A 72,089-nucleotide genomic window follows, 5' to 3' on the forward strand; every position below is an offset into this window, starting at 1 on the left:
CATCTTAAACAGAGCCCATAAAATCATCTGCTACAACATCTTTCCTGTCAACGACCACTTCAGTTTCAACCACAACAATACACGAGCACACAGCCCATACAAACTTAAAGTAAACTGCTCCAAATTCAACTATAGAAAATATGACTTTAGTAAACAAAACTTTACCCTTAGACTACCCACTGTTGACCTCAACTGATTCCTAAGAGGGGAGTAAGAGGCGTGCTGGTAGCCACCAGCATGCCTACTGTCCCTGACCTAATGTATCTCTCTCTCTCACACTAGTATCATGTATATAAACATTGTTATATCTTTGTATACTACCAATACAAAATAGCAAAATACACAAATAAAATAAATAAAAATAAAATTTTGGCAAGGGAGGGGCAGAGAAATAAAGCAATGGATACAAACAGAGAAGAAGTGAAAAAATATCTGGAAGAAACGAAAAATGAAATGGGCGATCTGAAAACTGAAATAAGTGATATTAAAACAGAAATGGGAGATGTTAAAACTGAAATAGGAGAAGTAAAAGAAAGTATGAAGGAGATGGATGGCAATATGAAAGCTATACAACAAAATCTATATGAGAATGAACAAAGAATGAAAATAATGGAGGATAAACTCGAGGATGTAGGACAAAAAATGGAAGAATATGAAGAACATAGTTACACAATTAACACAGGCTTTGACGAAGCAATAACCAATTTGGAATTACGATCCGCCTCACATGGCCTGAAAGATGAAGATTTAACAGCAAAAATTGCAGAGATAATAGGATAAATTTTACAGATGGACCCACAAGATCTCATAAGAGAGATAGATGAAATTTACAGAGTTCAGACTGGCTATGTTCGGGGGCACAACTTAGCAAGAGAGGTCCACATCATATTCTCTAGGAGAATAATTAGAGATGACATCTTGAAACAGGCAAGAAATCAAACTCGGAAACACAAAGGGAAAGACATCATAATATTGAAACAAGTCCCTAAAAGAGTAAGAGAGAGCAGAAGAGAATACTATTTCCTTACAAGTGTACTAATAAAAGAAAATAAAGTTTTCAGATGGCTGGTACCAGAAGGTCTCTCTCTAACTTGGCAAGGACGGAGAATAAAGATAGAGAACGTAGAAGAAGCAAGAGCCTTCTTTGCACAAAGTGGATTGAATAGAACAGAACAACTACACAAAGAGATAAAGGACAAAGAAGAAGAAAAGGGGATGACCAGTAAAGAGAGGGAGGAAATACAGGATGTTAGAAAGAAACAACCCCAAATTCAACAAGAACTGGTGTTAGGTAGTAGATTGAGAGAACTCCAAAAAACCAAAAAATACTATAAATAGAGATGTCACAAGATTTAAAAATCTTCTCAGTAAATGCTAATGGATTGAATAACCCCAGGAAAAGAAATCAAATATTGACTAAGCTCAAGAAACAAAGAGCACAAATAAATATTCTACAAGAAGTTCATATCAAAAAGTCAAATAGAAAATTACTTAACAAGCCAAAACTCGGGAAAATATTCACGAGTTTAGCAGATAAACGAGGTGTAGTAATGTACATTGATGAAACAATAGAGAGAAAACAAATGTATAGTGACTACGAAGGTAGAATTTTGATTGTACAACTAGATATAGAACCAAAACCTCTCATTATTATATCAATATATGCACTGAATGACAATCAAAAGCAATTTTATAAGGAATTACACGATAAGATAATTGAGTTATCAATAGAAAACATGATAATAGTAGGTGACTTTAATGCAATCTCAGACAGTCAAATGGATTATACAGGGAGGAAGAAGGAAAAGAGGGAAAAAGCAATTTCACCAACAACTTTTTGGAAAATGAGTACAGAACTATTATTAAAAGATATATGACGTGAATGCCACTCACAAAATAAACAATATACTTTTTATTCCAACCCCCACAAAATTTGGACTAGGATTGATATGGCATGGGCATCAGCATACACAATGGAAAGGATGAAGGATATTGAAATAGAAACCAATACTTGAGCAGATCATAGCCCATTGGTAATATATTGGAAAGGTAGGCAAAAAATTAATAATTGGTACATGAATAGGGATATCTTGTGTGTCCCTGAATATAAAGAGTGGATTGGGAAAGAATTGAAACTCTTTTTAAAAATAAATAAAAATAATGATACAACCCCACAAAATCTCTGGGATACAACAAAAGCATATATTCGGGGCTTAACAATTTCTTATACAGCTAGGAAAAACAAAGAGAAAAAGGTACAATATCAAAAATTAGAGGATGAATTAAAAAAATTAGAATTAGAAATTCAACAAAATGAACAGGATGATAAAGTTAAAAACCAGAGGGATATATTAAAACATAAAATAAAGTTAATAGAACAAGAACAAATCGCGGGAAAAATAAAAAGAGCGAAACAATAATATTTTGAATACGCAAACAAACCAGGAAGATGGCTGGCATATAAATTAAGGAAGGAAAGAGAATCTAAAATTATTAAAAAATTGATAGAGGGGGATGGAGTAATAAGACATAAAATAGACAAAAAGAAGGAAATAGTATTAGACTTTTATAGGAAATTGTATGGGAAAGAAGAAATAAAAGAAGAGGCGATTGCAGACTATTTAAGTACAGTGATCCCTCGATTTTCGCGGGGTTTACGTTCCAAGACCTCCCGCGAAAATCAATTATCCGCAATATAGTGGTGCGGAAGTAAAAACACCATCTGCGCATGCGCGCCCTTTTTCCATGGCCGCGCATGCGCAGATGGTGGAGCCGGGGAGCGACGAAAGTGCAACTAATATTAGATAAACATCTATCTAAATACAGTAAATAAAATAAACATCTCGCCGCTCGTCCATTCGCCCGCCTGCCCGCCCGCCTGCCGCTCGTCTGTTCGCCCGCCCACCGCTCGTCCGTTCGCCCGCCCGCCACTCGTCCGTTCGCCCGCCCGCCGCTCGCCGCTTGTCCGTTCGCCCACTCGCCGCTTGTCCGTTCGCCCGCCCGCCGCTCGTCCGTTCGCCCGCCCGCCGCTCGTCCGTTCGCCCGCCCGCCGCTCGTCCGTTCGCCCACCCGCTCCACCTCTCTTTCTCCTCTGCTGCAAGAGAGGCAGGACAGGCATTCTCCGGAGGCTGGTGGGTGCACGAGAGAGGGAAAGTGAGAAAAAGAGAGAGAGCAAGAGGGGGAGAGATAGAGAAAGAGAAAGAGAGAGAAGGAAAGAAAGAAAGAGATGAGAAAGGAAGGAAGAGAGTGAGAGAGAGAAAGAGAGAGAGAGAAGAGTGGAAGGAAGAGAGAGAGAAATGATAGAAAAAAGGGGAGAAAAAAAGAGAAATGAGAAAATGATTGAAGCAGAGAATGACAGGAAAGAAAGAGAAAGAGACAGAGAAGTGACTCTTGGTGATGACGTATGACGTCATCGGGTGGGAAAAACCATGGAATAGAAAAAAAACCGTGGAGTATTTTTAAATTATTATTTTTTGAAAAACCGTGGTATAGCGTTTCGCGAAAATCGAGACCGCGAAAATCGAGGGATCACTGTACTATAGATCTACCGATATTAACTGAAGACCAGCAACAAAAACTTAATAATCCTTTCACAACGTTAGAATTACAACAATCTATTACAAACCAGAAAAATAATAAAGCTACTGGCCCTGCAATACCTGCAGAATTTTACAAGTTAGACAATGAAATACTTTTCTCCAACATGTTGGAGATATTTAATAACATAATAGCGGATGATAAATCACCTAGAACGTGGTCAGAAACTTTAATAACATTAATACACAAAGAGGGAACAGAAAAGGAAAAAAATGGGAATTATAGACCAATTTCATTATTAAATGTAGACTATAAAATTTTCATAACAATATATGCATGTAGACTTAAAAACATTGTAAATGAAATGATACATGAAGACCAGAACGGATTTCTACCAGGTAGACAAATTAAAAATAATTTGAGGACAATTATAAATACTTTAGAATATTATGAACAATACCATGAAAAACAAATGGCATTTATATTCCTTGATGCAAAAAAGGCATTTGATAACATAGATTGGACCTTTATAAAAATACAATTAAATAAGATGAATGTTTTAATATTATAGATGCAATTTACTCTAACCAATCAGCAAAAATTATAATAAACAATGAACAAACTGAAAGATTAGAAATACAAAGGGGAGTTAGACAAGGTTGTTCTATATTACCATATTATTTATCCTAACATTAGAAACATTATTAATAAAAATAAGAACAGAAAAGGATATAAAAGGTTTGAAAATCAAAAAGAAATCTACAAAGTCCAAGCTTTTGCAGACGACGTTGTCTTCATAATAGAAGATCCATTGACATCAATGTTAAAATTAGTAGAATTAATAGAAGAATATGGAAAAGTAGCTGGTTTGAAAATTAACAATGAAAAGACACAAATGCTTGTAAAAAACATGATGGATTTACAGAAAAAACAACTAGAAAAATTAACAAATATGAAAATAACAAAAAAAGTAAAATATCTAGGCATTTGGATTTTTGCAAAAGTTATGTCTTTGAAAAATGATAATTATATAAAGCTATTAGGTCAAATTAAAAAAGATTTGGAAATATGGAATAATTTACAGTTATCTCTAGTAGGAAGAATTTCTACAATTAAAATGAATATTCTTCCTAAAGTATTATTTTTATTTCCGGTACATCCAATAAATCCAGGAGGGAATTTCTTTAAAGAATTAACTAAGACTACTAAAAAAAGTTATATGGCAAGGTAAGAAACCAAGAATAAAACAAAGCTCACTAGAAGATCGGAAGGAGAGGAGGACTTGCCTTACCAAATTGGAAGTTATATTTATTTATTTATTTATTCATTCATTCAATTTTTATGCCGCCCTTCTCCTTAGACTCAGGGCGGCTTACAACATGTTAGCAATAGCACTTCTTAATAGAGCCAGGCTATTGCCCCCACAATCCGGGTCCTCATTTTACCCACCTTGGAAGGATGGAAGGCTGAGTCAACCTTGAACCGGTGATGAGATTTAAACCGCTGACCTTCAGATCTACAGTCAGTTTCAGTGGCCTGTAGTACAGCACTCTACCTGCTGTGCCACCCCGGCTCTTTCATATTACCAAGCCACGGCACTATTATGAATAAAAGAATGGATAACCTTGGAAAATAGAAGACTATTAAATTTAGAAGGCCATGATTTAATGTTAGGCTAGCATGCCTTTGTATGGTACGAAAAGTCCAAAACTCATTCATATTTTAATAGGAATATAATTAGAAAGGCATTAATAGATGTTTGGAAAGAGATTTAAAAAAATAATTTCTTAGTAATGCCAGATTGGATTTCACCGATTGAAGCAATTTCTCATCCGACTTAGTTAAAATATGGAAATATAGAGATTTACTTGATAATCGACTAAAATTGAAAACAAAACAAGAATTACAAAAATCAGGGGTAGAAATAGACTGGTGGCAGTATGCCCAGATTAACTCTAGATATCAAAAAGACACGAGAATATTTATATTCAAGAAGGATAATAATGTAATTGGGAAATTAACTCAAAATCAAGGAAAATTGATTGGGAAGTTATATAAATACTTAATAAACTACAAGATGATAGGTTGGATATTGAAAGATAATATGATCAGTTGGTGTAAAAATTTTGGAAAAGAAATAAAGTTAGATACATGGGAAAAGGTTTGGCTATATAACTGGAAGATAACTAGATCAATTTCTTTCAAAGAGAATCAAATGAAAATATTTTATAGATGGCATCTTCCACCAAACAGGATTTTAAAGATGTTTCCTAGTGCCTCTCCTATGTTTTGGAAATGTAAAAAGGAAATTGGCACATACTTCCATGCTTGGTGGACATGCCCCAAATCTAAGATGTATTGGAATAAGGTAGAAAAATGGCTGAAAGAAATTACAAATAAGGAAATTAGGAAGACTCCAGAATTTTTTTTACTAGGCATTACTGATATTAAATATAAAAAAGAAGTATATTATTTAATAATTCACATATTAGTAGCTGCAAGAATAGCATTCGCACAAAAATGGAAAGAAAAGAAAACTCCAAAAGACGAAGAGATTTTTAGGAAGATTATGGAATGTGCAGAATTGGATATGATGACGAGAAGGTTAAATAACCAAGTGGAATCTGAATTTTATAAAACTTGGGAAAAAGTGTATAAATGGTGGAATTCAAAAAAATAAAAAACAAAGATTATTGAAGACAATAAAATAAAGTATGGAATAGCAAATGTATAATGTTGAATATAATACATTTGATGAATAACTTCATTGTTATTAATTGAGTTTAATTATTCTAACCACAATTGTATAATTAATAGAAAATATTTGAAATTGCATATTTTTTACATTAGTATTGAATACAAATAGATACTTTATTGATAAGTTAACTATTCTGTATTGATCTAAATAGAATTAGTTTTTTTCATTTTTGTATTAAGAAGACTTCTATAATAAGAGGAGCAATGGTAGCTCCTATATATGTTAAATGTTGTTTGTTTTGTTTGTCTCATATTTTAAAAAATAAATAAAAATTATTCAAAAAAAAAAAAGCTCAGAGAAGAAGCACCCTTTTTCCTTCTTGTATGTCCTGGCACTGAGCTAGGGCACTTGGTTGGGGAACAGTCCCAAGTACGCAGGAGGTTGCTGCTGAGGAGTGCTTGTTTCCAGGTTCCGCAGTACACATAAACCTGCTCATTTGCCTCTCTAAGGAGGCCCAGCTTTTGGGCAGAGTCCCTTGCCTCCCACCCACCCAAAACAAGGAGAGGCAATGCCTTCCCTGGTTTGTACTATTTGTTGATTGTAAGCACCTTGGGGCTAAGAAAAATCACTGCAAAACTGAATTTCCTGAAGTGAACCACTTGACTCCTACACAACTTAAAAAACCATCTAGTAAAAAGAAAATTTAACCAAAAGAGAAACATGCAAACAAAAGCACACGAATCACCCTCCAGGAGCAAAACAAATTAAAGTTCAATTTGTGTGTGTTGTTTAATGGACTGCTAAATTGGCAAAATAGACTGTTAAATTGGCCATGCCCACCCAATCACATATCCACCTAGCCATATCCACCCATACATGGCCATGAAGCCACTTCCACCCAGTCACATGAGCATCAAGCCACTCCCACCCGGTCACATTAGCATCAAGCCATTCCCCACAAAATTAAGCCATACCCACATAGTAGTAAAAAATATTGGAAATCACCCCTGATCTGGAGGCTGTTGAAGTCTAGAGGGGTCTAGTCTAAAATTGAACCCTGGCAATATGGAGTGGCTCTGAATTAGGGACTCTGTGGGTCTTGGAGAATTATATTTGATCATGGATGGGTTACACTGGCCAAGAGACTGACAGCCTGAAGGCTGGTTAAAGTTCATCTCACTTTATACTACAACATCTATTTTTTTGGTGTGTTTGTGTGAATTTTTACACCTTACAGAAATACAAATTCACATACCTTCAAATTAGAATACAATACAATATACAGTGATCCCTCGAGTTTCGTGATCTCGATCTTCGCGAAACGCTATATCGCGGTTTTAAAAAAAATATTAATTAAAAAAAACCCCACTTCCGCATTTGGCTTCGTGAGTCAGCTGGGAAGCGGTGCGGCTGTTTTAAAAGGTCGCAGCCGGCCTGGGGGGCTTCCCAGCACCCCCCTCGAGCCCCCAACCTGGGTCTTCCCGGCCGCCCACGCAAAGGGGAAACCCCGGCTCCTCGCTGATGCCCGCCGCCCGCCCGCCAGCAAGAGGGGGAAGACCCAGGGAAGGTTCCTTCGGCCGCCCAGCAGCTGATCTGCTCAGTAGCGCAGCAGCAGCGAGGAGCCGAATCGGGGTTTCCCCTTTGCGTGGGCGGCGGGGAACGCAAACTCCACCATCTACGCATGCGCGGCCATAGAAAAAAAGGGCGCGCATGCACAGATGGTGTTTTTACTTCCGCAACCCTACATCGCGAAAAATCGATTATCGTGAGGGGTCTTGGAACGGAACCCTCGCGATAATAGAGTAGTGTCAATTGCCAAATTCTTAATCAAAATTCTTAATTTTTTATCTGTTTTGTTTGGTATACATCATTGATCTTGTGCTACCTCCTTTTCTAATTTTGTCATCCAGATTTCAAATATTGTTTTCTGTTCTCATTCGGGTTGAAAATGCTGTAAGCTATCAAAAATTTTCCTTGGCTATTTGCTTTTTTTTTTTTTACTAAAACTATGCCATAGTGCTTTAGTCCATTTCTTATATTCTTACTTATCTCATTCATGTTTTTAAACCCTCATTTTAATATAACTTCCCTTTATGAGGAAAGTTCCAAATTTACTTCTCTTCATACAACAAGGAAAAGAAATTGGTTCATATAATACCTTAAATCTAATTATAACAATAGCAATACGGGGGGAGGTTACTATTAAGAGTTTAAATTATATCTTCTTTCTATGCTTAAACATTATATAATTCCTTTCATTTTACAAATATATCATTTCTAATCTAGCATATCATAATTATAGTGTAACGTATTTTTCTATTTATTTTTCACTGAAAGTATCTTCCATTATCAATCCCAGTACAGTAATAATTTCCCCTAATCTATATGTTTTCCACTGTAATTCCCAGTGTAATAATATTCCCTAATCTATAACTTCCACTGTCAAACCCAGTATGATAATCTTACCTAATCTATTTGGTTTCACTGTCATTCACAGTGTGATAATCTTCCCTAATCTATATATCTTCCCTAATCTATGTATCTTCGCTATTCTATATATCTTCCACTGTCAAACTCAGTGTGATAATCTTCCCTAATCTATTTAATTTCACTGTCATTCCCAATGTAATACTTTCCCCTACTCTATATATCCTTCGCTATCATGCCCAACATAATAATAATAATCCCTAATCTGATTTTCACAATCTCAGTGCAATAATCTTTCATCTCTTTGTTTTCACCATAATCTATTCAGTTGAAGTCATAGATACTTCCCCAAAAATATATATAAATCATAATCAGTACTATTTATTTTTCCCATATTAATCCTCCCTTAATAATCATAGCTTTATTATATCCCTTTTCCCTTTCTCCCTGTTTTTCTTTACCATTATAATTCACATTATAATAATCTTATAGTTCTAATAATGAGTTCAAAATTGTCTCTACAAATCCATTTAAGAACCTTATACAGTTATAAATATATCATTATTTAAGTCTTCTTTCACCTGCTCATTCTCCTTTCAATATTACAAATATAGGCTATCTCACATTCCAATTAGTAGTTCAATTAATAATTAAATAACCATTTATCAGTCTTATAAATTTGTAGCTTTATCATTGCCCAGATCTTCTCCCATCTGCTCCTTCTTATTTCAGTTCTTCTTTTACTTTCTTGTTTTTATTTTTTTCATTATTATTTTAAAATGTTTAATCCCCTTTCTACTGACCACATATCCTCTTATCTTGTCCCATTGTCCCATCAGTTCCTGCAACTCAGTTTCATTGGCCGAATTCATCCTCTTATCCATGATCTCAGACTGAATATGATCCACCATGTACCAATACCAATTTTGTATTGTCCATTTTGTCGCATCCTTCCAACCTAGGACTGTTACCGCCTGAACGTTATCTATCACTGCTTCTTTTATTTCTCCAAATTCTCCCACCTCATTCCTTTTGACTATTACCGCCATTTCCTTTGTAATTGTCCAACGTATGTTTAACATCCTATTGGTGTCCTCTTGCACTTCTTTCCAAAGGTTCTGCGCTACCAGACATTCCCAAATCATATGCATAAATACCCCTTTATCTTGACACCTGTGTTCTTAACATTATGCTCTATGCAAGTTGAGTGGGTGTGTAATATCACTTATGCAATATTTTCCTTCTCATTTCCCTAACCTTTGTATTCTTAATTTTCCTTATATTCTCCACTATACTCTTCATCTCTTGCACATCTACTTGTAATCCACTCTGCTACCATTTAGTCAGTCCTTGGATCACACACTCATTTGCCTACACTAACATCTTATATATATTACTTGCTTGTGCCTTGATGCCATCACTTTTTCCTCTTATTATTTTCTCTAACACTATCTCCTCCCTTAGTAGTGCTTCTTTATACTCCCTTTCATTCAAGTATTTGCATATTGCATTTATTTGTAACCATTTTCCTGTTGTGGTTGGCTTCAGGCCAGAGATGAGGAAGGAGTTGTTGAGGCAAAGAGGGCAGCAGAGCGGGTCAGATCTCCAGCCAGGGTCTCATCTGAGTCAGACGGGGAGGAAATGATGAATGATCCTATTCTAAATGTCCGAGTCAGGAGAATGCTGGGATGCCAAGAGCAGCTGCGCAGATGCAGAAACAGATTCTAAGTCACAGCTGTTAGGAATCAAAGACGCTGCCGCAGAGTTAAAAAGGGGAGGCTTGCAGGAGACGTGGGAATTTATCATTCAGTTTTTGGAGAAAGACTTTGATGCATTATGGTTTCATTTTGCCTTTGGACGACTTTGAACATTCTGACACTCAAGCAGTGAGTAATTGGCTGATGTAAGCCAGAAAGGCTTCTGTTGCTGGCTTAAGTGATTAACTCTGATCTTTTGGACTAATAAACTACCATTGTTCTTGCAGTCACTGATCTTTTTGCTTTTTTCCAAGCCTGTGAGTGTGTGTGTGTTTGTATAATTGCTTCATTTTGGGTGGCCCTGGGCCCAGGCAGAACACTTCCTTTACTGATCCACCATTCTATACAATTTCTACTAACCCTCCCATCCTTCTCGTATAACTGTTCTATCTTAGTTATCCCTTTTTCCTTAAACTCTCCTTTAACCCTATTTAGATTTATTTCATTGTCTCTCTTTATTACATATAATGATGACAATTTTGATTTATATAATCCTAATTTCCCCTGGCATTTTTTCCAAGTTTCCACTGATTTTTCCATATTGATCGATAACCCTGATTGCTGTTTAAACTCTTGCAGAATAATTTTTATAACTTTAATCATCTCCATCAGTGTCTGGGTCAATATGATTGCATCATCTGCAAACAGTTTTAATTTCATTTCTAATTCTACTACTTTATATCCCCCCCAAGTATTATCTTGTCTTATCTTATTAGCTAATGTCTCTATTGCCATTACAAATAACATTGGGGATAATTATTTATTAGATTTGTATGCCGCCCTACTTAGTGCCATTTTGAATATTAATTCTCTGCGTTCTTTGTCCATTCACCCTTATATATGCTTCATTTCCTTTATATATCTCTTTTATAATCCCACAAAATTTATCCTCCATATTTAATTCCTTGCATAATTTATATAAATAACTATGATTAATTTTATCAAAGGCTTTATAAATCTAATTTCAAAATTCCCAATTTCCTTTTAGTAACAGTAGCATGGTGCATCACATGTATTACATTTCTAATAGATTCACATATCTTCCTACCCTTTACAAACCCATATTGATTTTCTTCAATTATTTTTGGTAAGATATTTTCAAGTCTATTTGCCAATATCTTCATAAATATTTTATAATCTTGATCTGCCAAACTGATAGGATGATAGGACCCTGGATCTCTTAAACAGCGATCAGCCTTCAGGATGGTAACAATCTCTGAAATCTTCCCTGTCTGCAAAATTTCATGTGTTTGCAATATATCATTAAACAATTTCCCCAAAGGATTTCCTTATATACATTCATTCATATAAATTTTGTAAAATTCTCCTGTAAACCCATCAGGGCCCAGTGCTTTGGCTTGTTTTAACCCTTTAATTACTCTAGCAATTTCATCTTGTGTGATTTCTGCATTCAATATTTGTTTATCTTCTTCGCTTACTATTTTCCCAACATTAAGAGCTCCTACATTTACCTGCTCTTCTTTCTACAAATCCTCATAATATTTCCTCATTATCTTCTCCAGCTGCTGTTTATCATTTCTAACCACTACACTAAAGTCTCTTAAAGCTAATATGCATTATTTTTCTTTTCTCTTCTTCAAATATCTTGCCATTTGTTTCATTGATTTTATTATTACTATTATTATTACTATTATTATTATTATTATTATTTAGATTTGTATGCCGCCCCTCTCCGTAGACTCGGGGCGGCTCACAACAACAATAAAACAATGTATAACAAATCTAATAATTTAAAATCACTAAAAAAAACCTTATTAAAAAGCAAAAAAGATACACACAAACATACCATGCATAAACTGTATAGGCCCAGGGGAGATGTCTCAATTCCCCCATGCCTGATGGCAGAGGTGGGTTTTAAGAAGTTTACGAAAGGCAAGGAGTGTGGGGGCAATTCTAATCTCTGGGGGGAGCTGGTTCCAGAGGGTCAGGGCCACCACAGAGAAGGCTCTTCCCCTGGGTCCCACCAAACGACATTGTTTAGTCAACGGGACCTGGAGAAGGCCAACTCTGGGGGACCTAACCGGTCGCTGGGATTTGTGCGGCAGAAGGCGGTCCCAGAGATATTCTGGTCCGATATTTTGTCCCCAACTCATTATTTTTTGTCTCATTGTCATTCTCATCTTATTCCATTGGATCTCGTCAAACAATTTCAATTGTTTTATTTTCAATTTCAGTAAGATATTCCATTCCCTACTCTTGGTTATTCTTAATTGCTCTTGTATTAAATCTATCTCCCTTATCTTACTCTCCGTTTCTCTACCCCACCTCTCTCTTATGTATACTTCCATGCATTGTACCCTCATATAAGCCTTGCATGCATCCCAAACAATTGATTGCTGTATATCACTTAACATCATTCATTCTAAAGTATTCCCTTAACTCCAGTAGTGGGCAGCCAAAACTTTTAATGCCACATTGTACATGTGGCTTATTTTGTGGGTGTGGCTTAATGGTCATGTGACTGCTGGCTATGTGATCAAGTGGGAGTGGCTTGAACGAGCATCATCGTTCAAGTGAACTGTTCAGTCTCGACTTACATCCTTGCCAGTGTCACTTGCTGGGGTGACAATTTGCTTTGCGTTTCCCACGCTTTCCTTCCTGGGTCACCTCCCTCCTCAGGCTGGGTAGCTAGGCAAATGGGTGCTGCCAGAAGCATAAATGCTGCCAGCGCCGCTTCCACCCATGCCTTCTGCTTGCACCTCAAGCGGTGGCCGCATAAGGCTGGAGAGGAGCCGGGCAGGAGAGAGGGAGGCTCGTCCAAGACCAGGAAGGAGGAAAGAGGAAAAAAGCAAGGAGTGCAGACGCAGCAGCAGGGAAAAAAGGAGAGCCGAGATCAGTAATCCAGGAAGTGACGGCTGCCAATCAGCTGGAACTGCACATGCATCTTCATTTTCGCCAGTGGAACTGCATTCCACCCCGTCCTGCCTGCTGCCCACCCCTGCTTAACTCTATCTGCAGTTTATCTTTATCTTCTTCATTGGAGGTTAATACCGAATTATATCTCCAGATTCTTTGGTTGCATTCCTGACCCATTTCCAATTCTACCAATAGTGGGGCATGATCTGACAGCCAAATACTTTTAATATCTAATTTTTTAACTTGTACATTGTCCACCCTATTCATTAATATATAATCAATGCAGCTAAATGTCTGATATCTTGCTAAATAGTAAGTACTTCTATTTGGTAGGTCTACATGAAGATTCACCATATTGAGGCTGTTTAAATTTAATATCCTACTATTTCCAGTCCCATTTGTTAATTGCATGTTAAAATCTCCTGCCAAAAACCTTGTGTCCTCCATAAAATTATCCAACTTCCTCATTGTGTTTAGTATAGATTGCTTTGTTTTCATATTTGGGGCATAAATTGCTGCCAATGTCAATTTCTTTTGGTTCTTTTTCCCTTTAACAAACAACCACCTCTCTTTTTTGTCTTTCTGAACTCCCCCCTCCTCAAATGAGACTCTCTAGGGAATAAGAATCGTAGTACCTCTACTATTTTGGGTATCATGAGATTCGTATATCCATTTCCAATTTCTATCATTAACCAGTTTGTCCCTTCCTCCACGTCCTTTATGTGTTTCTTTCAAAACCATAATATCCACTTTGTTTTGCTTGGCCATCCTTAACATTCTATTGCATTTCAAATCCGATCCCAAACCATTCACAATTAAAACCATTATAATACAATCACTCATAATATATAAGTTTAATCCTTTTCCCCTTTTGTTTTGCTGTAAGGTTACTTATTTTCCCTTTTCTCACCCTTCTCACCCCCCACAAAGTGCCTCCCCCCAGGAGAGGGGGAGGACAAGAGTTCCCCTTGTCCTTCCATGAAGGTACCCATCCAGATTATGTTGCCACATCTCTGGGCTCCCCTTACAACCACTTTTTTCCCAGAAAAAGAGAGTAGAATAAAAAAACAATAGGCAAAATGTTTCAGAAACATTTCCAAAGAGAAGAGACAGAATCAGATTCGACTCTTCACTTCTTCGCTTTCCTCTCAGGTTGCATTCTCAGTTTCTTCCTCTGTTCCTTCCTGAGGGCTTCAACCTGTGCAACCAATGCTCTCAGCTGCTCCTCTCTTTGCCTTTCTTCTTCATCAGGAGTACCACAGCCACTAGAATCTGAGGCTGCTTCTTCTCCTTCTGCTCCTCATAGCTCTGCTGGCTTCTCCGAAATTGATACCCAGCTGTTGCAATAACACTTTCCCCTCTTCCAGTGAATGTGCTTTAAGCATCTCATTTCCTTGAAACACCAAAGCAGCCCTCTTTCAAGGTTTCCCAGAGAGATCTCTGAGAACTCTTATCTCATTTCCATCTTGACTGAAGTGAGCAATGCCTTTCAGGTGTCTATAAATCAAATCGGTTTTCCTTTCGCTTGCCAACACCATAATAGTATCTCTTTGCCTCACCAGATTTCTATGTGGGCACTCCAGTGAACTTGTTCTATATCTTTGAAATTAATTTGAACTCTGTTCACCTTTATCAAATCATGGAGTACTTCAGGCAGTTTCAATCCTGCTCCAAAACCTTGTTTAAAACCACGTAAACGCAGGTTTCATCTCCTTTGTTGATCCTCTAAATTAGTTAGTCTGTAATTATACTGCCTGTGCACTTCAGCTTGGCTTTTAACTTGATTCTCTTTTTTTTTTTCCCAGCTTGTTCTTTTGACCACTCTTTAACTGTTTGGACTGCTTTAAATCTTTGTTCAAACGATCCAAATGTCTGAAGCAGTTGATCTAATTTTGCTTCAGCGCTTCCTCCGGAGTTTAAGGTTCCTTCCTCCGCCATCTTTGCTTTGTTGTAATATTTTGTACTCACTTTTGCCGATAGTGAAAGCAGAAGAAGTCCTCCCTTTTCAACATTTATCTTCACTCTCTTTGATTTACTGTTATTGCACTACAGATCAAACTGTCTTTTAAGGAATTCAAGCGGGGGTATTTTCTAACTTTTCAAACCTACATTTGGGAGCTCTTTGTGGAGGCATCTAAAGCAGTCTGTGACACATGCGTAATCCTCCCCAAATTTCTATCCTGACAAGTTTAAGATTGACAGCCTTCAATCCTTCTGAGATCAGTAAAATAAGGAACTGGATTGTTGGAAGCAATATGCTGACTCTGTAAACAGCTTAGAGAGGGCTGTAAAGCACTATGAAGTGGTATATACAGTACGTCTAAGTGCTATTGCTATCTCATTACCAAAAGATCACTTTCAGTCAACCAGCTTAATTCACATGGGTAAACAAACCTACTGTTCGAAAGCATATTGTTCTAAAGACCATAAAGACTATACAACAATCAAGTCCGTTTCATTTATTTTATTTATTTATTTTTATTTATTTATTTGTCAAACATGTATAGGATAGAAGTTTTTATCAACATAAGTAAAAAGTATGATAAAAAAGGACAACAGGACAGTAGGACAGTAGGACAGGGACAGTAGGCAATACATGAGATGTATTGCGCCTTCCCCCAAATATGAAATAATTCTTCCAAAGTTTCTTTATTTCAACAAGGATACTATCTAACTATCCTTAGATAAGATACTCATTGACCTAATCATACATTCTGGCTCTATTCTAATTTGTATACAGAAAGCCTATTAGATGCAGAACAGAATTTCTGACTCATGATTTTCTTTCAAAATAAAATAGGATGTTCTGAGATCCTCCTTTTTGACTCAAACCGATAGGCTTTTTTGCTTCTGTAGAAGTGCTGAGGAACCAACCCGGGAACTCTGCAGATTCAAAAGAGCAGGTATCACCGTTGTCCATGCCCTTACTATAAAAAGTGAACGCTTTGGCGTTTTTTGGATCCAAGTAAAGATCCATAATATCTTTCTCCTAGGAAAAAAAGGAAAAGACCATGAGAAAGAAGTTTTGCAGGAACACTAAGTTGCAGAAACAATCATTAGCAGCCCCTTAGAAGATTTTTACGGTCTATTGAGATAGAATTCGTGTTTTCCGTTTTTCCCTATAAAGTAACACATCAGCCATTAAAACTTTGCTTAATGTCTAGAATGAGATTCTATCCATGAAGGGTCCTCGGTTCTCTCTGAGCTTGCTTGTTTTCTTGCAGATGTTTCATTACTCAAACTAGGTAACCTCATTAGTCCTAGTCTAGGGTAATGAAATGTTTGCAAGAAAACAAACAATCTCAGAGAACACCAAGGACCCCCCACAAAGTTACATTCTCTTGCAAAATGAGAAACCCTTTCATCGATCTTGTCAAGAGAAACCACGTATCAAGTAATATATAAAATATGATCAGTCAGTAAGTGTGTCATTTTGATTCTTTATAACAACTGAGCCAATGAAAGGGGATCATTACCAGGTAAATTATGGCCCCGTCAAAGGTCTGTTATTTGCCCCGGAAGTGGAGTAATGATGCTGAGACAGTAGTTGGAATTTAATAATGGGTCGCTTTATTAAATTAGCATAAATTTAAATAATGTCAATTTAAATAATGTAATTCAAACATTATAACAGTGTAAACAAAGGACCTGCAGAGGCCAACAATTAATGGGGCGGAATTTACTGTCAAAACATTCATAGGCAACTATTGGGCATAACTCCTTGCTGATCCAGGTGAAGGTAGCCACCTTCACCTGGATCCGAGCCACGCCCATAAGCATGTGGGAGGAGCTCACCCTCCAAACCCCGAGGGAAATTGGATAAGGTGAGTCCCATGAACATCCCCTCTCCAATCCCCGAAGTTGCACCAACCTATAGTTCACGGGGAGAGGCTGCCCATCATCTTGAAAAGATGCCCAAAAGGAGAACGCGCAGTTGCTCCTACTGCCCATTTCCGCCCTTAACCTGCCAACCCTAGTGACCAGAGGGAAGCCAATTTAATCCAATGTATATCTATATTGCGCCGCACCTCCTAACCAGTCCCTCCTTAGCATCAGTGTGGAATAGGCAAAAAAACAACTGCACCCGTAGAAGCGACCGCAAAAAAATCCTATTTGGCCCCGAGGCAATCCCGTCCAAGGAGGGCGGGCGGGTGTTCACTTCAGGATAGCCGAGGGCAAAAGGAGAAGGCCCGCTTCGAGCCACCCTTAAATAGGGCGGCTTAGGACCTCCCCCCAAGCCCAGGAGGCAGCACACCAGCCTGGCACACTGCCAAAAGCCGAACTTCCGGTTTTCCCTGGAAGCCAGAAACAGAAGAACCGTCAGCGTCTCCCAGGCTCCGGGGGCAATTTCGGCCAGCATTTTAAGGCGCCGACCGTGCATTTACCCCAGAAGCGGAGTAACGACACTGAGACAGTAGCTGGAATTTAATAATGGGTCACTTTATTAAATTAGCATAAATTTAAATAGCGTCAATTTAAATAACATAATTCAAACGTTATAACAGTATAAACAAAGGACCTGCAGAGGCCAACAATTAATGGGGCAGAATTTACTGTCAAAACATTCATAGGCAACTATTGGGCATAACTCCTTGCTGATCCAGGTGAAGGTAGCCACCTTCACCTGGGTCCGAGCCATGCCCATAAGCATGTGGGAGGAGCTCACCCTCCAAACCCTGAGGGAAATTGGATAAGCTGAATCCCATGGGCATCCCCTCTCCAATCCCCGAAGTTGCACCAACCTATAGTTCACGGGGAGAGGCGGCCCATCATCTTGAAAAGATGCCCAAAAGGAGAATGCGCAGTTGCTCCTACTGCCCATTTCCGCCCCTAACCTGCCATGGAGCGGGGGTCAGATCTCAATCTTGGCTCCCCTCCTCCTCCCTCCTCCTGCACCAGCTCATGCAGGGACCTCTGCAGGTCCAAAGGGAAAATGGCATTCCCCTCCTAAATGGAGAATGGTGTCAGCTCCTAAGGGCCTGGGCCTATCAACCTGATCTAGGTGCCGCCCACTGCCTTGCTAAATTTTTGTTTTCTGAAAACAAGCACCATCAACTCTGTAGAGCCACGGGCAGAAACCTGTTCTCTGCTTGCCATAACTGCTATCCCTCTCCCAACTAGAGTGAACTCGACTGTTGTAACCAGTTTACAGCCAACTATAGTTCTAGGGGATACTAGATAGCCTAATGCTATACAGGAGGTACAGTCCAAGCACATATGCTTGGGACCCAGAGTTGGACCACAGGTCCCGGGCATGACAGCCTCTGCCAAGCCCCCAGAACAGTCCCGGGTCACTACCACCTTGGCAAGACCCATACATGGGAAAAAACAGATAAGACCTTCCGACCTTCAGGACACAACCAGTTGTTCCCGGCCCGTGCCAAAACAGATACTGCTGACTACCACGTCAGCGAACTGGGCGGCACCAAAGGTGATAACCGCCCCAGACAGGGGTAGAAGAAGCCCTTCAGTCACAGCATCTCGGCCAGCCGGGTAGATCCTGTCTGCTGGCCCCATATCCGCTGCAATTCCAGTCCGACTTCGGAGCTCATTGGGGCTTCTCCCATCAGCAACCTAAACAAAAGATAGGTTAGCTCTCTCAGGAAAAAAGGGGGAGGCAGGGGAACCTTGTACATGCTGTGGATGCACAGCCAGGCCATCGCCCCAAGCCCCCAAAATGGTCCTGAGTCATTGCCACCCTGGCAAGACCCATACTTGGGAACCACAGATAAGACTTATGGATCCTCAGGGGCACTACCATTCACTCCTGGCCCATGCCAAAATGAATGCTGCTGACTACCACATCAGCGAACTGGGCGGTACCATAAGGGATAACTGCCGCAGACAGGGGTTAGAAGAAGCCCTTCAATCGCAGCATCTCGGGCCAGCTGGGGGGACCCTGTTCACCTGCCCTGTATCCGCTACGATCCCAGCCCCCTTTGGAACTCAATGGGGCTTCTCCCAGCCAGCAACCTAAACAGAAAGATAGATTAGCTCACGCAGTAAAAAGGTGTGTATGTGGGGGGCACCCTGTGCATACGCGGATGCACAGCCAGATCATCACCCAACTTGGCCGATAGTACTACAGCGTAATAAAAACCCCAGTTCAGCTGGAGCCCTTCAGGTCGATAAGGGGTCCCCGTTGTACAGGGGCCCCCACTGGTTGGTGCCCAGAGCCCGTGAAGAGCCCAGCTAAGACAAAACAAATGGCCTTAATGGCTATTATTACCCCCCTCCACAGTGTCGAAAACTCCTACTTAAAAGGAGGAAGGCTAAGAGCAACTTCCCCTCCCAGTATCAGTTCCGGATCTCTATGTAATGAAGCCAGGGCATCCAGGTCTACGATATGGCCAAATAAGTTCAGTTGTTGACCATTACTTACATTAATGGCTGAACCGTTAAAGGCCGCCAGCACAAGTGGTGAAATGCCAAGGGAGGAAGGCCCAGAAATGATATATTAAAACCTATCAGCTCTGCTACTTCTGATTCCTCTAAATGGGCGGGTGATTGTCTGCTAGACCGAGATGCCCCCCGCCCCCTACATTAGCAGACGAACCTGAAGGGTCGCCAAGGTGAAGGAAAATTGAACTTTATATGATAGGCCAAGCCATCTTTGTGCCCACCTAGTGTTAGCTAAGACCTCAATCAGTGTGGCGAGACCATCTAAGGAAATATGTAACCCCATAGAGGAATATACCCCGTAAACTATGTTAAACAATCTGGATAGCCCGCTGACAGCTGCCGCCTCCCGGCTGTACTGGGAGTACCTACAAGCCTTTGCCATGTATGGCAAAATAACCTTCACCATATAATCCCCCTGAACCAAAGGGCATAATTGAACCTGTAACCGCCTACTGGTATAAAGGGTGGTAAATATAGTTTGAGTTAAATGGTTTAAAGGGGCTTCAGGTATAAACCTGAAGATTTAAGGCAGAAAAAGAACTATGGTCCTTTTGGTCTGCCCCTCTGCTATCTCCTCTATTTCATCTTAGTGTGGATAAATTTATTATCCCCAGCATGTTTAAGTTCAGTTACTGTGGATTTGCCCACATTCGCTGGGAGAGGTTCCAGGCAACTGTTACTCTTTTGGTAACATGTTCCACCCCTCCCACCATTTTACCTTTTGAATTACTTGCTAGCTAACTAGCGGGGGGGCACGGTTCTCCATTAGCTCCCCCCAGAGCATGTGACTTTGATACTGCACTCCCGTTATTCTGCCAGAGTATTGGGGAAACGCCAGATGTACTACCTAAAATCAACTGGGTGTACGTTACACCGCCAAAAGCCCTATCAGAAAAAACAGTGGAGTGCCTGATACACCTTCAAAACATTAACAAAAAGGCCTGTGAGGAGATACCTGGTCGGGTAATTCCCCCCCCCCCCCCATTGCCTTCAGCCAGTGAAAACCGGACTGCTGGACCCCAGCCAGCATAAACTGGGACAGCAGCAGCGTTGCGCTCCTCTGCACCTTTCAGGGAAACGGCCCAAGTTTGAGCTGTTCTGCTCATCTCAGCCAGCCATATCCTCGCCAGATGGGACTTGTGCATCGCCTGACAAGTTAGAAGAATGACTTCTATACCACAGGCTTCAGATATGTGACCCGCCCACAGTTCCTGGCGGGCCTGGGTTATAAAAAGCCCTTTGTATAGTGTGCGGTGCACGCCAAACATCTTACAGCTATGTTACCTCAAACATTACCAAATAACGGGTACTCAGTGCATAACAGTAATGCAAGACCATACATCCTGAATCCTTACCTAACCATCATGCCGTGTCTTACCAATGAAGCGGAGTGACTTCAGTCCTTCTCCTTGATATTTTTGTCTCCAGATTCACCAACCAGTGGCAGTAGCCAAATGGAAAGGGTGATGGACAAGACCAGTGATGCTGCAGAAAACTCGAAAAGCAATTGCCATCAGTACTCAATCGTACAACAATGAAGTCTAAAGACACAGTATGAGAAACAACTAAATTGTTCCCCCATTGTGCAGTGGCCCCTATGTGCATATGTTGCCACTGAAACCATAAAGTGCCATTCAAGGCATATCAAGTTCCTCTAGCAGGTAGGCATAGAGCAGCTGCTATACCACAGATTGGAAGTATAGGCCAGAATGGGTGAACAAACTCTGTTCCAGTTTGTTTATTCTATGCCATATCCCATATGTGCCTATGATCATACATGTACGTAAATGTACGCGTATGTCCATAAACAGAACCAATTCATCATCACAAGCATAATTAATGATTATTATGTGTTGTGTGACTGTATATGTGCTTGCGCACGTAGGAAGATTATGCACTAGTGAACATACCTGTGCGCCCAGCTACGCATATATAGGCATACCTACCTACGCTCCCAGTACAACGGGTTGATAATAGTTCAACTAAACTAACCCATTATTTAAATAATCCAGCTTTTTTGTTCAGTGGAAAACCTCAATGTTGTAAAAGAAATGTTATGCCTATGTAAGACAAACCATGACAAATCTTATTTATTGATTGTTGATCATATGGCTTGCAGCCAGCAGACAGATAACCTAGGCCTCTGACCTTAAATCAAGAGACCTAGTTATAAAATGCCTGAATTCCTTCACAAATGACTATAATGTAACAGTCTTGAAGTCCCAATATATCCATGCTTACATAGAACAGGGAATAGTTCCTAACTAATAATAAACAATAGGTCAGCGTGAAAAGGGGGAATAGAATTCCAGCTATCAGTACGATTAATTCACGCTAAAATAAATTAAAGACCCCTGGGTCAGTCGGTTGAAAGCATGAGCGTAGTTTGTTAAAAGCTCAACAGCAATCCATCTTGGATAAGATGCAGGCCTCTGCCCAGAGGGGAGGGGCCCATTCAGAGTATTATCACCATTCCTTGTTATTCACTAATCCAGTGATTTTCAACCTTTTTTGAGCCGCGGCACATTTTTTACATTTACCAACCAAAATGACACAAAACAACACTCTAAGACACTCTCCTTTCTTTTCCCATCCCTGTCTCCTCCCCCCTTGTTTGTGTGTGTGTGTGTGTGTGTGTGTGTATACTCTTGAATCATTTCTCTTTCTTTCTTTCATTCTTTCTTTCTCTGTCTCTCTCTTTCTTTCTCTCTCTCACTCTCTTGCTGTCTCTCTCTCTCTTGCTGTCTCTCTCTCTCTTGCTGTCTTTCTCTCTTTCTCTTTCTCTTGCTTCTCTCTCTCTCTCTTTCTCTCTCTCTTGCTTTCTTGCTTTCTGTCACTCTCTCTCTTGCTTTCTTTCTCTCTCTCTTGCTTTCTTTCTCTTTCTCTCTCTCTTGCTGTCTTTCTCTCACTTTCTCTCTCTCTTTCTTGCTTTCTCTCTCTCTTTCTCTCTCCCCCTCTCTCTTCCTCTTTCTCTCTCTCTCTTTCTTTCTTTCTCTCTCACTTTCTCTCTCTCTCGCTGTCTATCTCTCTCTTTTGCTGTCTTTCCCTCTCTTTCTCTCTCTCTTGCTTCTCTCACTTTCTTTCTCTATCTCTTTCTCTCTCTCTTGCTTTCTTTCTCTCTCTCTTTCTCTCTTGCTTTCTTTCTCTTTCTCTCTCTCTTGCTGTCTTTCTCTCACTTTCTCTCTCTCTTTCTTGCTTTCTCTCTCTTTCTCTCTCTCCCCCTCTCTCTTGCTATCTCTTTCTCTCTCTTGCTATCTCTCACTTTCTCTCTCCCTTTCTCGTACACCATGCCACAGCAGCGGCATTGGGCAGTAGCCATGGGGGGTGGCAGAACAGTCAGCTGTGAGGCGGAGCTCCAGAACGGAGGCACCGACAGCGGCGGCTGCACATGTTGCTAGACACTGTACATGCTGGCGCTGCGCTGGGCATGGGCGCGGGGCTGGAGCCTCCGTCCCGGCCTAGCCAGCGGACCATTTCATTTCATTTCATCAGCTAAAGCTTCTAGAAGTCTTCCTAATATACAATAATAGTATCACTGAGAATAAAGGGATAAATAAAAAAGGACAATTTCCCTAAAGGAGGGATCAGCAATGTGCGGTTGTAGAGACACATGTGCCTCTTTGGGCCCTGTGCTATGGCTCTCTGTCAGGTGATGCCACCACTGGTGGCTCTTCCCTCTCACTCCTCAACTGCACTGAGAAAGGTAGGGCAACTGCAAGGGATGGAGACTCACTCCATATTTCAGAGTGGGAGCAAAGTGCCCCTCTACTTGCCTGCCTCTACATGCTATTTTTTTCCACGCTGACATTGTTGGGCTGCCTGGCTGCAGGCAATGCTCCATGTTGTAATGGGCTCCAGGAGGAGGAGGGGATGCCCTCTCCCCCATTGTGCAGTGTGCTACGTTTAAGTACAAGAGCAGCAAGTAGGCACCGAGGCAGTGGAAGGACTATGGGGAGACGTACCCCATTTTTTCAGGGTGGAGAAAATCGTGTGTCTCCCCATATTCCTCTCGTTGCCTCCATGGCTGCTTGCTGCTTTTGCACTTAAACTTAGCATGGAGAAAAGTCTCCCAACAAGGGCTGGAAGGGAGGGAGAAAGAAATAGAAGAATTATAGAGACAATGAGAGAGAGGGGTGGATGAAAGAGAAAGAGAGAGAGAAAGACAAAATGAGAGATGGGGAAATGATGGAGAGAGGGGGAAATGAGAGAGAGAGAAAGAAAGAGGGAGAGAGAGAGAGAGTATTCCCCTTCCCCCTAAAATCCTGACAGGTTTATAAAATCTGTAACACAATAATCCATGCCTTACTATTTATTCTACATTTGGCGTTTTACATTAGAATACTTTCTCCCAAACTCCATGATGCGCTCTGTAAAGGATAAAATACAGGTCCTATGATTTTTAATGACTGAAGATAATAGTAACTATACGAGGAATGAGTGACATTGAGATGAAAGAGAGGGGAGAGGAGAGAGAGAGAGAGAGATGAGAAAGGGAGTGAGTGAGTGAGGAGAGGGAGGATACAAAAGAGAGAGGGGATGAAAGAAAGAGAAAGAGATGGGGAGGGGAGAGAGAAACAGATTAGGGAGGGAGCGGAAGAAAGAGGAGAGGGAGGACAAAGAGAAAGATGGGAAAGAGGGAAGTAGAGAGAGAGAGAGAGATGAAGAGAGAGATGGGGAAGAGGGAGAGAGAGACATATCTGTTTCCCATAGAAAAGAAAACACTGAGAGCCACAAAACCTGAGTAGGCATGGCCACCCCTGCCCAGGTTTTGTGGCTCCTGGTATTTTGTTTTCTGTGGGAAACTGGTCCAAATGGCTCTTTAAGTGTTTAAGGTTGCAGAATCCTGCCCTAGAGAAAGAAAAATATGTTTGTAATTTAAGTCAAACACTCACTTTTAACTCTATCTGGTATTGGCCATTCCCAGACTTTACACAACACAAGCATCTCTTCTTTTTTTCAGGGCTCATAAATATGGGTTTTTGTGCTGTATCTACAGAAGTATTAGGAAGCACGGCAATTAACTGCTCTGGAGAAGAATAAAAAACAAGAAACAAGATCAAGAAGTTAACAAACAATGAAAAGGGGTTTCTTTCTGTTAATGGAGATGTTTGGGATGAGGAACCACAGGTATCTGATTAAGGATATGATTTATAAACGCAAAATATAAAGAGGTTATTATTTATTATTATTTTCTATTTTATTTTCTATACTGGAGAGGGGTGGCATACAAATTTAATAAATTATTATTGTTGTTGTTGTTGTTGTTGTTGTTGTTGTTGTTGTTTGTAAGTCACCTAGAGTCACTGTGAGCAAGTAGGTGGCTATATGTGATAGTGTTAAATGTGGCCAATAGCCTAGACCAGTGATGGCGAACTTTTTCCCCCTTGAGTGCCGAAATAGCATGTGCGAGTGCCTACACCCATAATTCAATGCCTGGGGAGGGAAAAAACAGCTCCCCCCAAGGAGGCCCTCTGGAGGCAGGAATCAGCCTATTTCCCAACTTCTGCAGGGCCCAGTAGGCTCATGTATCGCCCTCCCCAGGCTCCAAAGGTTTCCCTGGAGCTGGAGGGGGGTAAAAACACCCTTTCCCGTCCCCCTGGAGGCTCTCTGGAAGCCAGAAATGCCCTCCCAGAGCCTCTGTGTGAGCCAAAAATCAGCTGGCTGGCACAGACATGCATGTTGGAACTGAGCTAGGGCAATGGCTTGTGTGCCAGCTGATATGGCTCCGTGTGCCACCTGTGGCACCCGTGCCATAGGTTCGTCATCGCTGGCCTAGACTACAACAGTGAGGCCTGATATATGGCAATGCAGTGGTTAGAATGCTGACTCACTGCTCACTCCAGGAATTCAATCCTGGCTGGCTCAAGGTTAACTCAGCTTTCCATCCTTCCAATTTTTCTGTCTAAGCTAGGAAATCCCAGGAAGTTCACACACAAAAACACCAGCCGGGAAAATATAAGAAGATATATTAGATAAAAATAGTTCATCAAATCTCCAAGTTAAAAGTAAATGAACTCATTTCAGAAACTGGGCAGTGGTCCATTGGCTTATTAGTTTTCCAGGACGGATTCCAACAGCTCATTTAAAATCTCTGATAAGGGTTATATTTCATTCCAAACTTACAGCATTCTGGTATTAGTCCTGGATATCCAGTCTCTGTATTTTTTAAAGCAATCAGGAAATAAGCTGGATCTCTACAGCACTGCAAGTCATTGTAAAACATTGCTTGTCACGCTGAATTCTCATGAGATTGTCGCTTATATAGCCACAAGGCGTGGCCGTGTTCTATAGAGCTACTAACAGCACAGACCCTTTTCTCCTCAGATACTCTTGTCTGATTATACTTATTCTCATTCTTGCATCTAACAGGAACTCATCCTCATCCTCTGATTCATCATCATTCTCTTCACTCTCACTCAACACTCACTCTGCAGATGCCACAGTCTCTGGTTGGTTTCCAATCTCTAACTCCTCATTTTCTTCACTCTCAGACTTGGTTGTCAAGAACACTGGCCTAGGATACCAATATGCATTCATCTCTCGATTCTTGAAATCCATGTTCAGCTGAGCATAAAATAACATTTCTGTCTCTGAGTGTCAAGGCCACTTTGACTTGCACATGGAGGGTGTGACTGGGAAACATACCCAGTTGGAACAGTGCATTGATTGGATCATTGATTTATTTTATTTTATTTATTTATTTATTTTGTCAAACAATTATAGGATGATAATTTGTACAAATCAAACATTAGCTAAGTAATGATAAAAAGTAACAAAAGAAGACAATAGGACAGGGACAGTAGGCACAGTGGTGTGCTTATGCACGCCTCTTACAGACCTCTTAGAAAGGGGGAGAGATCAATTGTAGATAGTCTAAGGTTAAAGGTTTTGGGGTTAGGAGTAGAAACCACAGAATCAGGTAGTGCATTCCAGGCGTTGATTACTCTGTTGCTGAAGTTGTATTTTTTGCAGTCAAGTTTGGAGCGGTTGACATTTAGTTTAAATCGATTTCGTGCTTGTGTGTTGTTGCAGTTGAAGGTGAAATAGTCGTTGCCAGGTTTTAGACCATTCTGCTACGTGGTCAAGGTCTTTTTGAAGGGTAGCAGCATTGTCGGTAGTATTAAATAGTTTGACATCATCTGCAAAGAGAATGCAATTGCTAGTGATGCAATCGCAAAGATTATTTATGTATAGTATGAATAGTGTGGGTCCTAAAACACTACCTTGAGGGACACCACTGTTTACAGGAGCAGGAAGAGAAGTGGTATTTCCTATTTTGACCACTTGTTGTCTATTAGATAGGAATGCTGTTAACCAATTGTGTAGTAGTCCAGAGATGCCGTAGGATTTGATTTGAGTTTCAGAAGAAGTTTGTCGTGGACAACCGAGTCAAAGACTTTGCAAAAGTCGATATAGATCGCATCAATTGGATTACCTTGGTCAAGTTGAGTGGTCCAAATGTTTTTACAGAGTAAGAGTTGTAGATTACAGGATAATTTTTTTCTGAAACCAAATTGTTTATTGGAAAGTAGGTTATTAGCTTCAAGGTGGAGTGTAATGGATTGGTTCATGATTGATTCCATAACTTTGCAGGTGACACAACACAAAGAAATAGGTCTGTAATTTTCAACATTGCTTGGATCTCCTTTTTTGAAGATAGGGATGACTGTGGCAAGTGACCATAGTGTGGGTAGGGAGCTAGTACTGAAAGATTTATTAAAAATTATGCTCAGAGGTTTAGCCAAGGTGGAGGAGAGCTTTTTTAAGAAGTATGCACATAGTCCATCTGGTCCAATAGATAAAGATGGTTTTAGGTTGTGTAATGCCTTTTTAACGTTATCTTCTGTAAATTCAATTTGTGTAAGATTATTGAGGTTATTTGTGGTGCGATTAGGAAATGTTGGGCATGAGCCATTATTGTTAAGAAAGACTGATCTGAAGAAGGTGTTAAAGAGGTTGGCTTTGTCTGGACATGTAGAGAGCTGGGGTAGTGCAACAGGTAGAGTGCTGTACTGCAGGCCACTGAAGCTGACTGTAGATCTGTAGGTCAGCGGTTTAAATCTCATCACCGGCTCAAGGTTGACTCAGCTTTCCATCCTTCCAAGGTGGGTAAAATGAGGACCCGGATTGTGGGGGCAATATGCTGGCTCTGTTAAAAAGTGCTATTGCTAACAAGTTGTAAGCCGCCCTGAGTCTAAGGAGAAGGGCGGCATAAAAATTGAATGAATGAATGAATGAATGAATGTGGGTGCTGGGGGCAGGGACTTGGATTTTCTTTTGCTTAGCCTCGGAGTCTTCTTTGGTTGGGGGTGTTACTTGGAATGCTGACACTAGCCTGAATCTCCTTTATAACTTCAAACAGCCACCCAAGTTCCAGGGTGCTGTCTGGGGTCCTGAGCACAATGTCAATCCAATACCAGGCAGTGTGAAGACTCGGGGAAGATGGTGGAAAACAAGGCAGCCACTGCGGAAGCTGCAAGAGCTAGCTCAGTGATTTATGTCAAGACCATCTATTCCCCTTCCCAAGCCATGGTGGAAGCAGAGATGGCCGCAGAAGTGGAGCCTGGCCCAAAGAGTCGGCACTTGGACAAGCCCCTTGGCCAGATCACACTCTACAGATGTTGTGCTACACCCGGAGGCAATGGCCAGAGAGATTCTATCAAGCCAGTGGATGGGAGTATACTGAATGGACCAGACCCCAGCTTGTGAATGCAGGGTGTCATGACCGGCAGACTCCAAATGTTGCCCAGAATGGGGATTCCTACCACCATCTCACAGCCAGTCACTAGCTGGCTTTCCTGAGCAGTTTGGCCAACTCATCATGGGCAGCATCTCTCAGCTTCATGGAACTGAACAACTCTGGTGGACCCTGATTCAACCCACATATACCTTTCAAAGCCTCAAAGCCTCAGCGCTACTGAGTGGGGCATCGGCTTGCTTCTATTCAGCATAAAGTGGATCATGCCACAACCTCACACATTGGGCCCAATCTACTCAGGGAGCAGCCCTTACTGGATTTGAAGTAGGGTAGCAGCAGAGCCCAATGATTCATCTGAGTCTGACACTGAAAGGCCTGTAACCTGAACTGTTGCTCAGCCCCAGCAGCCTGTCCTCAGATTGCCTCCAGCTGACCAAAACCCACCTGGATGGGCATTCTACCCTGGCCAGGGATGGGCTGTCTCAGGTCCATGAAGAAGCCCCCCTAGCTAGATGATGCAGACAAATTTGTTCAACTTCTCTGAGGCCACGTTGAAGACATGGCACATCGAGTTGAATCCAAGGCTCAAATAAAGACATTGAAACAAATGAGCCAACCTTTTGTGGCTCATTTGTGCCAGTGGTCTGTGCAGCTGTGAGCTGATTCCGACAGAGATGTTGGTGTGGTGATTTGCCAGTGGCCTGTGCACCTGGCATCTGAGTCAGAGAGTGAGGAGGCTGAAGAAGACTTGGTGCCAGAGGCAGGGCTTCAGCTAGGGCTTTCAGAACTTCCAGAGACTGCCATGAGGGCAGAAGAAGTGGATGAAGAAAAGGAGCCTGTTCTCAATGCGCACAACAGCAGAGCTACCGAAAGACAGGAATGGCTCCTCAGTTGAAGGACTACTTGGGAGTAAGACTTGAGGATAATTGGCCACTCCCATAGTCTATTTAAGTGAGGAAAAGGACTGGCCAATTTGCAAGAAACAACTCTGTTCATTCCCGTTTGCTATTTGACTTGAAAACTCCTGTTGTTTGAAAAGCATCCAATTTCCTGCAAATTGCTTCTGGGCATTTCACCAAGATTAAATAGCTTATCTCCTGTTATCAGACAGCCTCTGGATTAATACTGTTTGAACTATTGTCAGCTGTTAATAGGGATTATCAACAGTGGTTGCACCGAAAAGAGTGATTTATCATTTCATTGACTTTAAAAACTACTACTAAGAAAGTTACTTAGTACTTTGTAAATATTAAAATAAAGTTTGTTTGAACATGATTTGTGCTATCTCCCTTGATTCAGCAGCTGGGTCAGAACACAATCTCCCAAGGAGTTATTGTGGGGATTTCAAAGAGTGGCTGGAAAGCTGAGGGATTGGCCGGAATAGCTCCTTATTCTCCACTTCAAAAAGGTTCTTGACTCAGACCTCCAACAGGTTTGCAGCATCTGGAATGCCTACAAGCTTGGTATAGCACTACAGTGGCCATGGATCTGGAGATCTAGCCTATCGGAAGCCAATCATGGAGAAACCAGCAAGAAAACACTTGGGCTGCTGGACCCTAGCTAAGCTACCCAAACTACTGCCACCCACACCCTCAGGAATTGTCAAATGCTACCAGTGTGGATGGCACAGCCACAGAGCTTCAGAATGCCTGGCTCCAGGTCCAGTTTCCCAAATCCAAACTCTAGCTACACCGTGTTGTGGTTAGCTCTGGCCCAGCTGATCGCTCTGACTGTCAGGAAGTTCCTCCTTATCTCCATGTTGAATCTCTCCTTGGTCAGCTTCCAGCCGTTGTTCCTCGTCCGGCCCTCTGGTGCCCTGAAGAATAAAGTGATCCCCTCCTCTCTGTGACATCCCCTCGTATACTTGTAGACTGCTATCATGTCTGCTCTGGCCCTCCTTTTCTCTAGGCTATCCATGCCCAGTTCCCTCAGTCTCTCTTCGTAAGTCTTGGTTTCCAATCAGCCTCTCCTTAGTCAACCAGCTAGGCCACTAGCATGTCAAAAAATGAGGCCCCTAGGATGTCCCATCAGCTTTGAGCAGGTTAATGGGACACTAATGGGGGAGGGGCAGCCACGCTAGTGACAGTCAATCGCATCCTTTCAATTTTTCCTTTGTGCTCGTTTCAATATATTCATAGTAAAACATGCAATCAACAGCCTGATCATTGAACAAACAATTCTTAATGGTTTTTGCGATGTCATTGTTATTTTAACAAATGACATCCAATTTAATAACATGTCCTTTAATCTGTCCATTCTCCATCTTGCCAGTATCTTGTTTTCCATATCCTCCTAGTTGTCCTGCAGAATCCTCTGCTCCACTTTTCTCTTTTGGTTCATTCGCTTCCTTTGTTTCTCTAGTAATTCCTATAGAGTCTCTCATTGATTCTCTAAATTCATTCATAATTTCTCGAATATCATTAAAGATTTCTCTGATCTCCTGACTGCAGAAAAAACTTTTATATTTCCAGATGTTTAGAAAAAAGAAAATTCTCTTAGGCAGCCTAGTATGTTATGTCCATGAATTTCATGAGATATAATGCAGCTTCAAGATTTTTTTTTCTTCGAGAGTTCATTCAAAGTTCAAATCCAACTCAGAGTTTACCACAATCAAAGCTTCTTCTTTTATCAAAGAATGTCTTTCCTCCAGTGTTTTTCTTTTCCTAAGGCCAAACAACATCTTAATTGAGTAAGCAAATAATTCTCCCACCAACAAATCTTCTAATAAATGGCAGCACCATTTATCCAAAAAGAAAAAAAAGGCTTAATTCCGATTTTAAAATGTTTAGCCCAAGCGGGGAAGGAAGGATTCTGAAATTTAAACAACTTAAGTTCTTTTAAATCAAATCTTAATCAGTCTAGGCATCCATCCCTGCCACCTGGGTCTTAGCTGTCGCTTTCTAATCCAGTCAATAGAGATAGAACAGTTCCGGTACTAATTAGCCGCCTTGCTCAGCTTCTTTGTATCTCTTTCCTCTTATTCAAAGTTATATTTAAAAAAGAAAAACTTTTGGAAAATCATTCATCACAACTCAAAATTTTCATCCACTCTTTAAAAATTCCTTTCTTCTTTCCAGATGACTTCCAACATAATAATGACTCTCTTCCTGAAACGTAGTCGAGCCACGGCTATGGCAACTGAAGCCTCTTCGCATCACTGCCAGTGGAAACTCCAGGCAGGTTATCTGTGGGGTATGCCAACCCCAAAATTGGCTCTCTGCCAAATCCCCTTCTTCACCTCCCCTTCAGGGAAGCTTTGGGACGATTCAGAAGAATCAGCACCCCCAAATGGCGGGGATTCGGATATCCCCCCCCAGACCATAGGAAATTCTGTCTCGCTGGGCCAGTGACCATGCCCCTCTCAACCGCTCATCTGGTTAATGGATAGCCAAAGAGCTTCTGAGAAATTAAAATGACTCTTTGCAGAGAAGCCGATCCTCCAACACCCAGACCCAGAGAAAGAATTCATTATCCAAGCAGACATTAGTGATATAGCCATAGCTGCCATGCTCTTACAAAGATGCACAAGGCCAATTTATGTGTCCAAGATGCTCACTGACACAGAAAGGAGATGACATATTTGGGAAAAAGAAGCCTACGCAGTCCACTGGGCCCTCCTCTCCTGTAGACATTTTCTTGAAGGGGGTAAAGTGCCTTTCGAGGTCTGGACTGATCACAAAAACCCTGAAACCCTAAAATCCCCCAGGAAACTATCTCCTAAACAAATCCATTGGGCACAATACTTCAGGCTGAAGTTGAACTTCAACTTCAAGCAAAAAAAATGCCTTATCAAGAAAACTGCAGTTTGATAGCTTCCGGGAAGAAGTCATCCACACCATCATTTTGTCCACACAACACACCACACAAGTCATCACCAGAGGCGAAGCCAGATGGGACAACCTGACAGCCACACTGAAAATTGGACTTCCAGCTGACCCCTAGCTCTCAGACAATAAAGATGACTTGACCATGAGGGATGAACTAGCATGGAAGGGATCCAAGCTATATGTCCTTGCCAGCTTGAGACTGAAAGTGCTATACCACAGTCATGATTCAAAGGTGGCCAGTCACTTTGAGTTCACTTCAGGTCACCCTGCACCTGGCTAGGTAGGTGACAATTCTGGTGGCCAACGATGAAAACAGGTGTGGAGGACTATGTAAAAATCTGTGCCACTTGTGCTGCCATGAAAATGAGACCAGGAAAGCCCCCTTGGCTCCTGCAAGATGTAGCAAGCCACAGCAAACCGTGAGAGGAAATTGTAATGGATTTTATAGTCAAACTCCCAGAGAGTGGGGAAATACAGCAATTTCGACAGTAACTGACTTATTTTCCAAGCAAGCCCACTTTTCCATTTGCTCAGGATTACTCTCTGTGAAGAAGCGGGAAAAGATGTTCATCCAACAGATTTACGGATTGTACAGGATACCCCACCAAGTGATCTCAGATTGATGAGTCCAATTCACTGCTAAGTTTTGAAAAGTATTCCTGAGATCGGTTGGATCCACACAAGAGCTTAGTTCGACTTTCCATCCAAGTATGAATGACATGGTAGAATAAGTGAACGCAATGGTGGAACAATGTATAAAATGTTGTGTGGATTACCAATAAGAAAACTGGGCAGACCTGTTGCCATTTGCAGAAGTGGATTACAACAGCATGGTGCATAGCACTAGATTAACCACTTTCCAAGTCACAACTGGCATGGAGTTTGTCCCCATGCCTGAACTACACAGAGAACCAATCTTCTCCATGACTTTGACTGAGTAGATGGAGTCACTGAGGAAGAGATGGGAGAATATGTGTCTTCAGTGGCAGACACCACTGAAGTACACAAGAAGCAAGTGGACAAACACCATTTTTCCAACTTCCCTTCCATGTGGGAGATTGGGTTTATCTGATGACTAAATACATAAGACTGCAGGTGCCCAGTAAAAGGCTGGGACCTAGGTTTTTGGGTCCTCTCCCCATAGTGAAAGTAATTAATTCTGTGACGGTTCAGCTTAGCCTCCCACACATACTTGGGAAAATACATCCTGTTTTTCATTACAGTGTGCTAAAGCCAGCAGTTGTGTTGAGGTTAAGACCACAGACCCGACCAGCTCCTAAACCTATAGTGGTACAAGGGGCAACCCATTACGAAGCAAAACAAATTCTAGATTCTAGATTGTTTAGAGGGTGATTATAATTGCTTAGTGAAAAGTCAGGACTCCGGTAGTTTAAATCAAACTGGTTTATTCATGGCAAGAGAGATTACAACACACTGGAACGGTAGATTTGCCGGAATGAGGGCAACGGCTAACCCGTTGCCCTTTTATACTCTTTTAAACGCGGGCTTTTCCCAACTGACACACATTTAACTTTCGCGGCTATTTTCTGAATAGCCGCGTCTTAACCAATCGCAGATTTTCTGCGAATATTTTTAAACAAACACAACACCCCTCCCTCTTTGGCTGAGACCATGATTACGTGTTAATCCACGTCACATAGTCCTGCAAGCGGATTGGTGGCTTTACAGATCTCTGGGACCTGCGCAGTTCATTTTGCTGGGAGCTGCTTGCCTGGACGGCTGGCTCCGTTGCTCCGCTAAGGCTAGTCTCTGACGGGCCTGGTTGCGATGATGCATTTTGATCTTCGCCGGCCGCCAGGGGCAACAAGCAGCCATCGCTGGAGTCTCGAGGTGGTTCTGGTAAGTCCTCTATTGGTTTGTCTACAGTAGGCAAAATGTCTGGGTTAGTCTTCATTCTCTTGCGTAGTTGGTCGACATGCCGATGCCAACTGCGCCCATCTGTTAATATTACGATGTATGTTTTTAAACCTGTTTTATCTAGTACTGTTCCATCTTTCCATTTATCGTTGGAATCATAGTCTTTTGCATAAATTAAATCCCCGATGTTAAACTGTCTCTCACTTTGTACTTTTATTTCTTTTTGGTCATTCTGGTAATTTGGGTGAATTCTGTCTAATTTAGAACGGAGGTTTCTGCCCATTAAAAGTTCTGCCGGGCTTTTGTTTGTGGACGCTGACGGCGTAATATGCTGAATGGTTAAAAATTCATCAATTTGTTGTTGCCAATCTCCTAATGGTGCTTTGTTTAATGCTTCCTTTGTGGTTCTAACCATTCGTTCTGCTTGCCCATTAGCTTGGGGAAAATGAGGTGGAGTGAGCACATGCTTTATGCCCTGGTCTGCAAGAAATAGTTCCATTTGACGGGCTGTTAACTGAGGCCCGTTGTCAGATACCAAAATATCTGGAATACCATGTGTGGCAAACATTTTCCTTAATGCCTTTATAGTTGCGCTAGTAGTTGTGGATGCCATGAGTTCAATTTCCAGCCACTTGGAGTATGCATCCACAACCAGTAAAAAGGATTGGCCCCTGATTGGTCCTGCAAAGTCAATATGTATTCTAGACCAGGGCCCTCTTGGTGTTGGCCACTCTGATGGTGTGACTTTTGGTGGGTTGGGTCTTGTTCTCTGGCAGGGTACACAACCACCCACCCATGACTCTATGTCCTTGTCCAACCCTGGCCACCATAAATGACTTCTGGCAATAGTTTTCATTTTGACTATTCCTGGGTGACCTATATGCAATAACTGCAATGCTTGCTTCTGTAAGGATTTTGGAATAACAACCCTGTCTCCCCATAATATACAATCTTTTAACACATTTAATTCAAACTGTCTATTCTTAAAAGGTTGAAATTGGTTTGGTTGTTGTTCAATTGGCCATCCCTTTAATATTCATTGTTTAATGTATTTCAAAATTGGATCTACTTGTGTCTGATTGGCTATTTCTGTTGCTGTTAATAACGTTTGTTTACTAGTTTCAATTAATAAAATGCTTGAGGCAGGGGCTGGATCACTGACTAATTCTGTTTGGGGGCACCTGCTTAATGCATCAGCATTTCCTATCTCTTTCCCCCCCCTGTGGATTAATGTATAATTGTAAGCGGCTAGAAAAATAGTCCAACGAGTCATGCGAGGGGAAAGAAAGCCGGGAGTTTGTTTGTTTCCCGCCAAAATACCTAAAAGCGGTTTATGGTCGGTGATTAACGTAAAGGGCCGACCACAAAGGTAATAATGAAATCGTTTAACTCCAGCGACAAGGGCTAACGCCTCCTTGTCGAGCTGGGAGTAATTCCTTTCAGCTGCCGAAAGAGTTTTAGAATAATAGGCTATTGGGGCTTCTGTGCCGTCCGGAAAGTTATGGCTGAGGACGGCTCCTATGCCGAACGGTGAAGCGTCGCAGGTTAGGGACAAGGGCATAGCTACATTATATTGTACTAAGACACTGTTGGAGGAAAGTAAATTTTTTACTGCTGTGAAAGCGGCTTGTTCTTTTGGTCCCCACGTCCAGGCAGAGTCTTTCTTTAGGAGGTTATGAAGCGGTTCTGCCACCGTCGCTTTCTGTTTAAGAAAGACGGAATAAAAGTTAAGGAGTCCTAGGAATGCTTGTAAGTCTGTCTTATCTGAGGGGGGAACACTTAGTTCATTTGGAAAGAGTACCCTTTGTCTGAAGCTATTTGGGTTAAAAGCTGGGATTTGAAAGTAGACAGATTGGTGAAGCAATTCCATGATAAGTATCCTGATAAGCTAAAGGGCGTGGGAAATGGTCGTTAGGTAATATTAGTTAACTCCCTATGTTGCTCTCATTTCAGGATTCAATCATTGGATGAGGTGGGGCAGCCTGTCAGGCCTGGAAGCCATTTTGGGCATTGGATCTTTAGGGCTGCCACATTTAGTGCTGTGGAAAACTGGTGTGTGTGTGTGTGTGTGTGTGTGTGTTGTATGAAGTGTGGAAATATATAGTCAAAATAACATTCCTTTCCCTGAGAGTCAACGCCATTCTGCCCTGCACCTGAAAGGGTGTGACATCTCCAGTTGGAATGTACATTAATTGGATCATGTGAAGAACAGAGGTTTGGGTTTTGATTCAGGTTTTCCCAGTTGTGCCAATACGACACCTCTAATAAAATGGAAATTTGAGGAATGCTTAGCCTTGGAGTCTTCTTTTATTGGGGATGTTACTTAGAATTCTGACAGTGCTATTGCTATTGCTATATCCACTGTCAGCTTTTCACCTTTTAAACATTCACCATTCACCATTATTGATTCAAAAATCAATAATTTTGACCAAGAGAAGAGCTGCCATTTTCAAGCACAAAATAAGAAGTTGAAATTGTACCTGGTGAATTAGAAGTTTTTACATCTGCCACTAAAGTGTTCTCCAACAAAAATAAGTATTTCTGATTAAGATCCCAAAATTTATATAATCGGGAATGTCTTTCTTTGACAGGTTCCCCTTGTGGATCTGAGGAAGCAAAACAAATATGCATCAAAAGGAACATTTTAAAAAAGGAACAATCAGAGAATGATAGAATGATACGTATCTCACTGAAAAATGAATTCCAAATGATTTGCACAAGCCTGCTAAATAACAGTGTCTATCAAAAGCTCTTGGTGGATATCATACCAAGAGGCACAGGAGAATCGTTTGTTATAGCCTTATGCAATGTAAACAGGAAAGCAACTGAAAAGATACCAAGGAATGCAGGAAGAGACAACATGGAGAGTTATAAGCGGAAGAAGTCTGGATTGTTCTAGCTATAGAGTAGGAAAAGGGCCTAAAATATGATTAGCAAGAGATCATGGGACTATGCGTAATTAATATCAAATATAGGCACCACAAAAGCAATTATGATCTACAATCACCATCAATTCAAACTGTTCTCTCTTCTTACTTTTTCTTATCTTTCTTCTTCCACATTGTCCTCTTTCCCTTTTTCCCTCTCCCTCCCTCCCCTTTTGTGCTCACCTTGCTGATATTCAATCAGTCAGTCAATCATTATGGTCATAAACCATTTAACGTTGAAATTCAATTTTGAAATAAGAAAGGTCTTCTTTTAGAAATATTAAAATATGATGCTGCAATTAATATCTTTTGAAAGACACTTGTTTAGTTGTGTTTATGCAAACTTGTGCTCTAATTGGACTTTAAAGAAGATTGGCAATACCAGTGGAAGCTTAAAAAACCAAGTTGGTCTACAGAGATTTTTTTAATGGAAAAGTGTGTGAGAGAGAGAGAGAAAGAGAGAGGGGGAAGAAAGGGAGGAGGGAGGGAGAGAAGGAGAGAGAGAGAGAGAAAGAGAGTTATAACCCAAATGTGGGGTATCTGTGTGTTGTGGTTAGCTCTGGCCGAGCTCCTGCCCCAAGGAATGTGCAGGTGGATGTGGGGGAAACATCCACATACCGCAGGCCTGTTTTGCTCCCGAAGAAGTCTGCCAATGAAGCCTCCTCTGACCAAGGAAGCGTGAGTGACAGGGAAGAGGGGAGTTTAGCAGACAGCCCAGGAGGAGATCAAACATCTGTATCATCCTTGGATTCTGAACAAGAATTAATGACACATCCATGCATGTGTAGAGTGATGCATAGGAGACAACAACTGAAGGATTATTACAAGAGAAAATGAGGCCACCTGTGGTTGGGTGGGGCTGCTGTAATTAGTGCTACAGATAAAAGTGCAACCTGATGTTTTAGCCTCATGGCAGTTTATCTGATTCATTGTTTCGTCAAGATCGTGGTTTTTGTGCTGTTCAAGATTGTGTGTGGACTCTCTGGACTTTAGAATTGGATTCAATTTCCCAGTTATTGGGTGAGCAATTGGATTGTATTTAACCTGTGCCTTGTGTGTACCAGAAAATCCATTTGACATTTAAAAGGGGAGCTGTTTCTGTTTTTCTGTTTATAAAAACTTTTGGGTTTTCCTTTTATCGTGTGGTGTGTGTCTTCCTGGACTGATTACCCTGTAATTACGGACGGTTGAAACACGCCGGCAGAACACTGTGGAAGATAAAAAAGGTTTTCTAAAGCATAGAAAAGGGACAAGATTAATTTATGGCCATCTGCATGTCCAAAATTAACTTTCTCCACCATAAGACCAGAATACACGTGCAATAATCCATGGACCATCTACCTGATATTTATACACGATCAACTAATGAATAAGTTGAACTTTAGTTGGACAATTCTGTTGCTATGTATTGTACACAACATTTAGCAATTGTTCTTGTTTAGGGTATCTTCCCCCAGAGAGTAGCATTAAAAAAGTTTTTACTGTTAAAAAACCCTAAAGATTGTAGGAGTGAAAAAAAAGGAAGCTCATTTTTACAATGTCCAAATAATTAAATGAATAACAGAATAACAGAGTTGGAAAGGACCTTGGAGGTCTTCTAGTCCAATGCCTGGCTCAGGCAGGAAACCCTATATCAGTGATGGCAAACCTTTTTTTCCTTGGGTGCTGAAAGTGCACGTGTGTGTGCTATCATGCATGTGTGTCTGCCCACACCCATAATTCAATCCCCCACACAAACCCTGCCCCCCTGTGCATGTGACCCCCCCCACACTGTCCCATCCCCGCACATACACACATGACCCCCCCCAATCCCCTGTTTCCAAACTTCTGGTGGGCCCAGTAGGCCCATTTTTTGCTGACCCCAGACTCCAGAGGCTTTCATAGAATCTGGGGAAGGTGAAAACTGCCTCCCCCGCCCCTCCAGAGGCCAAAAATGTCCTCCCAGAACCTCTGCATGAGCCAGAAATCAGCTCGTTAGAACCCACATGTGCACTGGAGATGAGCTAGGGCAACGGCTTATATGGCAGCAGATATAGCTCCATATGCCACTGTGGCATCTGTACTATAGGTTCGCCATCCTGGCTCTATACCATTTCATACAAATGGTTGTCCAATCGCTTCTCTAAAATTACCAGTGTTAGAGCACCCACAACTTTTGGAGGCAAGCCATTCCACTGTTTTTATTTTTCTCACTGTCAAGTAATTTCTCCTTAGTTCTAAGTTAGTTCTCTCCTTGATTGGCATCCATCCATTTTATCCATTAGGAATGTGCATGATTGGGCAATGTTTTCAAAGCAGAAAATAAAGAAAACTACATTTTTCTCACCTGGATTAAAATTATGAAATATATCAGCCACTTCTTCCTCCCAAAACATCTTATGAGGCTTACTTGCCATCTCCCCAACTTTTCTACTTTTTCAAGTTTCTCTAGGTTCTTCAGAAGGAGGGAATAGTTTAATTTAAAATTCCTGACAAACAAAAGATGGAAAATATCAAACATCTTCTGAACAAGGTTGGTTGTTGGTTTTCTTGAATACCAATGTAATGTATCCAGTGTTGGTGATCCATAACTTATGGAGACAAGTTGTTCCATTGATTAGGGAACAGAAGGTTGCTATCAGTGATCAAGATAGAAATGTATACAAATTCAAGAGAAATGTATAGCTTCCTTAATATATTTTAAGCCAGATGCAAAGGACTTATTTTTTCCTCAAAATTCCAAATTATCTAGGGCTAAAATTTCCTCTTTTGTGAAAGGACAAAACCCAAACCAAATAAACAATCACCACTATCAAAATTAGGATTTTGAGCTTTGGGATGAAGGGTTAAAATTAGAATGGTAGTAGTATCTTCAAATAAAATCTAGATATGAGAAAGACAAGAGAGAATGAGAGGTAGAGAAAGAAACAACATTATCTAACTACTACTGGGGCCAGATGAGAAATCAATTAAAAAACACTTTACCAATATCTGTTAAACTGCAAAATGTAAGGGGAACAGGTTAAAGAGACTATGATTAAATGGGCATAAAACTTTGGCTATAACATCAACTTAGAGGAATGGCAACAACTTTGGAGCAGAAATTAAAAAATGACAGTAGCCATGTAAAGAAAATTGGTATAAAATGTTCTGCAGATGGCACAAAATACCCATGCAACTAGCTAAAATTGATCCAAAACGCTCACCAAAATGTTGGAAGTAGAATAGAATAGAATTTTATTGGCCAAGTGTGATTGGACACACAAGGAATTTGTCTTGGTGCTAAGACAACAAAGTGCTCATATTACCATTAGTGATGGGTGAACCGAACCCACACAATTCGGATCCGTACCGAATTTTGCGGTGTTCGGTATGCTGAACACGAACCCAAAATTTTTTCAAACTTCGGGCAAACTTCGGGGTCGTGTTTGGCGTTTGGAGCTTTGATGTCACCGGCAGGCTGCTAAGGACGCCAAGGTGATCACTTCCTGTTTATTTTTACGTGAAAGGACCGCCCTTTGCTTGCAGCGCCGCTGCGGTGTCCTTTTTCGTAAAAATAACAATGTTTATTTTTACGTGAAGACCTCCCTTTGAAGGAGCTGGGGAATCCCTCCCACGAAGAGATTCTGGGGATGGAGCTTTGAAGTCACCGGCAGGTTGCTAAGGACACCAAGGTGATCACTTCCTGGATTCCATGGAATATTTGCACAACAATCGAAATACTTGCACAACAATCGAAACACAAAAATATACCTTCCAAGGAGGCTTTAATAGGAAAGATTATGACTTGTGTGGAAATGGACAAATTAACAATGGGAACTAAAAGAAAGAGATGAGACAGAATACTATAAGAGCGGGAGCAAATTTTATTACTGGCTGGAAAACAAAAAACAATAAAAATGGTCAAATAAATTAAGAGATAGAAAGAGAAAGAATCAGTAAAAATAAAGGAATAAGAGGGATACCTATAAATGTTATATATATAGTAATAATAACACATTTTGGTAACATGGAATCATTATAATATGTAATACATTGCAAGACAATCACAATGCATCCAACATCATTTTAAAAATGTTTGTCTATGTTTGTTTATGTGTGTTGATACTTAAATAAAGAAAACTTTTTAATTAACAAATAGGATTATTAATTATTGCTCATTATTTTTGTTTATAGTACTGTACACTTACAACAAATACTCAAATAAATAAACAAAAAAATTTGAGAGTAGTGAATGAAAGTTGATTAAGACATTTTGAATCCTATCATTCCAGAATAAAAATATTCAAAGTTCTTTCAACTTGATGGCAAGACACTTCAGATTTTAGCATCAGTCTAATACGTTTGGAAATTTTAGTTCTTTGATTATTATTTGGTGTCATAAAGTTTTTATTTTTTCTTATGATTTCAAGATGACGCTGTATTAACTTACTATAAAACAGTGCTTCTCAATTATTTTCTGTTACACCCCCTTCTAGGAAGAAGTAAACATTTTGTGCACTCCCAACATTCTGCTGGATGATTGTTTGCAATATTCAGCACATTTTCACTGAAAAACCTCAAGCAGCTTATCAGCATGATTGGGGTGTAATGTGTTTAAGTGACACCTTAATTTATTTGGCTTTATGCTATCTGCTGCCAACATTTGTAGGCACAGTAAACTTGTCTCTTAATGGTTTGTTATCTGCACTTCATATCCCCTGCTCTATGCTGTACTATTGTTTAGTGCAAAAAAAACCCCTACTCCCTGAGGCAAAAAAAGCACATTCCCCAGGATCACATGCTTCCCAGCATCGCTCTACGTTCCCCTAGGGGGCCTACACCACTATTTGAGAAGCAATGCTATAAAATGTGTTAAGAGCTGTATTTTTAAAAAAGTTGTGGTTTTTTTCCAAACCTGCCAGACATGGTTTTAATAAGAATCTGATATGGGTTGGTCACCAAGACCAGAGTTTTTGTCTTCCAAGCATGACTCAGAAAACCTCTAGTCCCGTTGACCAACCCATATTGTATGCTGCAGCATTATCTTGGGACATGCATATTCACCTTCATTCATGGTTCTAATAAGTTGCATCCCAGCTTTTATTTTTTTAAAATTCTATTGAAATATAAAAAAGGAAAATAGAATCAGAAGGAATATAAACAAGCTGTATAGATTTTTTAAAAGTGCTGAATAGAAAAGCTAACTAAATATAGTTAAATCAGTAAATACAACAACTTCTCCAAAGTAATTTTCTTAAAATGAGATCTAGCTGTTATCATCTAGTCCCAATGTATCAAAAGATCAATGAGTCTTGGATAGAAAATAAAAGATCCTCTGCTCTCTGGATCTAGGAGCAGGTCCTAGGAGCAAGTAATCTAACCCAATAAAATAGGTGACAGTACCTGTGGAGACGTTCCTTCTTGGGAAGCAGATGCCTTCTGCTTGATCATCTCTGGAACTGACATAAGATTTTATATCTATCAGAGGGTGTTACCTGACTTGCCCATGGATGATTTGGGGATTAACTTCATGACTACTGTACTAGATCATCTTTCACTACATCCGGTTATCAAAAATTTCCTATCTCTGCAGTATTTTTAAAAAGAAGATAAATACTTAATTCTCTTTGTAACACCTGCAGCAAGAATTCTTTTTTGGGGGTGGGGGTGTAATTTTTTTTAAAAAATTCCTCCATAATACAAACTTTTTTCCATACCTTTCAAAATAGTCGGGTTAAAATTAAATTAGTATTTAGTTAGTAAATCATAGATAACTGTCCCCCCAAACGTTTAACAGTTCCAAATTAAATTATTTTCAGTATCAATCATACCCCCCAACCTTGACCTCTAATTTTGTCATCCATATATCCAAATTTTCACCTACTTAAATTCTACGTTGATTTCCTTTAACTTTATTACAATAATTTCATCTTATTCTTAACAATCACAATTAAGTCATTATATTTACTCCCCTACTCATGTATTCTAGAAACCTTTACACCACCACTTTCTAAATAAAATTAAAAAGCTGATAAGCTAAGAAAAAAAGAAAGTATAATAGTAAAAAAGAAAAGAAAAAAGAACTGAAAAACTATTACTAATACTAATACTAATATTAATAAAGAATTTAAAAGTAATCAAACTAGAAAAGGAAAAAGAAAAAGAAAAGACCAAAATCTAATCACGTCAATATTTTAGTTAAACATTTATCGTAATATTGTAGTCATATAACATATGACCTATTAGAATTAAATCAATGCTTCAATACATTTATTATACCTTTCCACCTTAGCATTTCTATATCTATTTTGATATTTCCAACCTTAATTAATATTAAAAAGTTAAAAAAGGAAAAAACATTTCCAAACATTTCTAAAAAACATTAACTCACATCAGTCTTTTACTATTATAAATGTAAATATAGCTGTAAATTATCCATATAATTCTATCCTTCTGATACAATTTTATAAATTCATATATCCTTGGTAAAAACAATACTATTTCAATCTAATTCTATCCTTACATCAATTCATTTTAACAATCAATCAACCATCCTCAAATTTCCATTCCTCTTGCCAAACCCCAGTTGTTTTATATCTAATCTTTCTTGTCTTTTTAAAATCATATACCGTATATACTCGAGTATAAGCCGACCCGAGTATAAGCCGAGGCACCAATTTTTGCCACAAAAACTGGGAAAACGTATTGACCCGAGTATAAGCCGAGGTTAGAAAATGCAGTGGCTACTGGTAACTTATAAAAATGGAAAACAATAAAATTACATTAATTGAGACATGTTTTAGAATATTTATTTTAAAGAAAACCAGTAAACTAGCTCTGTAAATTTAAAAGAGGGTAAACAAATTAACAATATTAACAATAAATTAAAAAGTAAAAAAAGTAGCTCGATCAGGAACAAAGCTAAAACCTAAGAGTTAAAATCCTTCAAAACTGGATTCCTTCTCATCATTAATTGGATTTACATTATTGTTCTGTTTTTATATATGCTGTGAGCCACCCTGAGTCCTTGGAGAGGGATTGCATACAAATCCAATTAAATAAACAAACAAACAAACAAACAAACAAATAAGTGTATCCAAAGAAGAGCTTCAGCATTAGCTGCTGTGAGGTTATCAGCATAGAAAACCAAATAGATAGATAGATAGATAGATAGATAGATAGATAGATAGATAGATAGATATAGATAGAAAGATAGACAGACAGACAGACAGACAGATAGAAAAATAGATAGATAGATAGATATAGATAGAAAGATAGATAGACAGACAGACAGACAGATAGAAAAATAGATAGATAGATAGATAGATAGAAATAGATACAGATAGATAGATAGATAGATAGAAAGAAAAATAGTTAGATAGAAAAATAGATAGATAGAAATAGATACAGATAGATAGATAGATAGATGATAGATAGATAGATAGATAGATAGATAGACAGACAGACAGACAGACAGACAGATAGAAAAATAGATAGATAGATAGATATAGATAGAAAGATAGATAGACAGACAGACAGACAGATAGAAAAATAGATAGATAGATAGATAGATATAGATAGAAAGATAGATAGACAGACAGACAGACAGATAGAAAAATAGATAGATAGATAGATAGAAAGAAATAGATACAGATAGATAGATAGATAGATAGAAAAATAGATAGATAGAAAAATAGATAGATAGAAAGATAGACAGATAGAAAAAGAATTCCTGTCTAGCTCTGCCTCATAACACATTATTAGATCCTATCCAAGCAAGGACAGCAACTACCACAAAATACCATTTTTTAAACAGTTTAAATCCTTTCAAAGGAGGGGGAGGAGAATCTGACAGCAGGGGGCCTTTTTAATCCGACTCACCATTGCAAATGGCTGCCTTCTTTGCTTGAGCTAGGAAGAGGAACTACGGCGTGCCAGAGGGGACAAAAGCTGGTGCCTCCTCGCTTTGGCTCAAGCAATGGCGCCCTCGTGTGGTGACTTTGTCAATGACCCGAGTATAAGCCGAGGCTGTGTTTTTCAGCCCATTTTTGGGGCTAAAAAACTCGGCTTATACTCGAGTATATACGGTACTTTCTTCCTCACACTCTTTCTGCCAGAAGAAACAATTTTTAGAGAATTCCCATTTTCCATCCCAATTTCTTTCTTATTTGGCCCATTCCAAGGTGTCAGGTAACATCTATTTTTAATAATAGTGCTAATTTTGATATAATCATCATCAAACATGTGATCCTCTACCCCCTCTTTAAACTGACCACGTTCTAAATCATTTATCTTTTGGGATCCCTTCCTCCCTTAATCAATCTCAAAATAAAGTTCAATTGGCAGTGTTTTTGTATTTGCATCATTATCTTGCTGTCGAGGAGTTTTTTCCAGTTGTTCATAGCTATTCTCTTCTTCTTCCTCTTCATCATTTTCTATATAGTCTTCGTTAAACCTTCCAGTTGAAACAACAATATTAACATTTCCATATTGATCTGTCCAGTCAGAAATGTCTTGCATATTCTCTTTGAATAAATCTCTTATTTCCTCCATCTTGTCCAAATTTGAAAAGACCAATGTATCTCCAGTAAAGCCGTCTTGTCGTGGCGCTGGCCACACCCCTCTCCCAGCAAGAATTCCTTATGCGCAAATCTGGAATAAAGAAACAATCCCTACTACCCTTAATATCATAACAAATGTCCTGGAATGCACGGAATGACAGAAATGACGATGGAATTTCAAGATACAGATTAATCAGATTTCTACAAATCTGGGAAAGATGGTATAAATGGCTTAAACACAAGAAATATTTAAATAACATAAAGGCAAATTAACAACAATTTTGTCTCCCAACAACACAAACAAATAAATGAAAACAATAACAATTGTTAAATACAGAAGCTATTGGTCAAATCAAAAGGTGAAGACTTACTTGAAACCCCAGAGTCTGGATCCAATCGACTGTTCATTTACACAATTAAATACAAATATAACACATAGACAAAAATAATAATGAGAAGAAGAATAAAAATGAGGGGTAGAATATACCCATTATAGATAACGTAACATTAGGTCGCACAGTAATGAAAGTCAACTGGATAGTTGACATATGTGTTCTCGATGCTGAATAGATACACATATTCACATAAGATTAAAGCTATGGAATAAACCTAAATTGTTGTGGTTGGCTCTGGGCCAGCTCCTGCCCCAAGGACTGTGGGGGTGGATGTGGGTGAATCCTCCCAGTGTCAAAGGCCTGTTTTACTGCCGACTGCTTCGGACAGTGAAGTATCGTCGGAAGTAGGGAGTGACTGCGAAATGGGATCCTCAGAGAAGGTCATGGCAGACAGCCGATTAGGAAGCAATTATCATCTTCCTTATCTTCACTGGACTCTGATGAAGAAGCAATTATAGACGCATGCATGCGAAGGGCCATGAATAGAAGAGAGAAGCTACATAGGTATTACAAGAGATAAGAGAGTTCACCTGTGGTTGGGTGTGGTTCAACTAATTAGGGCTGCTGTTAAATGGGCAGTGTGTCGGCCTCTCAGTGTGGAAGATTATCTGTTCATGATAGTGGATGTGGCTTGACTCTCCGGATTCTCCAAGGACTATGTGCTTTGATATCAGGACTCTGAACGTAAATCATAGTTAAACGTGTGAGTTTGGACAACGTCTGAAGGACAGTAGCTGTGACGACTTCATTTGCCTTCATTTCTATTTAATAATTAATTTATAGTTCCTAATTGAGGTTTATATTAATGTTTTTATACTTACTGTTTTTAATCAATTGATTTTAAGGGTAGTGTTTTTTAATAATTTATTTTTTAAATTAAATTAATTATTAGGGTTTTAGAAATGGATTTTTATGGGAATGAATTTAATGGGGGTGGGTGGGAGGGGGATAGTAAATGGAATGGGTTTGGGGGGTGGGATTATAGTATGTATGAATTGAATGGTTATGTTTTAAATAATACCCTTGGCACACCTGACGCTGGAGAGGCAGGAGGGGAGGGGGCACCTATCTCTGGGGTGGCGGAGGGTCAAAATATCCCGGTCTTGCTGGGGAGAGGCAGATATGGTGGGAGCCTTGGAGCTAGCCGTTCCAGGGGAAGGAGAGATCGCTGCTTAGTAGCGATCCCTCCTTCCGGCTCCTTGAGCTCAACCCAAGATACTGGTGACGAGTGTAATCCTGGCCCTGGGCTCAAGCTGCTGCTGCTCAATGCCAGGTCGGTGGTAAATAAAGCTCTCCTCATCCGGGATTTGATCCTGGATGAGGAGGCCGACCTGGCTTGTGTGACCGAAACCTGGCTGGGCCCAGAGGGAGGAGTTCCTCTCTCGGAAATCTGCCCAGCTGGGTTTCGGGTGTGGCATCAACCTCGACCCCAGGGAAGGGGGGGAGGAGTGGCTATTATAGCCAGGGAGAGTCTTTGCCTGCGTAGGCTCATTGCTCCAGAGGTTGCGGGTTGCGAGTCCCTTCTGGTGAAGTTGGACTTAGGGGTTCAGGTGGGCTTGTTACTCACGTACCTGCCTCCCAGCTGCGTGTCAACAGCCCTGCCTGTGCTGCTCGAGGAGGTGGCCGGGTTGGCGGTGGAGTTCCCCGGACTTATTGTCCTGGGGGACTTCAATCTGCCGTCACTCGGCGGTTCCTCTGGACTGGCACAGGAGTTCATGGCCACCATGACAGCCATGGACCTGACTCAAGTAGTTCAGGGTCCAACCCACGAGGGTGGGCACGCACCCGATATGATATTCCTCTCTGAGCAATTGAGTAATGGTCTGAGACTAAGGGGCTTAGAAGTGTTGCCTTTGTCATGGTCAGACCATTTCCTACTGCGGCTTAACTTCCTGGCTCCAATCCTTCCCCGCAGGGAGGCGGAACCAATTAAGTTGTTCCGCCCCAGACGCCTGATGGATCCAGAAGGTTTTCAGAGGGCGCTTGGGGTCATTCCAGATACACTCGTTCACAGTTCGGCAGAGACCCTTGCTGAGGCCTGGAACAAGGCTGCAGTAGGGGCTCTTGACCGGATTGCGCCGTTGCGACCTCTCCGCGGCACTAGACCCCGTAGAGCCCCATGGTACAACGAGGAGCTCCGGGAGTTGAAGCGCCAGAAGAGACGTCTGGAGAAGCGATGGAGGAAGAGTAAGTCTGAATCCGATCGAACACTTGTAAGAGCTCATATTAAGACTTACAAAGTGGCGCTCAAGGCGGCAAGATGCGCGTACCATGCCGCCTTGATTGCATCAGCGGAATCCCGCCCAGCCGCTCTGTTCAGGGTGACCCGCTCCCTTCTTAATCAGGGGGGAGTTGGGGAGCCCTTGCAGAGCAGTGCTGAGGACTTTAACACGTTTTTCGCTGATAAAATCGCTCGGATCCGGGCGGACCTCGACTCCAATTGTAAAACAGAGTCGACTGACAACGAGTCAGTTGAGGCGACTGGGGCTAAACGTCTTTGTCCACCTGTCTGGGCGGAGTTTGACTTGGTGTCACCTGATGAAGTGGACAAGGCCATTGGAGCTGTGAGTTCCGCCACCTGTTTACTGGATCCGTGTCCCTCTTGGCTGGTTTCGGCCAGTCGGGAGGTGACACGGAGCTGGGTCCAGGAGATTGTCAACGCCTCCTTGGGGAGGGGGTCCTTCCCGGCCCTTTATAAGGAGGCACTTGTGCGCCCCCTCCTCAAGAAGCCTTCCCTGGACCCAGCCGTGCTTAATAACTACCGTCCAGTCTCCAACCTTCCCTTTATGGGGAAGGTTGTCGAGAAGGTGGTGGCACTTCAACTCCAGCGGTCCTTGGAAGAAGCCGATTATCTAGGTCCTCGGCAGTCTGGATTCAGGCCCGGCTACAGCACGGAAACTGCTTTGGTCGCGTTGATGGATGATCTCTGGCGGGCCCGGGACAGGGGCTTGTCCTCTGTCCTGGTGCTCCTTGACCTCTCAGCGGCTTTCGATACCATCGACCATGGTATCCTTCTGCGCCGGCTGGAGGGGTTGGGAGTGGGAGGCACTGTTCTCCAGTGGTTCTCCTCCTACCTCTCTGGTCGGTCGCAGTCGGTGTTAGTGGGGGGTCAGAGGTCGACCTCGAGGTCTCTCCCTTGTGGGGTGCCTCAGGGGTCGGTCCTCTCCCCCCTGCTATTTAATATCTACATGAAACCGCTGGGCGAGATCATCCAAGGACATGGGGTGAGGTATCATCAATATGCCGATGATACCCAGCTGTACATCTCCACCCCATGCCCAGTCAACGAAGCAGTGGAAGTGATGTGCCGGTGCCTGGAGGCTGTTGGGGCCTGGATGGGTGTCAACAAACTCAAACTCAATCCAGACAAGACGGAGTGGCTGTGGGTCTTGCCTCCCAAGGACAATTCGATCTGTCCATCCATTACCCTGGGGGGGGAATTATTGACCCCTTCAGAGAGGGTCCGCAACTTGGGCGTCCTCCTCGATCCACAGCTCACACTAGAGAAACATCTTTCAGCTGTGGCGAGGGGGGCGTTTGCCCAGGTTCGCCTGGTGCGCCAGTTGCGGCCCTACTTGGACCGGGAGTCATTGCTCACAGTCACTCATGCCCTAATCACCTCAAGGTTCGACTACTGTAACGCTCTCTACATGGGGCTACCTTTGAAAAGTGTTCGGAAACTTCAGATCGTGCAGAATGCAGCTGCGAGAGCAATTATGGGCTTCTCTAAGTATGCCCATATCACTCCAACACTCCGCAGCCTGCATTGGTTGCCGATCAGTTTCCGGTCACAATTCAAAGTGTTGGTTATGACCTATAAAGCCCTTCATGGCACTGGACCAGAATACCTTCGGGACCGCCTTCTGCCGCACGAATCCCAGCGACCGGTTCGGTCCCACAGAGTTGGCCTTCTCCGGGTCCCGTCGACTAAACAATGTCGTCTGGCGGGACCCAGGGGAAGAGCCTTCTCTGTGGCGGCTCCAACCCTCTGGAACCAACTCCCCCCTGAGATTAGGATTGCCCCCACCCTCCTTGCCTTTCGCAAACTTCTTAAAACCCACCTCTGCCGTCAGGCATGGGGGAACTGAAACATCTCCCCCTTGCCCATGTTGTTTTGGTATTAGATTGATTGTATGTGTGTTTTGTTTATTTGTTTTAATACTTGGGGTTGTTTTTGTGAATTTTTAGCTTAAAACTGAAATTGGATTGGTGGGTATTGGATTGTCATTATATATTGTTTTTTGTCTTGCTGTGAGCCGCCCCGAGTTTTCGGAGAGGGGCGGCATATAAATCCAATAAATCTAATCTAAATCTAATCTACTTGTTAATTGCTTTGAGTTTGGTTTTTATGTTATTTCATTGTATTCAAGTCTGGTTGCTTTGAAAGTGAGCCCTTTGACCACAAAAAGGGGGTTTTGCTTCTATTTTTCCATGGATAAAGAAAGTATTCTTAACTTTTCACGTGTGTGTGTCTGTTTTGGCTACCTTTGCATTTAATTAGAGGCTCGTGCAGAGACCCGGCAGAACAGAATAATCTTCCACCCCTTCAGACACACACCATTCCAGTTTGGGTGGTTTGTTCCTGTTTGGTTTTTTTAATTTGTTTCTGCCTGCTTTTGTTTTTCTTGCTATTGTTTTACCATGGCTGCTAGTGTGGCTGAGATGCAGGTTGTGTTTGATGCGTTGAGGCTGGAAATATAAGCTTTGCCGCAGATGATGCTCCAGTTGCAGAACCAGGTGGATGTATTGTCCCAGCAGCCCGCCCTTCTCCATGTGCAACCAGCGGCCCCTGCTCCACAGCCCCCACCATGGAGGAAATGTTTCGTGGCCATGCCTGAAACGTTTTGGGGCAACTGACGCATGTTTGCAGCTTTCCTCAGCCAGGTGCAGCTGTTTATCAATGCACAAATGCTACATTTTCCAAGGGATGCAGAGAAGGTGGCATTCCTCTGCAGCTTATTGGCCAGCCCCGCTGCCTCTTGGGTGTCTCCATTCCTGGACAGAGATGATCCGATACTGCAGGATTATACCGCTTTTTGTGCCCAGTTGCAACGGCAGTTTTCGGATCCAGTGTGGGAGCAGACGGCCACGAGGGCGTTGAAGCAGTTGAAACAAGGCTCGCACCCATTAGCAGAATATCTAACTGATTTTCGCAGTCTTGCTGGGCAGGCGCAGTGGAATGAGGCTGCCTTGATGGAGGTGTTCCAGGATGGCTTGTCAGAGACAATGGTAGATGAGCTGGTGCATGAGGCCTTGCTGGGCACCCTGGATGAGCTGGAGCAGCACTGCTTGGCCATTGAAGCTCGGCTGCGGGCTCGAGAGGTGCGTCGGGCTGGGCGGTCCTCCCCCTGTTAATGCTCTGGTTGCTTTGAAAGTGAGCCCTTTGACTACAAAAAGGGGGTTTTGCTTCTATTTTTCTGTGCATAAAGAAAGTATTCTTGACTTTTCACGTATGTGTGTCTGTTTTGCCTACCTTTGCATTTAATTAGAGGCTCGTGCAGAGATCCGATAGAACATAAATAGTTCAAAATCTGAGCTTTAAACTAATTCCAAATGGTGATTGTATATATTACTATAATATATCTATGCATTATCTTATGCAATGTATTTTGAATTTATATTTATATGTATGTTTATTTTCTTTTTGTCTTTTCTCTTTTTTTCTCTCTTTTCTGTTGTTTTTATGTATATATTTAATAAAGTTTATTTTTTTAAAAAAAATTGGCATTGAATTGAGAACTTAGGCTCTTTCTCGCAAATAAAATTTCATTGATCAAACAGAAGTCAACTATCAAAACAATGAACATGTCTCTCTGATCAAAGTGACATAAAAGGTGGGCATCAAGAGATGTATCTAATGATTCTCCTTAATGGCAAATATCTCTTATACAAATAGGAAAGAGATGCTTTATATCTGTTTGAGAATTATTCTACAAATTCTTCCAGATTTTCTCCGAGCTGAAGGTTCATGATATTCATGGAAAATGCTACACCTACTGTGGGGAATTCTTGCCCTCCTTTCATGCTTCCACTGACAATTTAACAATTAGATGTTGAAAGCAGCCAAGACATGCAAATCGAGATCACAGTTGGAGACACCCAATTTTTCTGGCATTGCAACCATCAATAGCATGTGTCCTTCAGAGTGTTAGCCAACCACACTCACTTCCTTCTCCTCCCTAGATCCTGCTTCTCACTTTGGAGAAGAGAAAAAGGGTGGAATGCAGCCTGACCAGATAAACAAACTACACCCTTCTTTTCCCCAAAGGCTGGTTTGTTTTCTCCTTCTTTTACACAAAAGCATCTCAAGTGATGGGAGATTACAGAGATCTATTGATGCCACTTGGGAATCAGACCAGAAGATGATGAAATGGGGAAATATGCTAATGGCAGAACCCCAAAAGTAACAAGATGGGAGGGTAGTGCATTCATTCTCACTCTTCTTGATTTCTTACTGACTTTTGATACTATTGATTATGACATCCTCTGGAATGGCTGCAGGGATTGGAGGTGGAGGGCATTTTGTGAACTGATTCATTTCTTCCTCTGATATTATTTTAAGTCAGTATTGATCAGGGGAGAGAGGTCTTCTTTCTCTGCTGATGAAACTGTTGGTGAGGTCATCTGTCACCATGGCATCAGATAGCATCAGTATGTTGATGATACTCAGCTGTACATCTCTGCCCATGAGGAGTTAAGCAATGCTATCTCTTTTTGCCTTCTCCCTCAGTAATGGGCTGCTGCCCCCATGGAGGTGGGGACGCAGTGGGGGGTAGAAGGTTTATGCACTAATTATTGAATACTTAATAGGTTTTTTTATTGTCCTTCCTTCTCTAGTACCTTAGTATGATCCTTAATTAATTTTAACATAGGAAATAATTAAATAGTATGTTTTTACCCATGAACGCTTTAATCATTTTAATCATTATCTAGAACTGAGCTTTTATAGCAATTAAAGAAAATTGAGCTACTTAATCTGTTATCATACTGAACCTTGTGAGTTCAGTACTAAACCTTAAAATGCTCCTTAACAAATAATGCTGGTCTATCATTTCTCCTTTTTATGGCTATTCAAATAATGTGACTGAATCAACTGAAATAGAGGCCAAGCACCCATTTGAAAACTTATCTTGGTCAGTAAGCCACCCACTCCCAGTCACATAATTGTCAAGCTACTCCCACCTGGTCACATGGCTGGCAAGCACTTCTACCTGGTCATGTGACCATCAAGCCACACCCACAAAAGAAGCCACTCCCGCAGTGCGGCAGTAAAAATTTTGGCAGCCCATTACTATTCTCCCTGTACTTGGGGCAGAGGTGGGTTCCTCCAGGTTCGGACTGGTTTGCTCAAACTGGTAGCAACCCACTGGTGATGTCATGATGACATCACCAAACTGGGTCAGTCTGTGCCTGTCCGTGGGGCCACAATCTTTTTTAAAAAAATTGGGGGGTTCTGATTTTTTTCTACACATGCTCAGAAGCTGAGTGCCTATTTTTGACCTTTTTTAAAAAAATACAATTTTTTTGCACTGCGCATGCTCCCTCAGCAATGCTACACCTCCTGGAAGTAAAACTGCCTCCCCCAATCTGGAAGCCAAAATCATTCTTCTCAGCAAACACACAGGGGAAGAAAACATGCGAGAAAGAAACAGCAAATGAGAGAGAGCAAGAAGCAGGACCTGAAAGGCGCCAGATGGATAGGTCCCTCAAAAGCTGGTTCCCCATGCAGGATTTCTCCTGTTTCTACAGCCAGCCATAGTTGTGACAAGATATCATTGAGGCTTCCCCCTTCAGCCCCGGAACATATCTGCAGGTACAAAGTGACCTAGAATGAATTTATTCTGAAATAAAATGTTGTGCTTAAAATGCTTCCAAGACCGGTGGAAGCATTGTTTCCAAGCCTGTTGGCAACAGGGGATCCCAATGGCCATTGGGAAGTTTTTTGCTGTGATTGTAAAGGTCCCACCACCATTGCTGGCTCTGAAGGAAAGCTGGAAATGGAGTCAATGTGTTTGTGCAAAATAAGCGGTTTCCTTTGTCTCTGGGAAGTCTGAGTGGCTGCAAAGCTTGCCAGCCAGCACCTCCAAAAAGTGCTTCTGCATATGGTAATGCCCAGGGAGGGCAAGGTTACTGCACTCCCAGCGTGTCTTGTGGTGCCTCTGCTGACCCAGGAGACATTTTGGGAGGCTCTGGCCAGCAGACAGAGAGGGAGCCGGTCCAACAATCTTTGCCAGCCAGAGTGTCCCAAAGCAGTGGAAGTGATGTGCCAGTGCCTGGAGGCTGTTGGGGTCTGGATGGGTGTCAACAGACTCAAACTCAACCCGGATAAGACGGAGTGGCTGTGGGTTTTGCCTCCCAAGGACAATTCCATCTGTCCGTCCATAACTCGGGGGGGGGGAATTACCGACTCCCTCAGAGAGGGTCTGCAACTTGGGCGTCCTCCTCGATCCGCGGCTCACATTAGAGATCCAACTTTCAGCTGTGGCGAGGGGGACGTTTGCCCAGGTTCGCCTGGTGCACCAGTTGCGGCCCTATCTGGACCGGGACTCACTACTGACAGTCACTCATGCCCTCGTCACCTCGAGATTCGACTACTGTAATGCTCTCTACATGGGGCTACCCTTGAAAAGTGTTCGGAAACTTCAGATCGTGTAGAATGCAGCTGTGAGAGCAATCATGGGCTTCCCCAGGTACGCCCATGTCACTCCAATAATCTGTAGTCTGCATTGATTGCCGAACAATTTCTAGTCACAATTCAAAGTGTTGATTATGACCTATTAAGCCCTTCATGGCATCGGACCAGAATATATATGGGACTGCCTTCTGCTGCACGAATCCCAGTGACTGATTAGGTCCCACAGAGTTGGCCTTCTCCGAGTCCGGTCGACTAAACCAGAGGTCCCCAACCTTTTTTGCACCAGGGACCGGCTTTAAGCTAGACCAATTTTCCACGGCCCGGGGGGCGGGGCTTTGGTCATATGGGGGTGGGGTTATGGAGGGGTGGAGCTTAGTGACGCAGCCCTCCACACTTCTCCACAGGACGGGGAGAATCAGGAGGCTCCTTTGGCGGCTGGGGGCTGCCTGGCTTTGTGATTTTGGCTGGGGGGGGGAGTTAGGAAGGTCCTACTTCTCCACCCCCCAGCCAAAAATTCAAAGCCTATCTGCTGGATACGGGCGATGAGTGGGACAGAGCGGCGCGGAAGCCTCTTGCAGCAGCTGCTACACCCACCGGCTTCCGCGCCGCTCGTCCCACCCATCGCCCGTATCCAGCAGAAGCTGCTGCCTGAGTGCTCTTGGCCGGCGGGATTCAAAGTGCTGGGGTGGGGGGTGTCCCGACAGCCCCCCCACCCCAGTGCTTCGCCTCCTGCTGGGACACCCCCCACCCCAGCACTTTGAATCCCACCGGCCAAGAGCACTCGGGCAGCAGCTTCTGCTGGATACGGGCAATGGGTGGGACGAGCGGCGCGGAAGCCTCTTGCAGCAGCTGCCACAGCCACCGGCTTCGGCGTCGCTCGTCCCGCTAATTGTCCGTGTCTGGCAGAAGCTGCTGCCCGAGTGCTCTTGGCCGGCGGGATTCAAAGTGCTGGGGTGGGGGGTGTCCTGACAGCTTAGGAAGGTCCTACTTCCCCCCCCCCAGCCAAAAGCTCAAAGCCTATCTGCTGGATACGGGCGATGAGTGGGACAGAGCGGCGCGGAAGCCTCTTGCAGCAGCTGCCACAGCCACCGGCTTCGGCGCCGCTCGTCCCGCTCATCGCCCGTATCCAGCAGATAGGCTTTGAGTTTTTGGCTGGGGGGGGGAGAAGTAGGACCTTCCTAACTCCCCTCCAGCCAAAATCACAAAGCCAGGCAGCCCCCAGCCGCCAAAGGAGCCTCCTGATTCTCCCCGCCCTGCCCGACGCCCCACCCTGCATAATGTCCTCTGCCGGGAGGGCAGCGGCGCCGCGGACCGGCTGGAAAACCCCAACGGCCCGGTCCCGGTCCGCGGACCGGCGGTTGGGGACCTCTGGACTAAACAATGTCATCTGGTGGGTCCCAGGGGAAGAGCCTTCTCTGTGACGGCCCCGACTCTCTGGAACCAGCTCCCCCTGGAGATTAGAACTGCCCCCACCCTCCTTGCCTTCTGTAAACTCCTTAAAACTCACCTCTGCTGTCAGACATGGGGGAATTGAGGCATTCCCCCTCCCTCCCCCCGGGCCTTTATAATTTATGTATGGTGTGTCTGTGTGTATGTCTGGTTTAATAATGGGGTTTTTAATGTTTTTTAAATTTATTAGATTTGTTATGAATTGTCTTATTGTATGCTGTGAGCCGCCCCGAGTCTGCGGAGAGGGGCGGCATACAAATCTAATAAATAAATAAATAAAAAGTTTCAGGCATGGGAGCGGAAGTGGGGGCATCTTGGCAAGCTTTGCAGCTACTCTTTCTGCTGGCGAGCACCTCCTGAAGCATCTCCTGACCTGGCAGAGGAACTACAGGGCACAGCTGGAAGTGCACTAACCTTGCCTTCCCCAGGCATCAACGACCCATGGGAGAGGCTGGATGCCAGTCCGCAGCCCCCTGGCCTGAGCACTGGACTCTACCATTGCCATGGCCTCCTCCAGGCCCACTCCCAGCTGCCTCCTGAGCTAGGAGGCAGCAACCAATTCCCCCTGACCTCTGATTGCCAGCATGAGCATGGCTCTCCAAGAACTCAGCAACAATGTGAGCAGCAATGATGGACCACATACCCACCTGATTTATGGCCTCTTTATGCCCCCCCCCCCGACTCCCAATGAAAGCTCTCTGGAGCAGCAGCATATGTGGCTGCGAGAGGAAGAGGCCGGTGAGACCCAGACATGTTCCAGCTCCCCTCATCACAAGCATCAACTCCTCACTCCCTGTTTTTCACTCAGGATCTCCCAGGAGGGAGGAGGGGGAGGGAGAAGGGGGTAGCCGCTAGCAGAGACAAGAGAGGGGCTGATACTCCTGTGATGAGGGGAGCCGGAAAGCATCTAGGTTTCACCCAGCTTCTCTTCCCCTTGCAGCCACATGTGCTGCCGCTGCCATTCCAAAGGGCTTTCCTTGGGAGTGAAGGGGAATAAAGAGGCCAGCTGGCAGGTCAAAAGTTCACTCGCCTGTTTTGCTCTCCTATCTCCATTCTTGCAAGTTTTGCTGCTGTTTCTCTTCCTGTGTAGTGCTCCCAATCTTTGAGATTGTTATCCCATTGTTACCCCTCTCTGTCACAACAGGACATATGCTTCCCCTTCATTGAACAGCAGGCTTTGGTCTTAAATCTACTCATCATCAATTCAACTAACTTTTGGCTCCTAATTGCTACCAGCCAAGCATATGTTAATTCAGAAGGTATCCCATTGGGAATGAGAGAGAATAAAGAAGCCAGCCAGAGGCTGAAGGTTCACTCACTTGTGTTGCTCTCCTATTTCCACTCTTGCAAGTTTTGCTGCCTTTTCCTGTGCAATGCTCCTGATCTTTGAGACTGTGGCCAGGTTGGCAGAAGGGAGGGAGCACTCAGGAGACAGCAACATCAGAACCCGCACTGGCTCTTCCCCAAAATGCCTTGCAACAGCCGAATCCTATGGTCTAAATGCCACCATTCCCCATCTTGCTTGGGACAAGACAGCAGCGGGGGGGGGGGAGTAGCGGGCTTTTCCAGAACACCACCTTGCCTGGTCAGTGGTGGGCAGACTAACAATCGCGGGAATGGAGGGGAGCACACAGAAGATGGCAGTATCAGAAGCCTTCCTGGGTCTTCCCTCTGCTGTGGATGGGCTTGCACAATCACAGCAGGAACAGAGCCATGTATTAAAACTGGTTTTCCTCCTCTGCTCAAGAAAAGGGTTTTGCTGCAGCATTCTGAATAAAGCAGCATTGTAGATTTTAAGTTTTCTTAATTGGTAAATGTGAGCACATATTCTGTGCTCGCCTATCCTTCTTCCTAGGTTTCAGATTGAGAGAGAGGCAATGCTTTCTGGGAAGGCAAGACAGTCTAGTAATTCCTCATTTTCCCTTCCCCCACCAATTACGGGGCCAGGCAGGCTACTATACTTGGTAGTCTAGCTCAGCTCAGGCAGACAGAGGAGGTCCTTGTGCCAGAAGGGGCTTGCTTGGGTCTCCTGCCTGCTGCTTCAACCACAATCTTGGCAAGGGAGGAGCAGAGAAATAAAGCCCAGAGGAGAAGCACCCCTGTTCCTACTTGTCTGTCCTGGCCCCAAGCAGCAGTAGAGGGAGAGCAAAAGGAGCCCATGCTGGTTGGGGGACTTGGTTGGGGAACAGTCCCAAGTATGCAGAAGGTTGCTGCTGAGGAGTGCCTGTTTCCATGTTCTGCAGTAGACATAAACCTGCTCATTTGCCTCTCTAAGGAGGCCCAGCGTTTGGTGGAGTCCCTTGCCTCCCACCCACCCAAAGCAAGGAGAGGCAATGCCTTCCCTGGCTTGTACTATTTGTTGATTGTAAACACCTTGGGGCTGAGAAAAATCAATGCAAAACTGAATTTCCTGAAGTGAACCACTCGACTCCTATACAACTTAAAAAGTGATTTAGTAAAAAGAAAATTTAACCAAAAAACCAACATGCAAACAAAAGCACATAAAAAAACTCCAGGAGCAAAACAAATTAAAGTTTAATTTGTGTGTATTGTTTAATGGACTGCCAAATTGTCAAAAAAGACTGCTAAATTGGCCATGCCCACCAAGTCACATAGCCATACCCACCCAGTCACATGGCCATGAAACCACTCCCACCCATCACATGGCTGCCATGACTGCCAGGCCACTCTCACCCATCATATGACTGTCAAGGCACTCCCACAAAATTAAGTCATGCCCACAGAGTAGTAGTTTAAAAAAATGGAACCCACCCCTGATCTGGAGGCTGTATGGCAATATGGAGTGGCTCTGAATTAGGGGCTCTTTGGCTCTTGGAGAATTATTATATTTGATCATGGATGGGGTACACTGGCCAAAAGAGTGACAGCCTGGAGGCTGATTAAACTTCATCCCACTGTGTACTACAACATCTGTGATTGGTTGTCTTATTAAACAAAATTAGCTTCCTAAGTATCCATTTACAATATCAGAGGCTGCTAAATAATGCCCACTATACAATTTATTAAGCAGCCTCTCCCATTGTGAAAGTCTAGATTCTCTGCAAAATTTTCCATTCCGTGGAGAACATGAGTCATTGTTCTGAAACAATGAACCAGATAGCACTAGAGAAAACTGATTTTCATAACAGTATGAAATAATACAGGTGTGCCCAACCTTGGTGACTTGTCTGACAGATTAGCTGAGGAATTCTGGGAGTTGAAATCCACAATCTTAAAGTTTGGACACTCCTGGAATAACATCTTACTGTACTGTTAGTAGTACCGTAACTCTTTCCACTGCCCAAATTTCTATCCTGACAAGCTCAAGGTTGACAGCCTTCCATCCTTCTGAGATCAGTAAAAATGAGGAAACAGATTGTTGGGGGCAATATGCCAATTTTGTAAACATCTTAGAGAGGGCTGTAAACGTCTTAGAGAGGGCTTGGCAAGGGAGGAGCAGAGAAATAAAGCCCAGAGGAGAAGCACCCCTGTAAAAAGGGATGGACAGTGGGAATGTTCTTCTGGTGGCAGAAATGGAGCATGTAGCCTCACTCCATTGCTACTGGGCATGCACACACCATGCACCCGCAACCGGCGTGATTCCGGTAAAAATTACCAGATTGCGCAGAAAGAAAGAAATCAATAACTTTTGCCCAAATCTTGCTGCTGCAAGGACATTCACACAACATTTCTGCTGCTGCACATGCACAGAAGCAAATCTCGTTGCAGCGCCTACAGCAGAAGCTGGGGCCAGGAACAACAGCGGCCTCCCTGAACTCCGGCTGCATGGCTTGCTCTCTGCTCTCCGGCACAGCAAGCATCTCTCAGCACATGCAGAAGAGCACAGAGTGGGCTGCAGGGCTGGAGCTTGGGGATACCCATCCTGCTCCCCATGCCATGGCCCATCGATCTGCAGATTGCAGAAGAGCAAGGTAAGGACCAGGCGGGCCGCTCACGACGAGTGGCAGTGCAGTAGAGGGGCGAGCGGAAGGAGTTGCCACTTGCGGCAGAGCGGGCAGGCCGCTTGTGGTGACACCACCATGAGTGGAGCAGCGAGACAGGCGAGCAAATGCAAGCGGGCAAGCCGCTCGTGGCAGCACCACCACAAGCCGACCCGCGCAGGCGAATGGATGGGAGCAGAGTTGGAGCAGGCCTTAAATTGTTTTATTCGGTTTCTGGGCCTTTTTGCTTCCATCCATGAGCAGAAACAAAAAAAACCCAGAAATCTCGCCCGCCCATGTCCTCACGTGAGATTTGGCCTCTGCACATGTGCAGAAACTGAATCCTGCACCGGGCATCCACGGTCCCAGCCCATTCCAGTAGGGCCAGGAATGGTGGCCTACCACTGGCTGTAAAGCACTATGAAGTGGCATAAAAATCTAAGTGCTATTGCTATCTCATTACCAAAAGATCTTTACTATCAGTCAACAAACTTAATTCACATGGGTAAACAAAACTACTGTTCAAAAGCGTATTGTTCAACAGAAATAAAGACCATACAACCAAGTCCATTTCATCCATGAGATGTATTGCACCTTCCCCTAAATATGAGATAGTTCTTCCAAAGTTTCTTTATTTCAACAAGAATACTAAGTATCCTTAGATACTTAGATACTCATCTGTCTAATCATACATTCTTGCTCCATTCTAATTTGTATACACAAAGTCTATTAGAAACATAGATGCAGGACAGAATTTCTGACTCATGATTTTCTTTCAAAATAAAATAGGATGTTCTGAGATCCTCCTTTTTGACTCAAACCGATAGGTTTCTTTGCTTCCGTAGAAGTGCTGAGAAACCAACCCGGGAACTCTGCAGATTCAAAAGAGCAGGTATCAGTGTTGTCCATGCCCTTACTATAAAAAGTGAAAGCTTTGGCGTTTTTTGGATCCAAGTAAAGGTCCTTAATATCTTTCTCCTAGGAAAAAAAGGAAAAGACCATGAGAAAGAAGTTTTGTAGGAATATTAAGTTGCATAAACAATCATTAGCAGCCCCTTAGAAGATTTTTACGGTCTATTGAGAGGGAATTCATGTTTTCCGTTTTTCCCTATAAAGTAACACAAGTCAGACATTAAACTTTGCTTAATGTCTAAGTGTCCAGAAAGAGATTCTATCCATGAAGGGTCCTCAGTTTTCTCTGAGCTTGCTTGTTTTCTTGCAGATGTTTCATTACTCAAACTAGGTAACCTCATCAGTGCTATTCTAAGGTAATGAAATGTTTGCAAGAAAATAAACAATCTCAGAGAGCACCAAGGACCCCCCACAAAGTTACATTCTCTTGCAAAACCCAAAATGAGAAAGCCTTTCATCGACCTTGTCAAGAGAAACCACGTATCAAGGAATATATAAAATATGATCAGTCAGTAAGTGTGTCATTATGATTCTTTATAACAATTGAGCCAATGAAAGGGGATCATTACCAGGTAAATTATGGCCCCATCTAAGGTCTGTTATTTCATTTCATCAGCTAAAGCTTCTAGAAGTCTTCCTAATATACAATTATTGTACAGAATATATCATTGAGAATAAAGGGATAAATAAAAAGGACAATTTCCCTGGAGAAAGCAAAATATGTTTGTAATGCAAGTCAAACACTCACTTTTAACTCTATCTGATATTGGCCATTCCCAGACTTTACACAACACAAGCAGCTCTTCTTATTTTCAGGGCCCATAAATATGGGTTTTTGTGCTGTGTCTAGAGAAGTATTAGGAAGCACGGCAATTAACTGCTCTGAAAAAGAGTAAAAAACAAGAGACAAGATCGAGGAATTAAAGAATGAAAAGAGGGTTTTTCTGTTGATGGAGATGTTTGGGATGAGGAACCACAGGTATCTGATTAAGGATTTATAAAAGCAAAAGTCCTCTGAGGAACATAATATAAGCCCTCATATAAGAGGAATGATTTGCAATGGGAAGAACTGAAGTGCGTCTTCAATCTATTTTGGTTAGTTTTCTCATATTGAGAGAATCGGATGAAATTGTGCTGAGCCTGTATATATCAACAACAAAAAAACATAAAATAGTTCACATTTTTACTTAGTAAACTTAGATACTAGTAAACACTGATATTGTGAAATTCAAGCCCAATAGCTTCCTTGTTTGAGATCTGTCATTATAGTTTAGCTTCATCTCTTTTCTAAGCTAGTGGTCAGTTTTACAAACAAAGCATTGGACAAAAGTCAACCACTGTGCTTTATTCTAAAACTCTCTAAGACTAATTGAGAATATTTGTAGCTCAGGGTTGAATGAGGGGTCCCTGGTGCTCTCTCAGCTTGCTTGTTTTTTTGCAGACATTTCATTACCCAGACTAGGTAACATCATCAGTGGTAGAGGGGAATGCTAGAGAGGACCTCTAGAGGGGAATCCATCCCCCTCTTGCACTGATGATATTACCTAGTGCAGGTAATAAAACATCTGCAAGAAAATAAGCAAGCTCAGAGAGCACCAAGGACTCCTAATATCTTTGACATACGACGTGGCAATTACAACTGAGGCCATAATTTCTGTTGTTCATCTGTTGTTAAGTAAGTTACATCCAATTTACCACCTTTTTGCCATGGTTGTTAAGCAAACCATGGGCAGTTGTTAAGTTAACATAGTTGTTTAGCAAATCTAGCTTCCCCTATTTATTTTTCTTGTTGGAAGCTGACTGGGAAAGTGGCAAATGGTAGTCACATGGGATTCTGCAACTGTCAAAAGTCAGTGATGGGCTCCTATGGGTAGGGTCAGATACACAGTACCAGTAACAAAATTTGGAGCTCCACCTCAGAGCACCCAATTTGCACTGAAAGATGTTGAAACAAAATGCATAAGCCACACACTCAGTGTGGTAGTAAAACTTTTGGTAGCCCATCACTGGCAAAAGGGTATGCCAATTGCCAAATGCCTGATTTTGACATGTGACTCCCTGTATATAAAAACCAGAGGACCTTTTGAATACTCCATGTAATTGTTTAACCTTTATTGTTTCTGAATTAAATCTTTCTTCCCTAAAATATCACAGAAGGAAACGTGCTATGTCTGTCACTACATTTAAGTTTAGGGCAAAAATGTTGAGGGCCCAGGATTAGTGAATGGAATATGCAGCAAGTCATTAAAAAAAAAAACTTTAATAATAAAGTTGTTTTTCAATGTAGCCATCAGCCTAGTGAGTCCTGTTATATCCGCCATCAGCTTTTCACCATTTAAGGCATCCCATCAATAATTTTGGCCAAGAAAAGACTGCAGTTTTCAAGCACAAGAAGCTTAGTTTATACCTGGTGAATTAGAAATTTTCACATCTGCCACTAACATGTTCTCCACCAAAAATAAGTATTTCTGATTAAGATCCCAAAATTTATACAATCGGGGATCAACTTCTTTTGAAGGTCTAATTTCTGGAACTGTGGAAGGAATATAGATATGTATTATACATATTATATGTGTAAACAAAGGAAATATTCTAAAGAACCATCAGAGATTAGAATGATGCATATCTCACTGAAAAATGAATTACAAATTATTTCCCCACCTTTTCAAAGGATTTGCACGTCTACTAAACTAAAGTGTCTGTCAAAAGCTGCTTAGCCTTGGTGGATATCATACCAAGAGGCAGGAGAGAATCCTTGGATATACAGCCTTATGGAATGTAAACATGAAAGCAACTGAGAAAATATCGAGGGACTCAGGAAGAGATAGTGCGGAGAGTTATAATTGGAAGAAATCTGGATAGTTCTAGCTATAGAGTAGGAACAGGCCCTAAAATATGGTTAGCAAGCAATCAAACGACGGTCTAGTTATTATGTAACCTACAACACCATCAATCCAATGTCTTCTATCTTTGTCCTTTTTCCCATCTTTCTTCTTCCACATTGTCCTCCCCCTTCTTTCTCTCTTCTTCTTTCCCATTTTACCTTCCCCTTGATTGATACAATCAATCAAATCTGTACTGTAATCATAAATCAGCATAGCAGCATAGATTCAGTTTTACAATAATAAAGGTCTTTTTCTTTTAGAAAGGACTTTAGAAATGTGTGCCATAATTGGACTTTTAAGAAGATCATCATCAATGAAAGCTTTAAAAAATCTAATTGTGGTACAGGGATTTTTTTAAAAATAGAGTTGTGTGTGTGTGTGAGAGAGAGAGAGAGAGAGAAGGAGGGAGAGAGGGAGAGAGAGAAAGAGAGATTAGAACCAAAATTTGACCACAGTAAGTGAGTGGGGTAATCCATGGACCATCTACAGATAGTCCTTGATTGAGCCTAAAATTTATGTTACTAAATAAAGTAACATGGTTGTTAAGTGAATCTGGATTCCACATGGACTTTGCTTGTCCAAAGGTCGCAAAAATTGATCACATGACCCCAGGGCACTGCAACCGTTATAAAGCTTGATGCAACCATGCTTTATAAATTTTGATCATGTGGTCCTAGGGATACTGTAATTGTATGAAAAAAATTATCATAAGTCACTTTTTTCAGTGTCATTGTAACTTTGTAGAGTCACTAAATGAAATGTTGTAAATCGGGGACTACTTGTACTATACAGTATATCTATATTATATCTATATAATGAGCTAAGGAATAAAGTGAACATTTTCTGTAGTCATATGTACACAATATACAGTATTGTATTCGTTCAGGTACAGGGAAGCTTCCACCAGAGAGTATTACTGTATTAATGCATTTTTGCTGTAAAAAACTGAATATTGTATTTGTGTAGGATTGAACAAATGAAACTCATTTTTACAATCACCAAATAATTAAGGATACGTGCATGTCTGGGCAATGTTTCCAAAACAACAAATGAACAGAACTGTATTTTTCTCACCTGATTCAGAATCAGGAAACAAATCTGCCACTTCTTCATCCCAAGTCTTCTTCTGAGGCTTACTTGCCATCTCCCCAACTTTTCTATTTTTTTAGATTTCTCTAACGTTCTTCAGAAGAAGGGAATAGTTTAACTTAAAATTCCTTGCAAACAAAAGATGCAAAATATCAAAAAATGTTGGTTGATTGATTTTCTCAAGTATCCACAAGTGGCAAAAATAAAATAAAATAAACCAAGAAACAGTTCTGTATGATTGGACTTTTGAAAATGAGACCCATCCTCAATCCCTGAAGACCTGAGGAAAATATGGAAGACCAGCATAGATACAGGGAACACTCACATAGACTAGAAGCATTCAACTATGGATTTTTGTCTTTCCACCGTCAGAGAAGATTTAAGTGATGGTGGCTGTTCAATTTTGGGAGTTAAAGTCCACAAGCCTTAAATTTGCCAAGTTTGGAGACTCCTGGTCTAGGAAAACCTTTGTAGCTGGATTTTGTTTCAGCGACTTAATTCTTGGCCTAAGTCTTTTTCAATCCATATATATAGTTTTTCCTTTAAATTATATGTTTGCTTATTGCTGCATTTTAAAATATGTTTTAGCTTTCTTGAAGCTGTTTGCTTAGTGGAAAAGCTAAGTGGAAAACCTAAATGCCTTCCTTCTGGGCTGGGAGACATACTGAAGTACAGCATGTGATGAAAGTAGGAATAACAGAATAACAGAGTTCAAAGGGACTTGGAGGTCTTCTAGTCCAACCCCTAGTCCCCTATAGGCAGGAAACCTTATACCATTTCAGGCAAATGGTTGTCTAATTTCTTCTTTAAAACGTTAGTGTTGGAGCACCTAAAACTTCTGAAGGCAAATCATTCCACAGATTAGGGGACCGAAAGTAGATATCAGGGATCAAGATGGAAACTTATAGAATTTAGGAAACTCTATAGCATCTTAATATTCCAAGCCTGCTGAAAAAGACTACCTTCCCCTCAAAATTCCAAATTCAAAATCTAGTGCTATCATTTCCTCTCTTTTTAAAGGACAAAACCCAAACCAAATAAAACCATCACTACCATCAAAATTAGTATTATTAATTATTGCTCATTATTTTTTTAATAGTATACTTGCAGCAAATATCTGTAAAAGCGCCCAAACTAGGTTTATTCATTACAACAATTCTAGAGAGTAGTGAATGAGAGTTTACTAAGACATTTTGAATCCTGCCATTCCAGAATAAAAAATATTCAAAGTTATTTTAACTTGGTGGAAAGATACTTCAGATTTCAGTACCAGTCTAATACATTTGGAAACTCAAGTTATTTTATTGTTATTTGGTGTCATAACGTTTTTAATTTTTCTTATGATTTCAAGAAGACAGTGTTTGATGACATACTTTAAAATGTGTTGTGAGGTGTATTTTTTTTTAAAAAAATATTCTCAACCCCCCCCCCCCAAAACCTACTGGATATGTTTTCATAAGGATCCAATCTGGGTTGGTCCCCAAGACCAGAGTTTTTGTCTTCAAAGCATGATTCAGAAAACCTCTAGTCCCGTTGACCATCCAAATTGAATGAGGCAACATTATCTTGGGGCTATTCACCTTCATTCATGGTTTTAATGCTGCATCCCTGCTTTAATTTAAAAAAAAATCTTTTGAAATACAAAAGAAAAGGGAATCAGAACAAATATGGACAAGCCGTACAGATCAGAGGTGGCATTCAACAGGTTCTAACCAGTTCTGGAGAACTGATAGCAGAAATTTTGAGTAGCTCGGGGAACCGGTAAATATCTGACTGGCCTAGCCCCCAAGTCCCAGCTGATCAGAAGAAAATGGGGATTTTGCAGCAACCTTCTCCTGGAGGGGGAGGGAATGGAGATTTTACAGTATCCTTCCTCTGCTACATCCACCAAGCCACGTCCACCAAACCACACCCACAGAACTGGTAGTAAAAAAAATAAATTCCACAACTGGTACAGATTCTGCTAAATACAAAAGCAAGCTAAATATAGTTAAACCAGTAAATATCAGGGCTTCTCCAAAGAAAGTTTCTTAAAAAGAGATCTAGCTGTTATCATCTAGTCCCAAATTAACAAAAGATCAGTGAACAGAAAATAAAAGGTCCTCTGCTTTATGGCTCTAGATGCAGGTCCTAGGAGGAAGTAGTCTAACCTAATAAATTAGGTGACAATACCTGTGGAGATGTTCCTTCTTGGGTTGAAGATTCATTCTGCTTGATCATCTCTGGAACTGACCTATGATTTTATATCTATCAGCGAGTGTTACCTGACTTGCCCTTGGATGATTTGGGAATTAACCTCATGACTACTGTAAGAGATCATCTATCACTACATCTATCCATAATTTCCTATCTCTGCAGTATTGATTATCCCCAAGGGCAGATGCCTCCTAATCAAGGTTAACACACCCTGACATTGCTACAACTAATGCATGACATTACATCCGTCTTGCTCAAGTTACTCAGAAGAGTTGAGTAAACAACTCAGGGTCTGCTGCACTGCATTTTAAACTGTAATTTATATTTCCATACTTAGGAGTGGTTTGAGGGGAAAGGTTAAGTTTCTCCTTAACACATGAAATAAAAGGCTTTAAACATGAGGCACTGTAATTTCCACATGATCTGGACATGATATTACCTAAAATAAAATGGTCACAAATAGGTAGAGGTTTTCCAACTGCATTCCTTAATTCACTGACTTTGAGTATATTGGCCCGAGATTCTCCTTAATAGTGAATATCTCCCATGCAAATAAAGAGATGTTCATGTCTGTTTGAGCATCATCCTACAAATTCTGCCAGATTTTCTCAAAGCTAAAATTTCATGATACTCATGGAAAATGCTACACATACTGCAGGAAATTCTTGCTATCCTTTCATGCTTCCACTGACAATCTAATAATTAGATGTTGAAAGCAGCCAAGACATGCAAATCAAGGTCACAGTTGGAGACACCCATTTTTTTCTGGCATTGCAACCATCAATAGCATGTGTCCTTCAGAGTGTTAGCCAACCACACTCACTTCCTTCTCCTCCCTAGATCCTGCTTCCCACTTTGGAGAAGAGACAGAGAGCGGAATGCAACCTGACCAGATGGACAAACTACACCTCTCTTTTCCCCAAAGGCTGGTTTGTTTTCTCCTTCTTTCACACAAACCACAGTAGTGGGAGATTACAGGGATCTATTGATGCCACTTGGGAATCGAGCAGGAGATGACAAAATGGGCAAAAGTGCTAATGGCAATAACCCAAAAGAATCGAGATGGGGGGATAGTGCATCCATTCTCACTCTGTTTGATTTCTCAGTGGCTTTTGATATAATCAATTATGACATCTTCTGGAATGGCTTCAGGGATCGGGGATGGAGGTCACTGTATTGTCCTGGTTCATTTCTTCCTCTGGGACCATTCTCAGTCAGTGTTGATCAGGGGAGAGAAGTCAGGTCCCTGGCATCTGCTTCTTTCTCTGCTGCTGTTTAACACCTACATGAAACTGCTGGAGGAGGTCATCAATTGGTGGGGAGGGGGGTTGAGATATCATCAGTATGTTGATGATACTCAGCTGAACATCTCTGCCCATGATCAGTTAAGCAATGCTTTGTTCTCCATAGTGGGTGGAGGGGTTCCCTTCAGTCAATAAGGACTTAGTCTGACCTCTATATAAAGCATTCCTCACCACTGTTCCTGGTTCATTCCTCACTGTATTGTCCTGGCTCATTTCTTCCTCTGGGACCATTCTCAGTCAGTGTTGATCAGGGGAGAGAAGTCAGATCCCAGGCATCTGCTTCTTTCTCTGCTGCTGTTTAACACCTACATTAAACTGCTGGGGGAGGTCATCAAATGTGTGTGTGGGGGGGGGGGGGGAGGTTGAGATATCATCAGTATGTTGATGATACTCAGCTGTACATCTCTGCCCATGATCAGTTAAGCAATGCTTTGTTCTCTATAGTGGGTGGAGGGGTTCCCTTCAGCCAATAAGGACTTAGTCTGACCTCTATATATAGCATTCCTCGCCACTGTTCCCCCCCCTTCTGATTCAGTCCCCGGCTGAACAAAACACCTGTTTTACTTTTTTTTCTCCAATTTTTGTCTCCACTACATTACATACAAATTATTATTTTTTTTAAAAAAAATTTAATTAATTTTTTCATAAAATAGACAAACAAACATACAAACATTAAACACAAAATGGGGATACATTTTCCCCGCTTATCTTGAAAGTATAAATTCAAATACAGAAAAAGAATACATAATTAGATATATGTTGAATATTAAAAATTTTGCTAAATTTTGAGTTAAAGTTTTTCGCATTTTTACTAATATATATATAAAACCAAAATTCTTACTATATTACTTATATATAAACTAATTCTTATATATAAACTAATTCTACCATAGTCATTGTTCTGTCTGGGTTCCCCCAGACCTCAACACCAACTGGAAAAAACAGCCAGACACTCTGGTAAAAGCAAAAGTACTTTATAGCTGGAAAAAATAAACACAGAGGAAAACCTGTTCTTCCCAACAGACAGGCTATAATACTTTACAGCAGAGTCCTGATGTCCAGACAATACAGCAAGCTACTTGCTGGCACACCCACCCCAAGGTTTCAGTAGTCAAAGGCACAAACCAGGATTCCAAGACGCCAAAGTTCACAACTAGGTCCCAAGACTCTCAAAGATAAAACTCCACAAGCCAGGAAGGGTGGGTCTGCCTTTTAGCCTTTCCAAAGAGCACCACACCCAAACCCAGCTGTTGCCTCTTTAATGCTGAAAGTACCTAGCCAATTGGTCCCTTCTCTGAGTAGCTCTTCTCTGTCGCAGATCAATTATGGCTTGTGCATTTTCCTCTAAGGAATCCAGGCTGCTTGCTGGGGAGAGCTCCCTCTGGGGGGACTCTGGCTGTCCTGCCTCTTCTTCAGCCTGGGATTCCTCCTCCTCGTCTGCCTGCACCTCCTGTTCCTCATCCTCTCCCTCTGAGCTGGAAACCGACAGAAGATCAGCCATTCCCTGAGGGGCCTCAGACGGAACTACAACAGTCATTAAGCAATAAATTTAACTAGTACTAGTATTGATATTACCCAAGTAAAAACAAGTGCAACAAATTAACTAAAAATAGATTATATATCTTATTTTTTCTTATCTATCCATTTATAAACATTGTTCCATGTTTCATAAAACTTAGTGTCTTCTTGATCGTTTAAACGTCTTGTCATCATATCCATTTCAGCGCAATCTAATATTTTTGCTATAACTTCTTCTTTGGGGACTTCCTCCCCCTTCCAATTCTGCGCATAAATAATTCTAGCCGCAGTTAATATGTGTATAATTAAATATAAAATTTCTTTCTTATAAGTCTGATTAGTAATTCCTAATAAATAGAATTCCGGGGTAATTTCTATATCCTGCTTTACTGTTTCTTTTATTATTTTCTCTATCATCTTCCAATATATTTTAGCTTTACCACATGTCCACCATTGATGGTAATAGGTTCCTATTTCTTTCTTACATTTCCAACACAATGGAGAAGTTATAGGGAACATTTTTGCTATCCTATTTGGTGGGAGATGCCATCTATAGAACATTTTAATTTGGTTTTCTTTTAGTGATACTGAGTTGGTCATTTTCCAATTATTAATCCAAACTTTCTCACATGTATCTATATCTATTTCTTTACCAATGTTTTTGCACCATCTTATCATATTATCTTTTAGGGTCAATTCTATATTTTTGTGCGCAATGAGAAATTTATATATTTTCCCTATTGTTTTTGTTTGATTAAGAGTAATTAAATTACTGAACAAGTTTTTGTTTTTATTGAAAATATAGAGTGTTTTGTCCTTCTGATATCTAGATCGAATCTGTGCATAGTGCCACCAATCTATTGTTATCCCTTCCTCTTCTAGTTTAATCCTGGATTTTAATTTCATTTGGTCATTTAATAAATCTTTATATCTTACAATTTTTTTATCTTTTATGGACTTTGGGTGTATTATTGCTTCTAGAGGGGCAAGCCATTCTGGAATGGTTAAAAAGTGATTTTTCCTTATATCTTTCCAGACTTCTAATAGATATTTCCTTAATGTATGTCTTTTAAAATATGAGTGGTTTTTCTCCTTATCATACCATATGAAGGCATGCCATCCAAGCATAAGATCATACCCTTCTAAATTTAATATTATTTTATTTTCTAAAGTTATCCAATCTCTAATCCATGTTAAGGCGGCCGCCTGATAATATAATTTCCAATTTGGAAGTCCGAATCCTCCCCTTTCTTTAATATCTTCTAGACAATTTATTTTTATTCTTGCTTTTTTCCCTTGCCATAAATTTTTTTTAACTATGTTTGTTAAATTTTTGAAAAAAGTACCCCCTGGGTTTATTGGAATTACCTGGAAAAGAAATAAAATTTTAGGCAAAATATTCATCTTAATTGTTGACACTCTTCCTAGAAAAGATATTTTCAAGTTATTCCAGATTTCTAAATCTTTTTTGATTTCTGTCAATAGTTTTATATAATTATCATTTTTTATAGTTATTGTTTTAGCTGTTAACCATATTCCTAGATATTTTACTTTTTTGACAATCTTTATTCCGGAAATGCATTCTAATTTAGTTTCTTGTATTTTACTTATATTTTTGGTTAAAAATTGTGTTTTACTTTTATTTATCTTTAAACCTGCTACCTTTCCATAATGTTCTATTGTCTGCATTAGTATTGGGGGTGTTGAATCCTATGTAAATAGTTGGTTCCATGAAAAAACGCTGTCTGTGCTGAAACAGGAAGTCGCGCCTGATTGGTTCAGACGCTGACTGCTCTCTTTTGGCGGGAGCCGCAAAAGTATAAAAGAGCGGCTACTCTCCATGTTAAGCCAGACGTGTTCCTGCTGATTGTCACTTCTCTTTTAAGAGCTGAATAAAGGAACCGTCTTTGCTTAGCCTTTGTCTCTGGACTCTTCACTGGCGACGACGGACGGAAGAACCACGCGTGCAAGATGAACAACCTTCAAATCGGCCGGGCTCCTGAGTTCTTCGATCCGGAGAAATCCTCCTGGGACGCCTACATGGCCAAGTTCGAGATCTTCCTCGAAGCTGCCGGAATAAGGGACGCTGACGCCGAATGGAAGCGGGCAATTTTCCTGAATTACTGTGGCCCAGAGATATTCGATCTCGCCCAGACTCTCACCGATCCGCTTCCAGCCGCTTGGGACGTCCTGCAAACCAAGCTTGCGAGCCACT

General features: G+C 41.5%; 2 protein-coding genes across 2 annotated transcripts; both read right to left on the reverse strand.

The window, feature by feature from the left end:
- Window positions 1-16,069: 16,069 nt before the first annotated feature.
- Window positions 16,070-39,424, reverse strand: LOC139174930 (interleukin-36 alpha-like). Its single transcript, XM_070765630.1, has 4 exons — window positions 39,355-39,424; window positions 36,582-36,707; window positions 24,591-24,724; window positions 16,070-16,285 (listed from the first exon to the last, which is right to left on the reverse strand). Exons 1-4 carry the CDS (start codon window positions 39,422-39,424, stop codon window positions 16,070-16,072), a joined length of 546 nt encoding a protein of 181 aa, XP_070621731.1.
- Window positions 39,425-60,732: 21,308 nt separating this feature from the next.
- On the reverse strand, window positions 60,733-64,911 carry LOC139174931 (interleukin-36 receptor antagonist protein-like). The gene is made up of 4 exons (XM_070765631.1): window positions 64,842-64,911; window positions 63,290-63,409; window positions 61,631-61,764; window positions 60,733-60,948 (listed from the first exon to the last, which is right to left on the reverse strand). The coding sequence occupies exons 1-4, from the start codon at window positions 64,909-64,911 to the stop codon at window positions 60,733-60,735; spliced, it is 540 nt and encodes a 179-aa protein (XP_070621732.1).
- Window positions 64,912-72,089: the final 7,178 nt, after the last annotated feature.

Source organism: Erythrolamprus reginae, chromosome 12, assembly GCF_031021105.1.
Source record: "Erythrolamprus reginae isolate rEryReg1 chromosome 12, rEryReg1.hap1, whole genome shotgun sequence".
Lineage (NCBI taxonomy): Eukaryota > Metazoa > Chordata > Lepidosauria > Squamata > Dipsadidae > Erythrolamprus > Erythrolamprus reginae.

Bases quoted from the DNA above. Each gene is read 5' to 3' on its own strand.
- LOC139174930 (XM_070765630.1), bottom strand. From the start codon at position 39,424: ATGGCAAGTAAGCCTCATAAGATGTTTTGGGAGGAAGAAGTGGCTGAT. The intron at 36,708-39,354 runs GTGAGAAAAATG...TTGCTTCCTCAG, and splicing joins ATTTCATAATTTTAATCCAG to ATCCACAAGGGGAACCTGTC. The intron at 16,286-24,590 runs GTGAGTGTTTGA...TTTTTTTCCTAG, and splicing joins AATACCAGATAGAGTTAAAA to GAGAAAGATATTATGGATCT.
- LOC139174931 (XM_070765631.1), bottom strand. From the start codon at position 64,911: ATGGCAAGTAAGCCTCAGAAGAAGACTTGGGATGAAGAAGTGGCAGAT. The intron at 63,410-64,841 runs GTGAGAAAAATA...CCACAGTTCCAG, and splicing joins GTTTCCTGATTCTGAATCAG to AAATTAGACCTTCAAAAGAA. The intron at 61,765-63,289 runs GTATAAACTAAG...ACTCTTTTTCAG, and splicing joins GAAAATTTCTAATTCACCAG to AGCAGTTAATTGCCGTGCTT.